Source organism: Nuphar pumila, chromosome 13 (genome assembly GCF_984573655.1).
Source record: "Nuphar pumila chromosome 13, dmNupPumi1.hap1.1, whole genome shotgun sequence".
In the NCBI taxonomy this organism is placed as follows: Eukaryota; Viridiplantae; Streptophyta; class Magnoliopsida; order Nymphaeales; family Nymphaeaceae; genus Nuphar; species Nuphar pumila.
The window spans coordinates 17,287,567-17,350,352 of NC_143261.1; the positions used below are offsets into that span (position 1 = coordinate 17,287,567).

General features: G+C 38.9%; 2 protein-coding genes across 2 annotated transcripts; both read right to left on the reverse strand.

Annotated features, from left to right (window-relative positions):
• Positions 1-9,560: 9,560 nt before the first annotated feature.
• Positions 9,561-29,475, reverse strand: LOC149817949 (Eukaryotic translation initiation factor eIF2A family protein). The gene is made up of 13 exons (XM_089986039.1): positions 29,232-29,475; positions 28,783-29,146; positions 28,520-28,706; positions 28,155-28,389; positions 27,987-28,055; positions 27,599-27,700; positions 27,321-27,361; positions 10,812-10,945; positions 10,664-10,727; positions 10,480-10,576; positions 10,293-10,405; positions 10,183-10,208; positions 9,561-10,060 (listed from the first exon to the last, which is right to left on the reverse strand). Exons 1-13 carry the CDS (start codon positions 29,266-29,268, stop codon positions 9,961-9,963), a joined length of 1,569 nt encoding a protein of 522 aa, XP_089842165.1. The 5' UTR covers positions 29,269-29,475; the 3' UTR covers positions 9,561-9,960.
• Positions 29,476-45,731: 16,256 nt separating this feature from the next.
• Positions 45,732-47,632, reverse strand: LOC149817950 (uncharacterized). The gene has a single exon (XM_089984726.1). It carries the CDS (start codon positions 47,095-47,097, stop codon positions 46,000-46,002), a length of 1,098 nt encoding a protein of 365 aa, XP_089840852.1. The 5' UTR covers positions 47,098-47,632; the 3' UTR covers positions 45,732-45,999.
• Positions 47,633-62,786: the final 15,154 nt, after the last annotated feature.

Genomic DNA, 62,786 nt, shown 5'->3' on the forward strand with positions numbered 1-62,786 from the left:
TATTTGGGTTGAAGAGCCATGATTGTCATGTCATTATGCAATGGTTGATTTTCCTAGCATTTCATGATATGTTAGACAAACCTATATGGGGGTATTATCCAAGTTGAGTCAATTTTTTAGAACATTGTGTGCATCAGAAGTTGTAGTAACTGAGGTAAAGAATCTAGAGGATTCTGTCATCACTACTATTTTTCAGCTAGAGAAGATATTTCCTCCAGCATTTTTTGACGTTATAAAACATGTGATCATACATTTGCCATATAAACTTAGGGTTGGTGGTCTTGTGCAATATCGGTGGATGTACCCATTTGAAAGGTAATTTTTTTTTTATATTTTTCTCTCTAATGCTATTGGAAATTTATTGTATTATGAGATATATATTGTTGACAGATGCATGTTTGACCTAAAAAAAAGTTTCGGAATAAAGCAAAAGTGGAGGGTTCAATTTGTGAGGTGTACACTTTAGAAGAGATTTCAAATTTCTCATCTATGTACTTTGAGCCACACATTACACTTTCCCACCTCATAATGATGATGGAAAACAAGTTATTGTGGCTGACAAACTATCGATATTTAAACCACTTGGGAATGCCTTTGACAGTTGTCGGTCAAGACTCTTGAAAGATCGAGAGCAAGATGCAACACAAATCTATATCCTTTTTAATTGCTCAGCGATCGACCCCTATATCGAGTAAGTATACTTAATATGTAACACTAAGTTCTCTACGTACATGGTTCAGTAATATAATTATTTATTAAGTGCAGATGATTTGATTTGGAGTTGCGAAGAGAACTTCCCCATCTCACTGATTCAGAATTACAAAAAGAACGTGAAAATAAGTTTGTGGCACGGTTGAAAGAGTTGGTAAGGACGATGACATGCATTTTTTTCGTGTAAACAACAATATGTTACTTAATTGGCCGTGTTTACAGTCATTGTTTATGTTTGTAGGACCGTCATGGTGATGTTAATGATCAGAGAATATGTGATTTACAAAATGGTTTGACCAAAGTTGTGCAATGTTACAACAAATACATCATAAATGGTTATCAATTTCATACAGAAGACTACGATGTAAACAAGTTAACAATGAATAGTGGTGTGTGTTATGGGTAATAGTTACGGTGAAAATGAACTTGACTACTATGGTGTTATAGAAGAAATAATGGAGTTGACTTACTTAGGCATAAATAACAGGGTAACTTTATTCAAGTGTCATTAGTTTGATTCCACAGCAACAAGAGTCGACAAAGCCTCAGGCATTATGGAGGTGAATCATAAATCAAGGTTTGAAACATATGAACCATTCATATTAGCATCGCAAGCTCAACAAGTTTACTATACTTCATATCCGAATACAAGGAAGTCAAATAGAAATGAATGGTGGGTGGTTTGCAAGGTGAAGTCTAAACTATACTCTGAGTATGATTAGTTACAGGAAGACAAGATTGTTGAAGAGGGTGATTACTATCAATCAGATGATATGTATGACTTCTCTTATGGTCGCGATGTCACACATGGTATGCATGTCACATCTTTATTGTTCGATGGCACACGTATGGAAGAATGTGATCCAAATGATATACTAAGTGGATAGGCACCCAATTATGAAGAAGAAGCGGACGAAGAGGAGTAGGAGAAAAAAGAAGAATATGAAAGTCAAACAAGTGATGATGAAGCATACTCGAGCTAGTGAAATATATTTTGTAATACATACCTTATGTTTGATGTGAATGATTTAAATGATTTAAATGTATTGAAATGTATTGCAATAATTTGAATATATTGCAATGTTTGATGTGAATGATTTGAATGATTTGAATGTATTGCAATGTTTGATGTGAATGATTTGCAATGTAGTGCAATGATTTGATGTGAATGATTTGAATGTATTACAATGTTTGAATATATTGCATGAAGTTATTTTAGATTTGATTATGTATCCATGAAGAAATAGAGTTGTGTAACTGATCCAAATAAAATTTGTATTTGTTAGAATATGGTTCATGGAGGTTACAGTGGTCGAACACCCAATGGTAGCCAGTCTCAGCCTTCATTTTCACGGGCTGCTTTGATAGGTATATCATTTAACTAATTGTATACTTGATTAGTTTAAATATGCATTGTGTGAATTTCTAACTCAATTTTCTATAGGTGATGTTTCGTCTGCACATGACCCACCTACACCATTTATTCATACACGTCACAAGACAACGCCGGATGCAGGGTCTTCTTAGTCTGACACATGATGACATTCAAATAGTGTATATTGATAGTCAACCGTAAGTATTTCATTGTCACTTATCCAATACTTATCTTATAAATAGTGTATATCGACAGTCAATTCTTAATGTGTATCAATTCATGTGCAGCGTGAGGTTCGAGCTACAAGAAGTAGTACGAGAAATTAGGAAGTCACTATTGCAGCATCTTTTAGGACTGGTCGCTCAATGAAAAGAGTATCCGAAGGAGGTGTTGAACAGATTATTGTCCTCATTCATGGTATGCAATCGTTTATCATAACTAATATGTTTCATATTTAATTTTTTGTTATAGTCATGTGTGTTAACTTTCTGAAAGTATTTGTAGGCTTCGCTTCGCAACTGCGAATGAGGAGAAGGACGCGAGAGTAGTGTGGCAGAAGGTGACTGTCAATCGATTTGCCGACATGCTGCATAATATAAAGACTACAGAAATAAAAGCAGCTGGTGAGATAGATTATCCACTGCAGTGGAAGGGCCACAACCCTTCTATTATCATGAGAGATTATTAGAAGGGAATGTATGACAAGTGGGCGAGCAATGAATTTTGAAACCGCTCAGCAAAAGCTGCACAAAACCGAGCGAAAATGCTCGATGCCCATCTACACACAGGTGGATCTAGGACTTTGGGGAGACACCAGAAGAAAATGATAACTTATCAATATATATTGTCAAATTTATAAGTATTTCTGCATACTTTTTAATTGATTTTTTTATCATTTAACCTTGCAGGAAGCAGAAAAAGGAGGCATTATGCCTTACAAGGATGTGTTTGTTGAAACACATAAACATAAGTGCATGGGAGAGTTTGTATTAGAGAAGGCGAGAGCGACATCAGTATGTATTTATTGTATTAATAAACATTATAATATACAAGTTACTATGATATACATTATCATAAACATTGTAATTCTTAATTATTAATTTATATTGTAATCATTACTTTGTAGGAGTCATACGAGCAACAGATGGTAGAGTGATATGGCAATGACTCCACTCAGCATTCGCCTTTTGATCCTGCATCATGGGTGACTGCAACTGGTAAACCCAAAAAAGGTCGTGTGTTCGGGTTTGGGAGTAACATGAACATCACACCAGTCATTGCCTCCGTCAGCCAGGGTTCTCAGATTTCTCCCGCCAGCATCAACTCCCACCGTCCGATTGACCCTGCTATATCTTGAGATGGTGTTTGTCAGCGTCTTGAGGACAAAATGCGTGACTTTTTACATGAAGTCATTCCCAACATTATCCATAATGAGTTGTGCAACTTTTTTCGGGACAGGAAAACTTCGTCTGAATTCAACATGAGCTTCAGTGCCTGTCAGGTAAAAAGATTCATGTAATTTGTTTTATGTCGTTAGATTTCAAGCTAGTATATACATGATTGAACACATATAAGCATGATTTTATCACTATAAATTTTTTTGACTGCCTTCTAACACATATATGCATGATCAAATCACTGTGAAAGTTTTTTGACAACCTTAGAACACATACAAGCATTCTTTCATCACTATGATAACTTTAGAATACATATGAGCATGATATTAGCATATATGAATTTTTTTTACTGCCTTATAACACATATATGCATGATTGAATCAATATGAAAGTTTTTTGACAACCTTAAAACACATATATGCATGATTGAATAACTATGAAAATTTTTTTACTGCCTTAGAACACATATGAGCATGATTGAATCATTATGAAAGTTTTTTGACAACCTTAGAACACATATGAGCATGATATTAGCATATATGAAAGTTTTTTTACTGCCTTATAACACATATATGCATGATTGAATCAATATGAAAGTTTTTTGACAACCTTAGAACACATGTATGCATGATTGAATCACTATGAAAGTTTTTTGACAACCTTAGAACACATATAAGCATGATTTCATCACTATGAAATTGTCTTACTGGCTTAGAACACATATATGCATGATTGAATCACTATGAAATTTTTTTACTTCCTTAGAACACATATATGCATGATTGAATCACTATGAAAGTTTTTTGACAACCTTAGAACACATATAAGCATGATTTTATCACTATGAAAGTTTTTTTACTGCCTTATAACACATATATTTGACAGTCTTATAAACATTATATGCATGCGTGAATCATTGTGACATTTTTTTGACAACCTTAGAATACATCTGCATGATTGAATCACTATGAATTTTTTTTGTCAGTCTTAGAACACATATCTGGATTTTGTTATTGTCCTTCACTTTATTGCTAGTCTATGTGTCATTCAGCTATTTACTTTGATTGCATTAGACTAGATGCATTGCATATAATTTATTTTATTATATTTTGTTTATCAATACTAACATTTCAGTTCTCTTGTAAGATGCTGAAGATGATCAGCGTAGAGGAGCTGATGGGGGCATGGATGGAGGGGCAGATCGAGACAATGAAGAGAATGATGCCCTGAATCTTGGCGAGGATTAGATTCATATGTTTAATTTGTTCCACGTGCTTGTAACTAATTAGAACTTGGCAAGGACTGTAGTGTAACTTATAACTTGTGTTAAATTTGTTTCACCTGCTTTGTATATGTATTTTTTATGTGTACTTTATTTTTTATACACAAGTTATATAAATTGTATAACGAGAAATTTTTCTCGATATTCATATTTCAAAAAATTAATTTTTTTTTTTAAATTTGAGACGGATTAGCGATGGAGATTATTCGTCGCTAATATCCATCGTCAATTTAAATCGATCGATGTTTTACGACAAAATTTAATCCGGCGTTAATCTCCCGCTCAATTGGTGATGGACATTAGTGACGAATACGTATTCGTCATTAAATTTTAGTGACGGATTAATGATAGAATACATTTCTTTGCAAAACCAAATCAGTCTTTATTTAGCGACAGACATTATCTGTTGCTAATTAGCTATGAATTGACGACAGATAAATTCTGTCATATTTTAGTGACTAGGATTATGAGACAGGCGATTTCGTCGTTAATCCATCGCTAAATACGATAGCGACGGATTAATGACAAATAACGTCCGTTGCTAATTCGTATTTTTTTTGTAGTTAGCCAAGACCATATCTGGTCTTTCTTTATTTTTTTAAAGGCAAGCTGGGGGTTTGGCAGACCTCGCCAGTTGAACAACATACCATTGAGTTTTGAACTTGCAATTTTCAACACATGGTGACATACTCCTACCAACGGGGGCGTGTGTGTGTGGTGGGTGGGGGGCGTTCCGCTTGTCCGGCAGGAGCAATTAGTGTATGTCACCTTGTGTTGGGAGGTTGCAAGTTTAAATCCTAATGTTATGGTTGTATAACTGGCAGGGGTCTGCATGACCCCAGCTTTCTTTCTTGAAAGAAAAAAAAAAAACAAGGGGAGCTGTTGGTTATATCTGGTCATAATTAGATGCGGATATGGTTCTAAATTTTTTGTGACGGCAAAAATCCAAATTTGACGGATATCTGAATACGTGTATATGTAGAAAAAGCAAATCTGGTATGAGCTTTTCACCACTCGAATCTGAACCGTTTGCATTTGTACCTTTAGTTAAGATGGTGCTGCTCTATTGACCAATTATCACATGAGAGCACTAATAAAGATGCTTGAAATCAAAATGTTAATCAATTAAAATGTTATAATCTGGCATCACATGAAACGCGACCCTGTTTATGAACTCCAACAGCTCTTTAGGACTGCATGAGTTCATAAACTTTGGTTAATTTTCAAGCCAACGCAGAATTTCCTAGATCTTTGAATTTCTTATGGCTCGAGGTTTGGAAATCTAGATGTTCTATCTTCTTGTGTAAGGAAACATGAAAATATATAAAATCCACAGGTTTAATATTTTTATGGGGTGTAAATAATGTTTAAATATTTATTGTTATTTATTTTGTATTTTCACATGTCATCTGATGGTACAAAATTGACCGAATTCTGATCAATTTGTTTCGATTCTGAATCGATCAATTCTCTGAATCGCTTTCAAGATCGATTCAAACCCAAAACCAATTCCTACAACATTGGATTTACTTCATTGAGAGGCAGGTGCAATATGATTGCACAAATATTTGTGCATTAAGCACCTGATCACCCTCCATCTTGGGGATAGGCCTGTCAGTTGTTGGGCTCAAGGCCTGATGGAGGGCCATAAGGTGCTTAATGCACAAATTTTGTGCCATGTGATTGCACCTGATCAGGACTCGCCCATGAGCAGCGTCTCTAGGAAGGTTTCTTGTGACTAAAAACACGTATCTCTTTTGAACCAGTTTTTTTTTTTTTTGGTATTGTCAAGCCATTAGTGATTTAGTGGGCCATTCCAGCTAGACAAAAGTTAAAAATGAAAAAAAATATCGGCAGCCAAAAACTCGCAAGAAATTGTTTTTTTTTTAAATCTTGCATTTTTGGCAAACATTTAGCAATAAAAAATATACTAAAAGATAAATAAAAAATATTTACAAAAAAAAAATCACACGGTTTTCATAATAAATAGCCGATAAAAACATAAATATTGCATTTAAAATGTAATGATTATGTTTTTTATGAAAACTCATGAGAAATTACCAATTTTAACTTTTGGGTAATTTCTCGTGATATTTTCACGAGTTTTTCATAAATGTAGCAAGATTTGACAACCCTAATGGCAAACTGATTACCTACGCATAATAATGGAGAAAAGGATATGCATGATGATATAAAAACATAAGACCATTGACAGAAGCTCCATTATTTTGAAAATAACCTGTTTTTCAGGTTGCTAGCATTGGTTTTATTGACCCATGTTCTTATCAAGACAATTGTCTCTTGTCATGGGTGACACGAGTGGGACACAGGGAGTTGGATGCCTGGTAAGGTGCATTTTGAAAGCACGCCGTTTTGTAATTTACATATAGGATCCTAATTAAGGGTGTCAACGAGTCAGGTTTGGTTCAAACCTAGGTGAACCCAGACTTGGACCAGATTTTTGGGTATGGTATCATGTTCAGACCTGGGTCTGATCAGGTCCACTATAAAAAAAAAACATACCAATACCCGATAAGAACTACATGAACCAAACTGGGACCATATTCGGTAAAAACCATATTTTTTTATCATTTTTACATTGAAAAATTGTGGGTCTTAATCGGAACTCAGGTCGGGTCCGGGTCTGGTATAAAATTTCACAAACTATGCCCGGGTCGATTTATTAATCAAACATTCAGGTCCGGATCCGGGTCTTAATCAGGTCTTCTTATTTATCACCATACCCGGACCCTATAGGGTTTGGTTTGGGTCGGATCCAGGTAAACCAGGCCCATTGACAGCCCTAATTCTAATGTAGGGTGAATTTTAAACAAGTAAACTTCACTGTCAAAAATTGTATAGTTGACCACTTTTCTTACTTTTTACCCCCTGAAACTACTTACGGACCTTGTTGTAAATGACACGATTTTTTATTACAAATACCATAACTAGCCACAAACTAGAAAATATAACAAACATGGCCATTTTACTGTTTTCTGAACAGTTTTTTCCTTTTATTTGTTTGAAATAATTGTGCCTGGTGTTTTTTAGGAGACAAACTTACATGGTGCCTGATTTTTCTATAAGAACTTACATGGTGCTTGATTTTTTCAAGTGACAACTTACATGACACCTGATTTTTTGATGTGATACATGGTACCTAATTTTTAGACAACTTAATCACACCTAATTTTTAGTCAAGTGATTTTTTTTAGACAACTTAATCACACCTAATTTTTTCAGACAACTTAGACAAGTAGTTTGATTAAGGCACCTAACTTTTTAAGTAACAAAAGGGTAAATCGGCAAGAAAAAAATGGCTAGATTTGATATGTTTTGAATAGTGAATTGGCCATGTTTGGCATAGTTTTCTAGTGTCAGCCAAAACAGGGAATGGTGGTGCCAAAGTGAGTGCCATTTACATCATTGTTAGAACTACTTATCTATCCCAAATTGTGGCTACAAAATGAGCGACAAGTGACATTCAAAAATTTAGAGAAAAAAAGTTAAAACTATCATTTTTAAGGGTTAACTAGAGTTGGGTGAATAAAAAAATGTCCAGCAATTTCTTAACTGTTTGTCTTAAATATTTGAAACTAAGGAAGATAAACATAAATTGGCCGTACAATTAGGCCCTTACATGTACATTCTAAACTAGTTTATAAATAGTTTTTCGATTTATATGCAAGACATTATTATTAAAATTAAGCACCTCATCTTATAGGCATCGAAAATAAGATCAAAGTTAAGTGATGAATGTAAGAAAACAACTATTAGTACATGGTTTGAATACAATAGCTGGATTGGAAGAGTCAAATTACTTTAAGCAGAGTATCTTTGGCTTCCAGCCCCTCAGCTTGCTTATCAAAAAATAAATAAATAATAGATTTACACTGAAGAAGGGGGTGTTTCTTGCATTAAATTTGGGTGCAGCTTTCCTTGCAGAAAGCAGCTCCGATGTTTGCATCACACAGAAAGGCCTGCAAAAACGGCACGGGTGGAGGATATATCCCTTGTTTTCTATGCGACACAAACACACCCTTAGTCCATAACTTTAAACTCTTTCAAAACCAGTGTAGGGAGAGGTGATCGGAGTGAAGAAGAAAATGAGTGATGAATCTGGGGTTGTCAACTACAATCTTATGATGATGTTGAAAATGCATCATGTCCACTCTCATCTTCCAAAATAGGGTTCCCAAACACATGCAAGGGCAAGTGGTATTAATTAGAACCTTGTTTGATTCCATCTCCGGCTCCCAAATAGAGCCTTACATGCTTCCAATTTTCAGTGTGCTGATTTCTCCGTCTCCTATCCAGGCCTTAACCCCAGCCCACTGATAATTTTTTTCATAGCTCTCGGGTCATGATAAATAATTTTCTGCTACCACAAGTAAAGGGGTGATAGATTTTCCCAAAAAATCTCCATCCAATTGGTAGTTGAGTGCAATCACCACAATGATGGCCTGACTTTTAGATCCCAATTGCAGTCAGCCTTGGAAAATAATAATAATAAGAAGAAGAAGAAGCTATTCATTGACCATTTCAGCTAGCCTCCCAAAAAATTTTGTTGATCACCAGAGAAGGGTCCTCTCCATGCTCTAACGTCCATAGCCCTACAGCAAATCAAAACTCAACCGTCTTAGGATATTCATGGTCCAGCTCATGAACAGCTCAAGTGGGTGAACAGGCCAATCTTTGAGACATACTACCGCACTCATTTTACTAAGGGGAGGGGTTTACAACACTTCTCAGCTCAACATAATAGACCAAACATTTCAGTTTTCGCACCATGCTAGACAACTTAACTACGTGCAAGAATCCAATAAGATAACAATAAGTGCATAAAAGAAGTTCGAGACTTCAAAAAAAAGAATAAAAGAATAAAAACTTTTGGTTTCAGATTACTGAGCGTTCTGATCCTGTTTGCCGCACAACTATCTTTGCACATAAAGCTGTGTTTAAATGTAGCATACAATGTCAGTTGGAAACTGGGAGCGGTTTGTGAATGTCCAATCCATACTCTGAAACAAGTACAGCACCCAACATCCCTTCATAAGATGAAAAGCAGTCCTGCCAATGAGCTGCACCTGCACCCAGTGAATAACTAGTGGGAGCGCAGTGACATCAGACATCAAAAGGTCCGCTCTCCTGGCACAGTATTGACTAAAACGACATAAAGCACTCTTTAATGCAGATTAAGAGCCATCAATAGAAGATGCTGCTGCTTCTGTAGCTTTCTTCTCTTTTTGTTTCTCCCTTCGCTTCTTATTTCTCGAGGCATTCTTACTAATCTCCCTAAGAAATCATTACGCAAAATAATAATAATAATAATAATAATTAGAACAAAACCATGTTATTTTGACAAAAACCAAGAGTGAACTTATTTTTTCCCTCCAAGCAGGAGGATGGCTACTTACTCGGATGGACCAGTTCTGCCAAAAAGCTGCCACAAGGTAAGAAGTAGAATCAAATAATTGTCTGAAATCACATTTTAGCAAGTGAAATTTCAGTATTCTGAAAAATGTACCTCGGCCTGAACTGCAGCTACAGCTTTGGAATGCGGTGGGCGGTATGCAGAAGGTTTCTGTGGAGGATTACTGGCTTTTACAGAAGGCTGTGAAGACAGTGAAGGCTTCGAACCTTCAAGAAAGAGCAATAGTCATCCATGAACTGTATTAATAAACCACGGAAATAATCACGTCTATTTGGTTTACCCTTGTCACTTGCATCAATCTTCAAATTCTCTTTCAACAATTGTGTAAGTTCCTCAAAATCACCAAACTTATCTAATGCCTCTGGTTTCCAGTCTGCCTGCAAAAAATAATACCAAAAGATTTGTACTTTGTAGGAAATAGGAATGATGGGAGGGAAGAAGCTTGCATCATGTTGAATGCTAACCTGGTACAGCTTGTCGTACATTTTTTTATAGTACAGAGACCCATCATGGTAGAAAATTTTAATCCTGCAAAGGCACAGTTTGTCACTATACGAAATATCTGCAAAAGGATTTTAAATTTTGCAGTGTCAACAATAATCCAATCCGCACCCATTGTCTATTTGCAATCTAGGAGCTGTTGTTGCAGTCATCAAATACCGGCCATCAGGAGACCATTCGCAAGTAACAGCGCATTCAGATTTTGTTGTCCCAAGTAATTTCTTTTCTGAGCAGTCCCAAAATGCCTACAGATTAGACACATATTGTAAGTATACTAGAAATAATCTAAGCAGGAAAAACATTATAATCTGTAAGTAGCCATGATCCCATGATCTGTAAGCATTATAAGCTGGTTCAGTAAGTAGCCACAATCAGTAGGCATTATAAGCACAATCTCTAGGTGTAAGCAGTCCCAAATTGCCTACAGATTAGGCACATTTTGTTTTTACCACCAGCTTATAATGTTTGCAAATTTTTTTAAGTAATCTAAGCAGAAAAAATTCAAGAATATGTTAGTAACAGCTTTCTACCTTTTTCCTTCTATTCAAATGGTCAAAGCAATCAGACATCCAAATGAAAATGGACAACAGTAGAAGCAAATGAACTACTGTTTGAAAAGAAAATCGCTAACCAACCAGAGCAGCAAATCATTAAGCACTGTGGCCTTGATATTACAGTCGGATGCAGCAGTTAAATATGAGAAAAGATGGATGATTATAAAAACTGGATCCCGAAAATCAGGATTAAAAACTAAAATTGTCCATTAAGCAGTAAAACAGTGTATAATATATCTGAAAACAATCTGTTCAAAACACAAATTCCCAGTGTACCACTTCACGGCAGAATTTTACAAATTAGGTTTTAGGTGCATCATCTAATGATGCCCTGTGAGCATTAAATAGCTTGGCATCTTTTCTAGCTTAAGAAAACATGGTTACCAAGCATGCTGCAAGTAACCATCCTCAAATTCTAGCACATTGCTCTCAAATCTATTGAATTTACTAAGACCCAGAAACAAACGAATCAAACAGTTCCAGCTCTACGTTTGACTCCCCACCCATTGCAGCTCAGATGGCACAGAGAACCATGCCACGATATGCATGAATAGTGTCTTTCTTGATTTGGTAACCAATCCAGCACCCAAGCCAGTTGATTTGGGACCAGTAGAGCATATCCATATTCGCCATACAGTATGGACCATTATATAGATAAAAAAAGCAGGTGCAAAGGATCATTTTTTCGCATATCAGGGGGAAAAACAACCATTTTTAGACTATGCCAAAGATGATAAGAGGTTTCTGATAACAGCTTGAGAGTTTTGGGATTTAAGGGAAATTGAACCCAAAGATTTATGCGAGATATTTCTTCTTCATATATTCATGTACAACAATCAACGTCAATAGGCAATTTATAAGCGCTTCACATGATTTTAAGCAAGGTTAATGTACAAATATAAAATAAAATTATACTGTTTATACCATAATGGCATTCCATTTTTCTTCAAAAATACCATACATGCAAAAATCATATAATGCATGCACATTATCAGACTTTACAGAAAATCTGTATGGTATACACCACAAATAACAGAAAGAGGATGTGTCAAACTAGTTTGCCCTGTACTATACGCTTGCCACCATAGCACATCAGTGCTTTCTCTTTTTTGTAATGTATTGCATTTTAAATGATTTTAAAAAAAACTGAAGTATTGCAATGATTTCATTATAATATTGGGATATTATCACAACATTCTTTTAGAAGTCATTTTCCAAAAAAATTGTATTTTCAATTTTATGTTTTTATTTAACTCTTTCCAAATACTTTCCTCAGAAGAGCCACTTATTTTTTAATTCTCCCAGAAAACCCTATTGATATTATGACAAGACAAACACTTTTTAATATGATCATGGGATACACCACTATCCAATCATTTTGTTTTTTAACAGTAGAAAGCAGGAAAAATTTCTAGATTTCTTTTTCATTTTCCAGCATTTTGGCTAGACATATTCAGTCAATTTAGGTTACACTGATCTCATTCCCACCCATAAAGGGAAAAGAAAAGGGGAAAAGGGAAATTTAAACATGCTAAGGATTGGAAGGTATTCAAAGATATATATATGTGTGTGTGTGTGTGTGTGTGTGTGTGTGTGTGTGTGTTTTGTATCAGTTTGCCCGATAGGGGCAATTTTGTCTTTTCACATGTAATTATAGCTGTTTTCTAGAAACAACTATATTCTAGTTTTTCTTATTTTTTTCTAGTTTATTTTCTCTTTTTATTTTTATTTTTCTTTGTCATTAGGGGCCCCACTCATAGAGTCGTTTGGCCCCAACAGTCATAAATATGACAATTGGGAGCTCCCCAACCATTCTATGAGGGGAGCTCCCAATGGCCTCCTCTTTCTTGTGATGTATATAAATAAGGGTGTCTTCCCCCTATTTCTCTCATTGCTTTCCAAGCACCTCATTAATAATATTCCTATTCTTTTACTTGTTCGTGTTGCCTTTTGTAGGCTTTTCTTTATTGTTTCATAGTGGACTTCTTGCTTATGCACTTTTATGCCTATTGTGCCTTTGTAATTGTTCACTATTGAACCTGTTTGGTGATTTTGCACCTTATCTTTGTAATTCTGCATGCTTCGTTACAAAAAGAAGGGCTCTAATACATAAAACCTTGTTAATGGAAATGTCATCCAAATGGGGCCTAAGACCTCACGTTGTTTCCTTCAGCACTAAAACAGAGAGACCGCAGCACATCACTGAAATGTTTCTATGCCCTATGGCCAGGATAGCAAGAATAACATCTGAGGCTCCCCTTCGACATGGTCGATTACCAAAGGTTGATCACAAGATTAACAGATAGAATTAATACCCGGTTATTGAGACAGAATTTTTTCTACCATGGGGAGGGTAGAACTTTCAAATTCTATTATCAACCATCTCTCGAGATACTGGATGAATGTATGCAGCTGCCAGCTTCAGTCCTATTAATTATACTTGGTTTGCCTAACTTTATGGATTGCAAGGAAGGATATATTCATAGCAGGGGTAGGTCAAACTCCAAACTTTTCCAGTGGCCTGGACATCAGAGATTGAGGAAGCTTGAATGAAAAATGGGAGTAGTCATTCGAAGATAATATTAATCTCAATATGCAAGTTGATTTAAGGCCAATCCTTTCGATAGAAAAATAGGAGCTGAAATAGAAATTTGTGGCAGCTTCGGTCAAAATTCAAAAGCATTTGGAAGGTACCAACTAAGCTCAAAAGTTTCTTCTGGAAGATTTTTGAGATTCAAATTAGGAGGTGACAATGAGGTTCAGTGAAAAGGTCCTCAACTAATTGAATGATAGGATAATGCTGAAACTATGACCATATAGTCTGCCTATGCAATGCCATCATATAGCATTGAGAATCCTTTAGAGATACTTCATGTATATTATGGTCTCATCTGCCTACAGGCAACATATGGATGCAGATTCTTCTATAGGATACTGAAAGATACAGTCTTGAGCGTGGAGGTGTAAACAGAGCCTAGAGCCACAAGGAAGAAGATGTGCAGCCTTGACAGCAAATATGGTGAGGGGCCTGTATCACTGAGTTCTAATTATATAATGAATCTCCTCCTAGGGGCATTCCTCGGCATCAAATTTGATCACTAACTATAAAATTACAGCATTTCCCATTAACATGCCAAAATTTGGCATCAACTTTAACATTACAGAAAAAACCTAAGATTGTTGAACATTACAAACCTGGCATTGTCTAAAGGGAAAAGACCAAGGGTAAGGAGAGAGAGAGAGGGAGCTTATTGTAAAAGTATCTTCAACAAGATACTATGATCAAGACCTTAATATTCTTGATGATAAACACGTGCACACATGCACAATAAGAACTCTTAGAACACTGTGCACAAAAGCACAACCCACTAAATCTCACAAATGCACAAAAGCATAAAAAGAATAAAAAAACACTTTATTAATCACTTGGGCTTTGACCCAAAGCATTACCAAATATAATAGAGGGAGGCCCTTTATATAGGGCAAGGGAAGATCCTTGGAGGGGCTCCCACATGGTCGTTGGAGCCCCTCCAACAGTCACAAATACATATATATTCAAGAATTGAATATGAGTGCATTGAAAAGAAAAATGGAAAAATAAAGAAAAGAAAAAGGAAATTACAAAAAGCATATTCAAGAATTGAATATGAGTAAAATGTGTGAAAAGACTGAACTACCCCTACGGCTAATAATAAATACATATATATTTTATATATATAATAGGTAGATACATATATTATATATATATGTATATGTATTACCTTATATATATAAAATATATATTAGATTACAAGATTCGATTACATAATTTAACACCCCCCCTCAAACTTAGGGCAAGATGACCGAAAGTTTGCCAAGGAAGAAATTGAACCGCGGAGCACACAAAGCTTTGGTAAAGAAATCTGCCAACTGATATTCTAAAGTTACATATGAAAGCTCTATAACTCCTTTCAGATACGCTTCCCGAAAATAGTAACAATCCATCTCAATGTGTTTAGTCCGCTCATGAAAAGTATGATTTTTGGCAATGTATATTACACTCTTGTTATCACAGCATAGCTTGGTGGGTCATTCTATTGTGATCCTCATGTCTTCTAATAGCTAATGAATCCATACAATTCCCAAGGTAGTAGTCGCCATGACACGATATTCAGCTTCTGTTGAGGATAGAGACACTTTTTGTTGCTTCTTACATCTCCATGAGATCAGCGAGTCTCCTAAAAACACACAAAAACCAGTGGTGGAGTGAGGGTTATTTGGGTCACCTCCCCAGTCAGAGTCAGTATAAGCAATTAATTTTAGTTCAGAAGAAGATGATAAGAATACTCCCTTGTTTAGTGTACCCTTTATGTATCTCACAATCCGCAAGATGACACTCATGTGAACTGATGTTGGTGTATGTTGGAACTAACTTGCAGTATGAACTGCATTAAAAATATCTGGTCTAGTAATACTTCAGATACATCAATGATCCCACACGCTGTCTGTAGGGGGTGGGATCGGAGAGAGGATTGCCATCATCAATCTTTATTGTAGCTCCTATTTGTTAAAATATATATGTTCTCATACACACACACGCACACACACACACACACACATATATATATATATATATATATATGTGAAATACATGATAGGGGTATTTTGGTCATTTACATAGTTGTTTTTAGAAACAACTATTTTATGTAACTAATTATTTTTAGTTCTTTTAATTTTTTTTTATTGAAAAGGGATTCACACATAAGGGGCCTCACATAGAGCCGTTGAGACTACCAACGTCTCTATGGGGAGCCCCCAATGGGTCCCCTTTTTTAGCCCTCATTTTTTGTATAAATAGGGGATTCCCCCCTCTTGTATTCTATGACCTTTTAGGCCCTCATTCAATAAAGCATATGTAACTTATGCCTCTTCGTAGGCTTATTGTGGTGTCCATTAATGGACCATTTTGTTATTCCCCATTGTGGGGTTGTGTTTGTCCAATGTTGGACCTTATGAATGCATTATTCATTTCCGCATACTTTCTAACATGGTATCAGAGTACGATTATAATCAAGCTAGTCCTTCGGTGCATTGGAAAGCGTGATGTTCAAAAAATCAAAACAGTGGTGAAGTTTTTGTTACCTCTTTTCTTTCTCTACGTTTTGATGAAGTGTTTGTTATCTCTTATCTCTCTTCCTTCTACTTGGGATTACTTGGCACGTATTCTTACACTTTTCAAGTATTTAGCCCATGCATTACACATGAGAAAAACACTTGTTTTTTCTCTACCATTGAATATATATATATAGATATATATGTAAACATATATATACATATGTAGTATGTTTTGAAAGGAAATGTATGGTTTTTTCTAAAATAATATTTTAACCATCATTGAACTTATTTAAGGAAACTAGATATATGTAGTATGTTTTGAATCTTGAAGCCTTTTTTGAAAATAACTCTAATATATATATATACATATATATATAAGCATGAATTATTTATTCTAGATGTTTCGTCAATCATTGTCTTATCTTAATGATTTGATAATGATGTCTTATTTTATAAAATATAAACTTGTTTTTCATATATATATATATATATATATATATGTGTGTGTGTGTGTGTGTGTGTGTGTGTGTGATAATCGTCAAAATACAATTTGTATTTCATCCTTGATAGACATGCAGATTCATGTTTGAAATTCTCGATTCGTTACATGCTTAAAATGTAAAATTTTATATAAGCATTTGCATATATGCTTAAACTTGATTGAAAGCATGTTTATTTTATGAGACATATGGCTTTAATTATTGCATGAGTGCTTTTTCTATGAGAATGTATGCACTTAGTCTCTCATATTGTTTCTTTTATCTATGCATATGCCTTGTTCCTTATTAAAACTCTCTTGTGTCATCTTTTGAAAATATGTATTTTTGTATTACAATTGATAGCATTAAGATGTTCTCAATGTTTGAGAATGGTTCTAGATTTTTCATCTCTAGATTGTCGTGAATACATTTTGATAACCGTTTTGTAATGTTTTTTAAGCATTCTTTTACATAAATAAAATTGTTTATTCATGTGTGATGTTCCTCTTTTACCCTTTTTATGGGTTTTGCTTAAAGTGTTCTTAGACACCTCATTTTGCGTGTTCGAAGAACATTTATGGAAGACCACCTTTTGCTTCGTTACATGATAACTCAATGTTCTCTAAAATGTGATTACATTATGATAAATGATTTCATAACCTTCTTTTGGCTTCATCCCGTAGTGGGTGTGTGTACTCGCACTTTATGTACATGTTTATTGGTTCATTATTGAACCTATTGCATGCAAAATCATCTTCTTGTGTGGGCTCTATCCCCCTTTAATGAGATATTTTCTCTATTTTATGTATGCCTTTTTTAGCATGTTGTATTATGAGAGTTTTCGTGAGCTTCCTCTTCTTACATACAACAACAACAACAACTACGCCTTCATCCCAAAACAATTGGGGTCAGCGATATGAACCAAAAAAGAAATTCATTTTGGGTCTTCCACATAAATCCTTTTCCTTCAATCATTTCTATCCAACGCCATGTCCTCGGTGAGGTTCAAAACATTCATATCCTTTCCTATCATCTCCATCCAAGTCTTCCTAGGCCTACCCCGACCTCTTTTAACTAATATATTTTCCCATTTCTCCAACCTTCTAACTGGAGCATCATTAGGCCTTCGCCGAATATGTCCAAACCACCGTAAACGATTCTCTCGCATCTTATTTTCAATGGGTGCAACACCTACCTTCTTACGTATCTCTTCGTTCAGAATCTTATCTTTTATTGTATTTCCACACATCCATCTAAGCATCCGCATCTCAGCTACACTCATTTTTTGAATATGATGTCTCTTGGCAGCCCAACATTCCGTACCATATAGTAAAGCGGGTCTAATAGTCGTCCTATAAAACTTTCCCTTCAACCGCAATGGCATTCTACGATCGCACAGCACTCCAGTAGCACTTTTCCATTTCATCCACCCAACCTTTATCCTATGATTTACATCTCCATCAATTTCTCCATACTTTTGAACGATGGATCCCAAATATTTGAAATAATCATTCACCGGTATATCTTGCTCACCAAGCTTCACTACACTCCCATCACTACTTCGTTGCTTACTAAACCGACATTCCATATATTCGGTCTTACTCTTACTCAACTTAAAACCTCTAGCTTCCAATGTCTGTCTCCATAATTCTAACTTAGCATTAACCCCAGCTCTAGACTCATCAATCAAAACAATATCATCAGCAAACAACATACACCACGGTACATTTTCTTGAATTGATCTCATAAGCTCATCCATCACTATCGCAAATAGGAAAGGGCTTAAAGCAGATCCTTGATGTAACCCAACCGTTATCGGAAAATTGGTTGTCACCCCTCCACAAGTGCGGACATTGGTTACTACTCCTTCATACATATCTTTAATTATACTAATGTACTTGAGAGAAACACCTTTCTTTATCATTGTCCACCAGAGAACGTGCCTAGGTACTCTATCGTATGCCTTCTCTAAATCAATAAAAACCATATGCAAATCTTTGTTCCTCTCTCTATATCTTTCAATAAGTTGTCTAAGAAGATGTATAGCTTCCATAGTTGATCTTCCAGGCATAAAACCAAATTGATTCTCCGATATCATGACAACCTTCCTCAACCTAGACTCAATCACCCTCTCCCAAAGTTTCATAGTATGACTCATGAGTTTTATACCACGATAGTTTGTGCAATCTTGTATATCACCCTTATTCTTATATAAAGGCACCAAAGTACTCTTCCTTCACTCATTAGGCATCTTATTTGTTCGCCAAATCAAGTTAAAAAGATTTGTCAACCATTCTAAACCTTTCTCTCCCAAGCATTTCCAAGCCTCGATAGGTATACCATCTGGGCCAACTGCCCTTCTTGATTTCATTTTCTTCAAAGCCTCTGCAATTTCTTTCTTTTGAATCTTGCGCATGAAGTCACGATTTATCTCATGAAAAGGAATGGAGAAGTCTCCAAGATCTTGAGCATGACTATCATTAAATAGCTTCCTCTTCTTACATGATATAGAAATTTCATATGCATTATTTGCTTAATGTTTCATGATAAGTCTTTTTTGGTATAAATTAAAGAATTGATCATGATTAAGCATAATTCCTGTTTATGCAAAATTGTTGTTATGAGACATATTGTTGTCATTGATTATATTGGACCTTTGATTCGATTTTTTAATCGGTCCTCTTTGTAAAAACTTCTATTTGGAAAATGATTCCCTTAAGTGTTTATTGTCTTTTTATGGCATTTATATTTGTCCATCACATGTTATTTAATGCATCATTTGTTTGGCCTTATTATTGTTATATTAGAGATGTTTGTTGAGGTGAGTTATGTGCACCTCGTGTTATGTCATTTTAGATTGTCAACTTGTAGTTTGACTCTAAAATGACTTGTTAGGTGATCTGTAATTATGAGTGTGTCACTCGTTTATTTTGGCCATTGATTTTATTATGGATGCTCTTAATTATATATACATGTGATGGATGTCTAAAATTTGAAACCATAAGTGTTTTAAGATATATTGAAATTGATAATCTGTTAAATGTTTGTCAGTACAAGTCTTATTGCCCCAAGTATTTTCTCCTTTTATGCCTCTTATCTAAGTGTCATCATATGTAGACAAGACATATTGTTCATACCTTTGTGTGTGTTGGTAGCCCTTTGTTGGCTTTGTTTTCTTGGTCTAGTAGCTGAACACACTTGTCTTGAGTGTCATCATATGTAAACAAGGCACGTTGATTCACACCATTATGTGTGATTTTAGTCCATGTTGGCATTTGTGTCCTTATTCTAGTCGCTGAGATGTAGGACCATGGTTGGCTTCTTTCACTCATTTCAAGTGTCATTTTATGTAGACAAGAGATGTATTGTCACACCTTCGTGTGTGTTTTAACCCATGGTTGACTTGGTACTCTTGTTCTAGTAGCTGAACATACTTGATTTTGAGTGTCTTTTTACGTAGACAAGAGATGATTTTAGTCCATGTTGATATGTATTCTCTTGTGCCTGTCGTTGATACATTCATTTCAAGTATTATTACATGTAGAGAAGAGGTGTTTATACACACCTTTGTGTGTGTCTTTGGCCTTTAATGGCATTATATTTATGTTCTTGCTCTAGTAGCTTATACACTTGATTTATGGGTATTGGAAGACTAATGAGGTAGTTGCTTGTAGTGGATGAACTATTGTTGAAATTTGCAAAATTTCATTCATAATTTATTCTTTTTAAGAAATACAAGTGGATCATATCATTGATATGCATATTTGAAAATCAATTTGATATTTTGGCATTTAATCTATGTATTAAGTGCTTATGGTTTTTCGACCACCTTTGTATTTGATATGCATAATGAGTTTTTGTATTTGCAATCATTTGAGTGAGATTTTCCCAAATGTGTAAGGTCCTCTACTCAAATAACATTCATTCTTGACTCTTGGGTGGATGTTTTTAATATACTTAGTCAAATCATGTTTTTCATATGACATTTGTTTGACATAGAACTTCTTCTCTTTAAAGATGTGAAAGACCCTATTGATTGACTTATGTGTGTTAAATATGCTTTTGTAAAGCCCCATCTTGGGATCTCATATATTGAAGTTCGTATTCGTCATGCCTTTGTGCATTTGTATCCATGTCTTTGTGCACTTATGAGTGTTCTCCTTTGTGCCTTTATGCACTTTTTGTTTTTCTTGATTTTGTTACACAAAGTCTCTTTTTATAGAAAATTTTCTTATACCTTTGTTTACTTTTATTCAAGTGTGTCTTTGTACACGTTTTCCTTTGTAGTGTTGGTACTTGTAGTGCACATCTTTGAAGACTTTTTCACATTTAGTAATGTTCTCTTCTTAGTGTGGCTTTTGTGCCCATATCCTTCTTCAAGAACATAGTTTGTTTTATCAATAGAGTATTTAAGTTTAAATCATTTTTGCATAATACTCAATTGAAATGCATGAAATATCTTTTGAATAGTTGTTTTGATGAAATCATATGATCAATCTTATTTGATATCTTTTATTTGATTAAGATACAAAGATCTTTTTTACTTTGAGTTTTTTTGGCTTGTTCTACAGGATCGCCAAGATGAAATAAAAGAAATATCTATGATACATCGTGGAAGGAGCTTGGGAATGATCATTAAAGACAATTTAAGGCTGACATTTGCAAAGTTCTTTCATGTGCTCTAAAGATGATGGCTTTCATTGAAGATTCTTTGAAGACTTAAAACCCTCCTTTTTTGTATCTTCAAACTTTTCGTTATCCCCACATAAAGTTTGAGGGGGGTGTTAAAATATATATGTTCACACACACACACACACATAGTTATGTGTGTGTGTGAAATACCTTATAGGGGTATTTTGGTCATTTTACATAGTTGTTTTTAGAAACAACTATTTTATGTAACTAAATATTTTTAGTTCTTTTATTTTTTTTATATTGAAAATGGATTCACGCATAAGGGGCCCCACATAGAGCCGTTGGGGCTCCCAACGTCTCTATGGGGAGCCCCCAATGGGTCCCCTTTTCAGCCCTCATTTTTTGTATAAATAGGGGGTTCCCCCGTCTTGTATTTTATGGCCTTTTAGGCCCTCATTCAATAAAGCATATGTAACTTATGTCTCTTCGTAGGCTTATTGTGGTGTCCCTTAGTGGACCATTTTGTTATTCCCCATTGTGGGGTTATGTTTGTCCAATATTGGACCTTATGAATGCATTATGCATTCTTGTAATTCATTTTTGCATACTTTCTAACACTATTATAGCAAGAGTTTCACAAACTTTATCATCCGTAATACCTAACCAGTCAATAACCTCATATGCAAGCTTAGTTTGAGACAAAAAATACCCTTTATGAGAGTATGTCACTTTAATACCCAAAAAATAAGTTAGAAATCCCAAATCAGACATTTCAAATCTATCATTTAAAATTGATTTTATGCTTTTAACCCCTTTAGTATTACTTCTGGTTATTAGCATATCATCTACGTACAAAAGCAGAATGACAATCCCTGCATTGGTTTTACTAACGAACAAAGCAGTGTCAGTGAAACGGGATGAAAACCCATTTTCTAACATTACGGAGTTAAACCTATCATACCAAGCCTTGGGGGCTTGTTTTAAACCATAAAGTGATTTTCGAAGGCGAAGCACTTTTCCTTTGAGAGTCTTCATTCCTGGTGGAGCATCCATATAAACCTCTTAATTTAAATCGTCATTTAGGAATGCATTTTTAACATCCATTTGATAGATGTTTCATTTGTTAATTGAGGCAACGGTGATGAGGCATCGGATAGTGACCATTCGGGTTACAGGGGCAAACGTTTCTTCATAGTCAATCCTGTATTCTTGACTATATCTCTTTGCAACTAACCGAGCTTTATATATCTCAAGAGATCCATCGCTCTTAGTATTTACCTTAAATACCCATCTGCACCCTATTGCTTTCTTACTCTTAGAAAGAACTTGAAATTCCCAAGTTTTTGCTTTGTTAAGAGCTGAAAGCTCACATTCCATTGCTTTCAGTCACTCATCATTCTTTTTGGCTTCTTCGAAGTTCTTGGGTTCTACACAGGAATGAATGGCGCTAAGATAGGCTCTATGTTTAGAAGTAAAGGAATCATATGAGATGAACCTAGAAGGCATCTTTCTATTTCTCTCAGTTCTTCGTAGATTTTCATCATTTGTTGAATTGGAACCTATTTTTCAATCGCACTCTTAAAATTGTTTTTGTCTCTATGGGTATATGTTATAGGGTCTCTCGATGCCCCTTCATTACTATGTTGGGAGATAGGAGGATGGAAGGGAATATTTTCTTCATCTTCTTTATCATTGGCCTCATTAGGAGTGAGTTCATTATCACTATCATCATCATGAGCTAATAATTCAAATAAAAAGGAGCAATCCATGTTTTCTTTAAAAGGTTCACTTTCTTTAAAACCATTAATATTTTCCAGAAAACTCACATTTCTAGAAACATATAATTTATCATTTTTAATATCATAACAACGAAACCCTTTTTGGGTTTCGGAATATCCAAGAAAGGCGCAGGCAATGGCTTTCAGTGAAAGCTTGTCGTTCTTGTCAGTAAGAACAAAGCATTTGCAACCGAAAATTCTCAACCGACTTATAGTCGGGTTCTTTGGTATACAACATTTCAAAATGCGAGATATTGTTCAAGTTTTTCGAAGGTAGCCGATTTATTAGATAGACAGACGCTAAAGCAGCTTCAGCCCAAAAACCCTTTGGAATGCTTTGAGAAATAAGTAGAGTTTGAGTTGTCTCTATTATGTGTCTATGCTTTCTTTCGGCTAATCCATTTTGTTGAAGGGTTTTCGGACAAGATCTTTGGTGAAGAATACCATGACTTTCAAGATAATTTTTTAATTCACTTGAAAGGTATTCTCCACCAGAGTCAGTTTTAAAAAATTTTAGATCCCCATTGAATTGATTTTTAATCATATGATAGGTTTTAAAAGTAAAAAAAACTTCATATTTGTGTTTAAGAAAATAAATCCAACAGTATCTCGTGTAGTCGTCAACAAAAATGACATAATGCGCAAAACCTCCTTTTGACAAAACAGGTGTCGCTTCCCATACATTTGAATGGACAATTTCAAAAGGTCTTGTTGTAAACATAGATCTTTGACAAAAAGGTAATTTTTTCATTTTCCCAAGTATACAATCGTTACAATTGAAATCACTTTTACATAGGTTTTTAACAAGAGATAAATGAGAATTTTTTACAATATTTGGATGTCCAAGTCTTTTGTGTCACACATTAATATCTTTTTGTTGGACAACATTACAAAATGGGTTCTTTAGAATTTGAAGAGAATCGACGTAGTAAAGATCGTCCTTCCTAGAGCCTTCTCTAATCAACCTCCCAGGCTGGTGATCATGTATCCAACATTTGTTAGATGAAAATTTTATATCACACCCATGATCCGAGAGTTAAGAAACCGAAAGTAAATTTAAGTTTAATTTTAAGTATAAATCTAATTTTTAGAATAAAAAACCCTTGTTTTTCAAAATTTTCAATTCTTTTTACTTCAAGAGATGTTTCATCCACGGTTAAAACAAAGGATGGGGAGCGATTATTTGAGTAATCGGAAAAAGAACTCATACTTGGAGTCATGTGAAATGAAGCACCCGAATCTAAAAGCCATGATGTCTTACCAGGAGGAGAAGAGGTTGACATGACGGCTCCGGAAATAGCCCCTTTGAGAAGAGGTTGAAGAGCATCCACAATTTGTTGCAATGAGAGAGCTCCATTTGAAGATGATGAGCACTCTTCCTTTTGAGGTTAAGATGTGGTAGCGATGGCTAGCAACTTCTTCCATTTTGGACATATTGGTTTGATGTGCCCCAGTTCCTTACAAAAGTGGCACAAGAGCTTGCTATAATCCCGCTTTCCTCCTTAACCGCTTGAACTTGGGTTTTGATTCTTGAAATGAGGAGGCTTGTAGGTCCTTAAATTGCTCTCCGGTCTTAAAACAACATTAACACCTTCATTTTCTTCATTATTGTAAGGTGTTGCTAGAACACTTGGGTTATTCTTACTTATACCCATACGTGTCTCTTCCCCACTTACTTTAGTAATTATATCTTCAAGAGAGGGGGAAGCGAAGACGGATAGGAGAGACGATCGAATTTGTTCAAATTCGGGCCTAAGCCCATTCAAAAAATTGAAAAAACGATCTTCTTCTAATTGCTTGTGCCTAAGCTCAATAGCCTCTCTGCTCCATTTGGGTTCAATCATGGCAAGCTCATCCCAAATAGAAGATAACTCCGCGAAATACTCTCTAATGGTCATTTCATTTTGTTGAAGGGTCAAGGCCCTTTTTTGAAGATAGTATTTGTGGGACAAATCCCTTGAAGTGTACATTTTTTCAAGGTATTTCCACGCTTAAGAAGCTTTCTTGAACTTTATAATGTGGGCATTGATTCTTGTCTTTACGGTCGAGAAAATCCACGAGAGGATTTTGAAGTTCCTCATCTCCCACTCTTTATGTTTTTTGCTATAATCTTCAAGAGCCTTGGCACTTTCTTCTCCTTCAAGAATTTTTATTTCTCCTCTCTCCATCAAGGTGATCTTAGGCTCCAGTTAGGGAATCGAGCCTTGGACATAGTCCCAAAGTTCTTTTCCCTTAATATGTGCCTCCATATTTTTGGCCCAAACGTGATAATTGGAGTCATTAAGTTTAAAGCCGAGAGAGAAATGAGAGTCTTTTTCACCCATTAGATAGGAGAAATGAGGAAAAAAGATACATATCTCAAGAGATTTTTAGACCTTTCTTGGTAGAAGAATCTTCTTAAGTATTGGATGAACGAAAGCATCTTCCCCAATCACCAAATATTTGAGGGCACATTTTTCGAGGCACCAGAAAAATGTGAGAATCCACACGATCTTTCTTTCTCCAACCTCGCTTTGATACCATGTAAAAGTATCTTCAACAAGATACTATGATCAAGACCTTAATGCACAATAAGAACTCTTAGAACACTTGTGCACAAAAGCACAACCCACTAAATCTCACAAATGCACAAAGGCATAAAAAGAATAAAAAAATACTTTATTAATCACTTGGGCTTTGACCCAAAGCATTACCAAATATAATAGAGGGAGGCCCTTTATATAGGGCAAGGGAAGACCCTTAGAGGGGCTCCCACATAGTAATTGGAGCCCCTCCAACGGTCACAAATGTGACCGTTGGAGGGGCCCAACGACTAGTGGTGGGCCCCCCAAGGTACTTGAGTACATTGAAAAGAAAAAAAGAAAAATGAAAAAATAAAGAAAAGAAAAAGGAAATTACAAAAAGCATATTCAAGAATTGAATATGCGTAAAATGTGTGAAAAGACTGAACTACCCCTACGGCTAATAATAAATAAATATTATATATATATATAATAGGTAGATACATATATTATATATATGTATTACCTTATATATATATAATATATATTGGATTACAAGATTCGATTACATAATTTAACACTTATAACTTATTGGGACGTGGCCTATGAACCTGGACAGAGGTGGGGTTGGAGGATTCAAATTATTGACTGGTTTAAACTTGGTCTACTGTATCAAACATTAGCAGCATTTGGATGTTTCGAACAGAGCTTGAATGCTTAACTAAAGAGTCATTACTGTTAAAGGATTAGTATAATTTTGAGGTGGAAGCATGACGTGCTTGATTATAGTAAAAAAATCAATATCTGGTTTTGGCCTTGGTTTGACCTATAAACATCATTGCTAGATATGAACTATTAATGTCATAGTTTACATAGCAGCAAAATTGTAGAAATTACTGTAATATGGTGACCATGGTTAGTAATTGTGCAATATCTAATAGTTCCTTTCAGATGAATTGCAAGCTGGAAAATTTTGAATGCATGAACTGCTTCCTAACATATAGGATCTGAGTCTTTATTACTTCAAACTACATCTCATACTGGTAGTTTTGTACATTAATGCCATAATAAGTCTGTGGATCTAGCTTCATTTTTGTAGTTTCATGAGCTTGATAAGAATGAAAACTTTAGGAACATATGGGAGTTGGAAGTGAAAGAAACATCATGTTCATCATGGAAGTTTGAGGAGTCACCATCCAGCTCTCAATGACATTATCCCGTTCATGTATTTTATCAGTATGCAATTATGGGTTAGTATAATCGCAAATGTCGAGCCTGTGTGAACAGAAATAGCAATACTTTTGTAGTAGTATTTTACAAACAAGAAAGAAGTCAAGGGAATTTGGTATGATGAATGACTTATCTCACATAGAAAAAAAGGAGACAATAACACAAATGTCATGGAACTAGTAAAGCAACATCGGTCAACCTACTGGTGTTCTTTTAAAGTTCCACTCATATTACTTCTACAGAAAGATACAGTTGGAAAAGCAAGACAACAACAATAATGATGATGATCTACATGCTACCAGCGTGTTCCAGAAGCAGCTAATATAACGACTCAAATTCAACAACTTACCATGTCACCAGGCAAATTACCAAAACCTGCTACACACAACACTGTACAAAAGAGGATCAAGGACTACAAACCCAACTGATGGGCGATTGAAAATGAACAGCATCATGAAATGAAAAGATGCCTCAATGTGGGACAATTAACAATGTGAATTACAATGATCATAGTCACTCATATTCATAAGCTGATCTGTTCAACATCCCACATTTCTATTGAAACAGGATCATGCAAGAGAGAAAATGCTTGTGGAAATTAACCATATGGACTTGTTTGCAGGATACACTTTCCTCTAGGGTTCCATCTAAGCGTGTTGTACGGTCCAGTTCCAAGCTCAAAGAGTGGATTGCACTTCTTGTCGAACATGGTCACCTTTGCAGGCATAACTGAGACAAGTTAAGAAATGAAAGCAGTGATGGCGCAAATGCATTCCAATCCACCAATAGAGATAACAACAAAGCATGAGATTCAGAAGAGAATGTTGATCTCTTTGTTTTTGCGAAAACAGAGAAGAGGGAAGAGACTGAGACAAACTAGGTGAAAATGACGATGGCACAAATGGATTCCAATCCATCAGTAATTGTTTACAACAAAAAACTGGAATAGTAATAAAACTTCTCTTTGTTTTCTCGAAAAGGGAGAAGAAGGGAAGAGACTGAGCATGAAGGATACATCCATAAACGACCACGAATTCGGTGCCCGAAGGGGACCACCGAACATCATGAACCGGTCCTTCTTTCCCTGCAAAACCGCCATGAATTCGTCACAATCCAAAGGCCTAACAAAATCCCGAAAAACTAATTTCGAGAAGCAATGCAGATTGCAGCACAAGAACCATACGAAGGGGGACGTGCCCTTCATGGCTTCCATCGGTCGTCAAGTAATTCAATTTCGACTCCCCGTAGTAACTCTGATTGCTCTTATCCACATCAGACTGTGCGACAACCAGAAGCCCCGTGGAGCCGCGATTCCAGAGCATCTGCACTGACGAGCAGCGGAAGAAGCTCCGCCGCGCAACCGGCTGGCTCTGCGAATCCTTGTCACAGGAGAAAATCTGAACGCTCGCGGGAAGTCCCTACACAATGAAGCGAACAACCACCAAATTCACTAACAAAAACACTTTCCAGTTCCCAAAAAAGAGAGCACAATAAGGCGAAATCGATCTGCATACGATAGGGAAAACAGATGAAAAGAATGATTAAGACCTTCGATTCGGGAACGAAAGCCGCGATGTGAGAAGCCGGCGAGCTAGGGAGCTCCATGGCGGCAATCCCGGGGATCCTGAGCTTGTAGAGGACGCCCTTGGGGAAGTCCTTCGGATCGAAGAAGTGTATCTCGTTCGTCGCCATCCGGCAGGCGACTGATTCGTCGTCGCTGAATCGGATCGACGGCCTGATGCAAATGGCAAACAGCTCAGCACATCTCCAAATTCCCAAAGAAACGCAGAATGAGAAAGATGGGGAAACACCATGTTGTCTTGGAAACGTTCTTCTGGAACAGTTGGTAGACAGGGGCGGAGGTGGCGATGCTCCAGAGGGTGAGGTTCTTGTCCTGCTGCTGCCCGGGGGAGGGCTTGCGGAAGGACTGGAGGTAGGTGGATTGCGGGGAGAAGGCGGCAGCGGAGATGCCGGCGATCGGGAAGCAGCGGGTCTCGGCGGAGGCGGAGCAGTCGAAGAGCCTCACGGCGGCGTTGCCGTCGGTGATGGCAAGGAGGAGGGACCCGTCCGGGCTGAAGGACGCCGAGGAGCAGGCCAGACCCTGGAGCTTCGCATGGGGCTGGCCGTCGGCAAACGGCGGGCCGGCGCTCAGGGAGAACGCGTTTGGTTCTCTCGCTGCAAAGAAAAAAAAACAACAAACCGTGAAAACTGAAAAAGAATACTCGTGGGGAATTTGGGCAGAGAGAGAGAGAGATAGTACTGAGAATCTGAAGGGAAGGGGATGATGATGAGCTCATGGGTATGCTTCCTTCGTCTTCCCAACGCCCTGCGTCACTGTGGGAGAAAGCCGAAGGAATCAGATTCACACCTTCTTCCTTTTGCTATATAGGGTGGCCCGCCGCCTGCCTTCCTGTTTGGGGATTCGAAGGGAAACGCTTGCGTTCCTCTTGCTCGTTTTCGTTGATGGAGTGGAGAGATTTTTTTTTTCTTTTCCTTTTTCCAATTGCGATCCTGTTTGGGAACGATGGAAACATATTCCAATGAATTAGATTCTTGTTTCGGTTAGGAGGTGTTTGTTACACCCTCACATGGGAAGCCACATTTCCTTAAAAGGGTTGTCTAAGTGAGAAAGTGTTTTCTCATAAGCAAGAAACTTTTTGCTTTCTTGAAAGGAGAGAAAGCTTTCTGAATCTTGGTTCTGAAATATGAGAAATTCGAATTTTATCAGAAAGCTCCTTTCCTCCTTGTTTCTCAAATGGATTTCATTTGGCTGTCTTAATGTTTTTCTCTTGCTTCTTGTCACTTCTCACTTCACTTGTCATCTCCTCACTTCTTCTTGGCTTTTGTATTATAAGGTAATATTTTTTTTATAATAAACTTGTATATTGATTTATATCAGGGGTGTCAACCGATCGGGTAACTCCGCCTGTGTAGTTATACACTGCCGGTCCCAAGCCCGGATAAAGGAGGAGGGTTGCGGTAGGCCTGTGACAGCCAGCATAAAAACTTTGTCATATCCTATGAAAATGAACCAATATGAGAATTTCGTTGGGGCGTTCCCTACTGAGCGACGCGCTGTACTCTCTAGGCCCGGAGGCAGTGATAAATGTGCAAGGGTTGCTAGGTCGTCGCCCAGAAGCGACGCGTCACACCGGCGCCCGGGTGTGGTGTCAAATAGGCAAGGGTTCCCTCACTTTGTTGGACGGGTGGGGGTAAAGAAGTTAGTCCAAGACCATAAAATTAGGTTAGCCACTTAGAACATAGGGTCTTTAACTGGTAAGTTGGTAGAGTTAGTAGATGTTATGTGTAGGAGAAAGATTGATATTTTATGTCTTCAAGAGACCAAATGGGTATGTGAGAAAGCTAAAGTGATAGAATCTTGGGGATATAAGATTTGGTATACAGGAATAAATAGGAATAGGAATGGAGTAGGGATTGTTATGAGTCGTCAGTTTATAGATAATGTAGTTGAGGTCCGTAGGAAGGGTGATAGAATTTTACTTATTAAATTAGTATTAGGTACGGATATTATTAATATTATTAGTGTTTATGCACCTCAAGTAGGTTTAGATGATTCCATTAAGCATCAATTTTGGGAAGATTTAGATGGAGTAGTACAAGAGACATCTTATGGAGAAAAGCTTTTCATCGGCGGTGACCTTAATGGACATGTAGGCATTAGTAGGGATGGATTTGAGAATATCCATGGAGGCTATGGTATAGGAGAAAGAAATGAAAGTGGAGAAAGGATTTTAGATTTTTGTTTGTCCTATGATATGATCTTAGCAAACACTTGGTTTAGGAAGAGGGAGTCTCACCTAGTAACATTTAAAAGTGGGGTTAATACGAGTCAGATAGATTTTTTTACTACTTAGAAAGAGAGATAGGGGTTGTTGCATCGATTGTAAGGTTATACCAGGAGAAAGTGTAGCTACATAACATAGAGTCTTAATTTTAGATCTTAGAATTAGACAATGCCGCAAAAGGGATAGACATAGGATAGATCCTAAAATTAAGTGGTGGGCACTGAAAGGAGCTAAACAAGGAATGTGTGTAGAGCAAGTAGTTAAGGAAGTTGATTGGTGTCTCGAGGAGGATTCAGAATCAATGTGGAATAAGATAGCGGGTGGTATGAGAAAAGTAGTTAAGGAGGTATTGGGTGAGTCTAAAGGCGGTGCACCACTAGGTAAGGATACATCATGGTGGAACGAGGATGTCAAATTAGCTATTAAGGTTAAAAGAGAGTGTTATAGAAATCTAAGTAAGAGTCGTGATAATGAGAATTTGGAGAAGTATATGATAGCAAAGAAGGAAGCTAAAAAAGTTGTTCGAAACGCGAGGGCTAAGGTATATAAGGAGGTTTATGACAAGTTGGATACCAAAGAAGGCGAGAAGGATATTTATAGGCTTGCAAAGATGAGAGATAGGAAATCGAAGGATTTGGGTATGGTTAGATGTATCAAAGATGAAACGCAAAGGGTTTTAGTCAAAGATGAGGAGATTAAGGAGAGATGGAAAGATTATTTTGATAAGCTATTTAATGATAGTCATGCCCAAGATCTTGGAGACTTCTCTATTCCTTTTCATGAGATAAATTGTGACTTCATGCGCAAGATTCAAAAGAAAGAAATTGCAGAGGCTTTGAAGAAAATGAAATCAAGAAGGGCAGTTGGCCCAGATGGTATACCTATCGAGGCTTGGAAATGCTTGGGAGAGAAAGGTTTAGAATGGTTGACAAATCTTTTTAACTTGATTTGGCGAACAAATAAGATGCCTAATGAGTGGAGGAAGAGTACTTTGGTGCCTTTATATAAGAATAAGGGTGATATACAAGATTGCACAAACTATCGTGGTATAAAACTCATGAGTCATACTATGAAACTTTGGGAGAGGGTGATTGAGTCTAGGTTGAGGAAGGTTGTCATGATATCGGAGAATCAATTTGGTTTTATGCCTGGAAGATCAACTATGGAAGCTATACATCTTCTTAGACAACTTATTGAAAGATATAGAGAGAGGAACAAAGATTTGCATATGGTTTTTATTGATTTAGAGAAGGCATACGATAGAGTACCTAGGGACGTTCTCTGGTGGACAATGATGAAGAAAGGTGTTTCTCTCAAGTACATTAGTATAATTAAAGATATGTATAAAGGAGTAGTAACCAATGTCCGCACTTGTGGAGGGGTGACAACCAATTTTCCGATAACGGTTGGGTTACATCAAGGATCTGCTTTAAGCCCTTTCCTATTTGTGATAGTGATGGATGAGCTTACGAGATCAATTCAAGAAAATGTACCGTGGTGTATGTTGTTGGCTGATGATATTGTTTTGATTGATGAGTCTAGAGCTGGGGTTAATGCTAAGTTAGAATTATGGAGACAGACATTGGAAGCTAGAGGTTTTAAGTTGAGTAAGAGTAAGACTGAATATATGGAATGTCGGTTTAGTAAGCAATGAAGTAGTGATGGGAGTGTAGTGAAGCTTGGTGAGCAAGATATACCGGTGAATGATTATTTCAAATATTTGGGATCCATCATTCAAAAGTATGGAGAAATTGATGGAGATGTAAATCATAGGATAAAGGTTGGGTGGATGAAATGGAAAAGTGCTACTGGAGTGTTGTGCGATCGTAGAATGCCATTGCGGTTGAAGGGAAAGTTTTATAGGACGACTATTAGACCCGCTTTACTATATGGTACGGAATGTTGGGCTGCCAAGAGACATCATATTCAAAAAATGAGTGTAGCTGAGATGCGGATGCTTAGATGGATGTGTGGAAATACAATAAAAGATAAGATTCGGAACGAAGAGATACGTAAGAAGGTAGGTGTTGCACCCATTGAAAATAAGATGCGAGAGAATCGTTTACGGTGGTTTGGACATATTCGGCGAAGGCCTAATGATGCTCCAGTTAGAAGGTTGGAGAAATGGGAAAATATATTAGTTAAAAGAGGTCGGGGTAGGCCTAGGAAGACTTGGATGGAGATGATAGGAAAGGATATGAATGCTTTGAACCTCACCGAGGACATGGCGTTGGATAGAAATGATTGGAGGAAAAGGATTCATGTGGAAGACCCAAAATGAATTTCTTTTTTGGTTCATATCGCTGACCCCAATTGTTTTGGGATGGAGGCGTAGTTGTTGTTGTTGTGTCAACCGATCGGGTTTGGTTCAGACCCAGGTGAAATCAGGACCCAAATTTTGGGTATAGTATTAGGTCCAAACCCGAGCCTAATTGGGTCCAGTATAAAAAAAACATACCCGATAAGAACTACATGAACCCGACCCAGACCACCTAGTAAAACCACTCGGGTCAACATCTGATATAAAATTTCACAAACTATACCCGAGTCTATGTATTAATCAGGTCGGAACCCGGGTCTTATTATTTATCGCCATATCCGGACCCTATAGGGTTTGGTTTAGATCGGGTTCAGGTAAACCCGACCCGTTCATACCGCTAGTTTATATTGATTTATGCTTGTGTTCATGTCATTTCTTATTTGCTTTCACTTTTATTGTTTTCCATTTGTTTCATTTTTATTTTTCATGTTCTTGCATAATAGCTTCATCACTTTTTAATACTCACATTTCTGCTTTTACTTTGCGCATAGCTTTTGGTATCCATTTTGTTTCCTTGGTAGCTATGGTGTAAACCTGTTTTGATAAGAAAATCCTTATTGATAAGAAAATGCTTCTTTGGCCCCCCTTACAGAAAGAACCACTTTTTCACAAGAAAGAGCGTGAAACAAACACCCAGTTTATGTTGCGTTTGCACAAATGATGAGACCCACTTGTTTCAAGAATTCAAATTACCATCTGCATATTTGGTAATTTGAGTGGGCTATTTTCATCTTTTTTCAAGAAAGTTTAAAAAAACAGCAAAGCCAACTGTTGGACATTATGGGTTACGGGTCCAACCTGCAGTCTGACCCGGTTTGACACCATGTTAGTGGGTCACGTAAGTGACTGGATGATGGAGGTAGTGGGTGGGAGTTACGTGAATGTGGAGAGACCACATTCACGTAACTGCCAAATTCTCCATTATATAAAGTGGTTTTGGGGTTACGAAAATGATGAGATTTCGTAACTTTTCCATACCAAAATATAGTTCTGCATTCAGGCTCAGTGGAACGGATCCTGCTCACCATCGACATTAGGCCTGGGGTCATTGTGGGCGTCGACCGGCTGAGGAGAACGCCGAACTGCCTACACTGACAATGGCGAATCCAGGTACGCTCCCTGTCTATTTGTTTTTACACAGGGCGGTCGCCAACATTGGGTTATGGGCCCACTTCCACGCATTTCCGCTGCGCGTGGTCGTGTAGGCCATTTCGGCGTTTTGGCGTCGGTGGAGTCGCCGTGGGGCGACAACCACCGATTAGCATCAGACTGTCGCCATGGGGCGACAGTCTTCACCGGCAAATTGTCACCATAAAGGGCAACATTACTTTCCCGTATTCACGGTTTTAGGCAAAACTCATAAAAAAAATGTAAGTTTTTATACCTGTGGTCGGTTTTGCCGTCGCCGGGAGTATCGCCGGAGCCGTCACCAGAAATCCCCTGCACCGTCGGGTTGCAGGGTGGTCGGCATACGACGGAGGTGTTGCCGGAGTTAAACGTCGGATGGCCGACGTTTGGGGTTTGAAAAAACCCCTTTTTTTTTCTGCTCAGAGTTCCTTCAGGCCGCCATGGAAATGCAGTCACCGGGGCGTCTGCCGGCGATTCCAGCCGGTGCCGGCAGTAGGACGTCGCCGTAGGGCGCCGTCAGTCGCCGGTGAACTTGCTGGCGCCGCTGGGATGACGCCGGCGGATTTTAGGGCATCCGGATATGGCTGCCGCCGTCTTGAACTTTTGGAGCTGGGGCATGGCGCTGTCGCCGGACCGGCGTCACCGTGGGGTGACGCATGTCGCCGGCCATCAGGCGTCGGTCGCCGTGATGGCGACGTGGGTCGCCGTGAAATCGGTAAAGGGGGAAACCGAAAAAAAAAAATTGGTTTTTTCCCTAAAACAGAAACAGAAACCATCGGGTTTCTGTTTTAGGTTTTTAAAAATAAGACCGGATCGGGTCCGACTAGCTGACCCGTGGACAGACCCGATCCAAACCCTTTTGGGTGGATCGGGTCTGCTTTTTTCTTTTGGATCTGACCCGGACCCATAAAGGTACCGGGTCTGGGTCTGATCCGGAAAGGATCGGGTCCGATCCAGACCCATTTTGGATCGGGTCCGATTTGGAACCATTAAGGACCGGGTCGAACCCGGATCCGGTTTTATCCGGGTCGAACCCGGATCCGGTTTTATCCGGGTCGTACCCGGGGTCCTTTTCGGACCGGTTCGAACCTGGTATCCGGTCTGGACCGGGTCATACCCGGGTCCATGTTGGACCGGGTCATACCCGGGTCCATGAAGGACCGGGTCATACCCGGGTCGAACCCGGTATCTGTTATGGACAGGGTCCGACCCGGGTCTGTTTTGGACCGGGTCCGACCCGGGTCTGTTTCAAACCGGGTCTAACCCGGGTTCTGTTCGGGCCGGGTCTGTTCCATATTAAGTATGGATCGGGTCAGACCCGGATCCCATTTAAACCGGGTCTAACCCGGGTTCTGTTCGGGCCGGGTCTGTTCCATATTAAGTATGGATCGGGTCAGACCCGGATCCCATTTAAACCGGATCAGATCCATGCAATGCAAGATCCAAACACTATTGAGACTGAATCGGATCAGGAACCTGATCCGACCCCTTCCGGAATCGGTTCGGAGCCGTTTTTGACCGGTTCTTTCCAGTTTTTCACCGGTTCCGGGATGCTGAGACTCTGTTTTCATAGATTTAAAGAAATACAGGGATTTTGGTATACGGTTATAGGGTTTTATGAACTTTTGTTCATATTAAGTACCAGTTTATAAGGTTCGGAACCGGTTCGGAACCTTAGATGACCAGTTCGGGGTGGTTTCAGACCGGTTCAGAGTGTTTTTAGACCGGTTCCTACATGTGGACCCTGAGTTTTACCCATATGAGCATGCTTTTGTTATTTTTCATGCTTTTGTTATTTTTCATTATTTATAAAGTATTTATTTTGAATAATGCATGACTTATGCATGTTAATTCATGTATTTAGCGTTGGTTAAGTTATGCATGATGATTTTAAGCATGAATTATGACTAAATTTATGATAATTAGTTTATGCATTTTTGTTGTAGTGTAAACTGATATTATGTCATGAATATACATGCATTAAAATGTGTGCATGGGTGTGCTCCATAATACAAATAGTTTTTTCGGTAAAAGATTTTGATTAACCGATTCATGAATCACCAAAGTGATCTGAGTTGTGTTAATTGAGGATTCTTTGGACCGTATTAAGATTCGTAATTATGATTGTGTGTGAATTTATGAAACATCGATTCTACCCAAAGGTAGGTCGTTGTGTTCCAAATTTACACATGGTGTGATAGTAGAAATGCATTCCAGCCCATGAAGCATGTTCGTACCCAAAGGTACAGTGCTGAATTGCCTCTGGATTCATGATCTACTAGTTTCACCAACTGAAGTCAATTCCTTGAGAATTGAAGAGACGGAGCAATTATGAGTATTATCGTTTTCACCAAAGTGAAACGATAATGACTTAACTATGCTTGTCTCAGAAAAGGTGAAAATAAAGGGTCTCACTTTTACCTTTTCAACACGAGTCTCGTTTGAGCAATAATAGTAACACTTTCCATTTTTCGTTCCTTTGATGTATCAGGTTTCTTCCATATCGACGGTTCTAGTAGTATCCCTATCTTAGACGGATCAAATTTTTCTGATTGGAAAGAAATTGTGTTGTTCACTTTGGGCTATATGAATTTAGATCTGGCCCTTAGAATTGATGAACCTCCCACTCTTACAGAGCAGAGTACAGCTGATCAGAAGGTTGCCTCTGAGAAGTGGGAGCGCTCGAACAGACTTAGCCTGTTGCTTTTGCAATCTCGAGTGGCTAAGAACATTCGAGACGCAATTCCTCACTGTAGAACTGTGAAGGAATTTCTAGGAGCCATTGAGGCTCAATTCGTCACTTCTAATAAGGCAAGGGCCAGTACCCTTATGTCCAAATTAGTGTCTATGAAATATGCTGGTGACAGTCACATCCGACAGCACATTTTGGAAATGAGGAATATTGCGACTCAACTGAATGACATGAAGTTCGCCATCTCTGACTCGTTTTTAGTCCATCTGATCTTAACCTCGTTACCTACTGAGTATGGACCCTTTAAAATCTCCTACAACACACATAATGATGAGTGGTCTTTTAATGACCTCTTGAGTAAGTGTGTTGAGAAAGATGAGAGGTTGAAGGGTGAGAGGGTGCCAAGTGCACATATGGCCTCTCATAAGGATAAACAGAGGTCGAGGCCAAAGAAAAGCTCCTTCAAAAAGAAGAATCAGAAGAGAGCCACTGGGGAGAGTTCAAACTCTCAGGCGAAAGCCAAATCCCAGTTTGGTGGCCCTTCTATAAAGTGTTTCTTCTGCAAAAAGAAAGGGCATAAGAAGATGGACTGTTTGAAGTTCAAGAAGTGACTCGAAAATAAAGGTAATAAGTCATTCGTTTCTCATGAGTGCAATTTAATTCATGTTCCATTGCATAGTTGGTGGATTGATTCTGGTGTCACGATGCACATTGCCAACTCTTTGCAGGCATTTTTGAACAAAAGGGAACCAACAGAGCATGAAAGAAGCATCTTCTCAGGAAATAAGATGCGTTCACATGTCAAGAGCGTTGGGACCTGCAGAATTGTGTTGGAGTCGGGATTTATGTTGGATTTGGTCGATACATTTTATGTTCCATCTTATAGTCGGAGCCTAATTTCAATTTCAAAACTTGATAAGTTTGATTTTGTGTTTAAATTTGAAAAATCTGAACTTATTATTATGAAAAATTCAATGAATATAGGTTCTGGATATTTGTGTGATGGTTTGTATCGATTAAGAACCAAACTCCAAATTCAGGAATCTCACTCCATTGAGAACATAATGATTGGCAATAAACGTGGTCTAAAGGATGATCAATCCTATTTGCTTTGGCATCGGAGGTTAGGACATATCTCGAAAGAGAGAGTCCAAAGACTCGTGAAAGAGGGAATCCTTGGATCCCTTGATTTTACGAATATAGAGCCATGTGTTGACTGCATAAAGGCTAAGCAGTCTAACACATATAAGAAAGATGCCAAACGCAGCAATGGAAAGTTAGAAATAGTGCATACGGATGTCTGCGGCCCTTTTTCACCGTGTTATACGGGTGAAAAGTATTTTGTCACCTTTATAGACGATTACTCACGGTATATGTATCTCTACTTATTATCTGAAAAATCAGAAGTCTTTCAGGTTTTTAAGGACTTCAAGAAAGAAGTAGAGAAACAAACCGGTGAAGTTATTAAGGTTGTCAGGTCAGATAGAGGTGGCGAATATTATGGTCGTTTCACTGAGATGGGACAAAAGGAAGGTCCATTAGCGCGGTTTCTAAAAGAGAAAGGCATTGTACCTCAGTATACCATGCCTGGTAGTGCTTATCAGAATGGTGTAGCTGAAAGGAGAAACCGTACGCTTAAAGAAATGGTTCGAGCGATGTTGAATCACTCAAATCTTCCTTTGACCTTGTGGGGTGAAGCTCTTAGGACTGCAGTGCATATTTTGAATAAGGTTCCTACGAAGGATGTTCAAATGACTCCTTACGAGTTATGGACAGGTAGAAAACCTTCTTTGTCATATATGCACATATGAGGATGTCCAGCAGAAGCTAAATTGTATAACCCACATATAAAAGCTTTTGATCCTAAGACAACTAGTGGTTTCTTCATTGGTTATCCAGAAAGATCGAAAGGCTTTAAGTTTTATTGTCCATCTCATACACCACAGATAGTGGAAACAGATAAAGCAAGATTTCTTGAAAATGGTTCTGTTGGGATAGATGCATCTCAAAATATTAATTTTGAGGAAATGCAGGATTCAGGTTTCTCACCTGCTAAGGATAATGACCCGACTTTCTCTATCATTGTTCTTTCGAGTAATGTAAGAGAAAGTTCAGTCAATGAACATCAATCCCAACTAGATCCGGTTGTTGATGAGGATATACAACAACAACAGGATACAGAGGTTCATTTTGACCCACCTGTAGCACCTGTATGGAGGTCCACCAGAATTAGGAAATCTGCTATCCATCCGGACTATGTGGTGTATTTACAAGAGTCAAATGATTTCATAGACATTGATGAAGATCCCTTCACATTTGCAGAAGCCATTGAAAGTGAAAGATCAACACATTGGATTAATGCCATGAAAGAAGAGCTTGACTCTATGGCAAAGAACCAAGTGTAGGATCTTGTACCTCGACCTGATGGAGTTAGACCTGTTGGTTGTAAATGGGTTTACAAAACCAAAACAGACTCTAAAGGTCATGTGGAGAGGTACAAGGCTAGGCTTGTTGCAAAAGGTTTCACACAGATAGAGGGCATTGATTATAATGAGACTTTTTCTCCTGTCTCAACTAAAGATTCATTAAGTATAATCATGGCCCTCGTAGCTCATTTTGATTTAGAGCTGCATCAGATGGATGTGAAAACCGCCTTCCTGAATGGGGATCTGGATGAGGAGGTATACATGCAACAACCTCCTGGTTTCAGTATAGATGACTCAAATAACTTAGTTTGCAAATTGAATAAGTCAATTTATGGACTTAAACAGGCCTCCCGCCAGTGGTATAAGAAGTTCAATCAGGTTATAATGAACTTTGAATTCACTAAAAACATTGTTGATCAGTGTATTTACATTAAGACTAGTGGGAGTAAGTTCATAATTTTGGTTTTATATGTTGACGATATTCTTCTTGCAACTGATGATTTGAGTCTTTTACATGAAACAAAAGATTTTCTTTCCTCTCATTTCGATATGAAAGACATGGGTGAGGCCACTTATGTCCTTGGAATTGAGATCCGTCATAACAGAACTAAAGGTGTCCTTGGCCTATCTCAGAAATCCTATATCCTTAAGGTTCTTAAAAGATATGGGATGGAGAATTGTTCTCCCAGTTCAACACCTATAGTGAAAGGGGATAAATTGAGCTTGAAGAACTGTCCTCAGGATGATATTGCGAAGGCTCAGATGGATGCTGTCCCATATGCTTCAGCAGTTGGGAGTTTACAGTACGCGCAGACCTGTACTCGACCTGATATAGCATTTGCTGTGGGAATGCTTGGTAGATATCAGTCAAATCTAGGCATTGCGCACTGGAAGGCAGCGAAGAAGGTCATGCGTTATTTACAAGGAACGAAAGACTATATGTTGACCTACAGGAAAGCTGACCACCTAGAGGTCGTTGGATACTCTGATGCAGACTTAGGAGGGTGTATTGACAGTAGAAAATCCACTACTGGATACATTTTCCTTCTAGCGGGTGGTGCTGTCTCATGGAGAAGCGGAAAGCAGTCTACCACTGCTGCTCATACCATGGAGGCAGAATTTATTGCTCTATACGAGACTTCGTCACAGGTCATTTGGATAAGGAACTTCATTATGGGTCTTGGTATAGTGGACTCTATTGAGAGACCACTAAAGATCTTTTGTGATAATGAAGCAGCCGTGTCCTTTTCAAATAACAACAAGAGCTCAACATCGTGTCGACACATGGAGTTAAAATATTTTGTTGTTAAAGAAAGGACTGAGAATCATCTGGTATGTATTGATACAATTGGGACGAAGGAAATGACTGTGGATCCCCTTACTAAAGGGCTAGCACCGGGATTGTATTCCCAACATGTAAAGGGGATGGGTCTTTTTTATTCCTTCTGATGTATGACAATACATTATGTAATCACATTTGTGTTTATGTTTTGATTCTCTAAAGTTTTGTGTTATTGTTGATTTTGCATAAAGAATCTCTCATATGGGTTAGAGAGAATAGCAGAATAACAATATTAAAGGACCAATAGAATAGGTGAGAGACCAACCTATTCATAAAGGTAATTTCTTTACATGCCTAAGCACTGAAGGTGAATTGTAGTGTAGTACAAGAAAATATGACATTTCATAAAGGAATGTTTATATCCTTGACTCATACGATTCATCCTTGTGATAAAGGGTGGCATGTGAACCCACATAAAGAATTAAATCGAGATAACAGTATACACCTCGATTTAGTACACTTTTGGTGTCAATGGGTCAAGTGGGAGAATGTTGGACATTATGGGTTACGGGTTCAACCCGCAGTCTGACCCGGTTTGACACCATGTTAGTGGGTCACGTAAGTGACTGGATGATAGAGGTAGTGGGTGGGAGTTACGTGAATGTGGAGAGACCACATTCACGTAACTGCCAAATTCTCTATTATATAAAGTGGTTTTGGGGTTACGAAAATGATGAGATTTCGTAACTTTTCCATACCAAAATATAGTTCTGCATTCAGGCTCAGTGGAACGGGTCCTGCTCACCGTCGACATTAGGCCTGGGCTCATTGTGGGCGTCGACCGGCTGAGGAGAACACCGAACTGCCTACACTGACAATGGCGAATCCAGGTACGCTCCCTGTCTATTTGTTTTTACACAGGGCGGTCGCCAACACCAACTTCTCTTACAGTGAACTACGAATAAAAGAAATTTTAGGCTCTTTGAAACGTTTTAATCCTTACATCTTTCCACAGTGTCCAATTTGAAGTGTTTATGATGTTGGTTTATTTGAAGTCATGTTTGGATCAAACTATTTCCATGAGAAAACTTAAACTGAGAATTTTGTGCACTTGATCCAGATTTGAGTATTAATCCAAAAGAAGATCCAATGAATATTGGACCCGGATCCAAACTATAATGCTATTTTTTTTTCTACAAAGAGTTAGGCAGACTACCAGTTATGCAACTATACCATTGGGATTCGAACTTGCAACGTCCCAACACAAGGTGACGTGCACCAACTGCTCCTGTCCAACAAGTGGAGCCCCCCGCCATGCTAGACCAAATAAAAATGTATCCAAAACATGCTACTCACATGTAAAAAATGCGATCATATCTGATTTTAAATAGGATCTGAGTTATATCCAACATAAAATACTGATCCGGATCCAACCCAAATAAAAAAATGATCCACTTTATGCAAATCTAAGTCTGATCCATATGCACATTTGGATGTTACTTGAGTGATCAGAATTGAAATAACATGTCAGATTCCTGCAAGATAGGGGTGGCAATCGGGTCGGGTTGGCCGGTCGTGTCGGCGGGTTGGTGTGTCAGCATACCTCAACACAAACCCGACCCGTTTATTAAACGGGTCGGCTGTGGCAAACACGAACCTGACCCATTTATTAAATGGGTAACTCGACACGACACGATTATCCCGTTTAGTAAACGGGTTGAGTTGGGTAAACGGGTTGAAGGGTTAACTTTGCATGATGAAGCTCGGCTCGCTCAGGTAAACTGGCGTGCAGGCTCGAGCTCAAGCCGAGTATCGAGATGAGCTGGACTCGGCTCGAGATCAACAGACAAAGAGAGAGAGAGAGAGAGGAATTCAGCGAGGCATCGAGCCTTGGTGAGCTTTCCTCCTGCGGACCACCCTTAGACGAGCGGCGGACAGAGCTGTCGAGGAGGAGGAGGCGCACTGCCGGTGATCCAAGTTAGGGCTCAAGAGGTCGAGGCAAGGCTAGAGCAATCGGTGTTGTGACGGTAAAGTGAATAAGGAGGAAGAAAAAACCATCTAGTTTTCTCGATTGAATTCTTTCTCATTTCTTTAAAAAAAAATTATGGTTTTTCCCTCTTACGAATCGCAAAAGAAAGAAAACAAAAGAAACCCATCATGTTCATTTTTTTCTGTGATCTCCCCCCTTGTCCAATTTCTTTTGTTGGTTTTCGATTTTACAAATCAAAGAAGCAAGAAAAAGAAAGAAAACCGATCATTTTCCTTTTTATCCATTTTGCATACCCCTCTCTAAATTCTTTGTTTATCGATCGAATTTTGCAGAAGAAGGCGGAGGAGGATGAGGAGCCACATAAAATCGAGAGTGTGGGGCTCGTGATTGGCGTTACGGGGATTGTGGGCAATAGCCTGGCGAAGATCCTCCCGTTCTGGGACACGTCACGTAGTCCGTGAAAGGTCTACGGTGTGACCCGGTGGCCTTGGCCTGAGCGCGGACCACAGGCGGAGAGAGAGGGAAAGATGGTAGAGAGAGGCCCTTGTAAAGAAGACCGACGATCGAAGTGGGGTGGGGGCTCAAGGTGGGGCAGAGGTCGAGGTAAGCGGTGCTGGGCACAATGTTTGTAATTTTGTATAATTATTATATATTATATAAAGTATAAATATGAGCAAAGCTTTTTCAATCTAACCCGTTTATTAAACGGGTTGGCGGGTTGACATACCCCTAACACGAACCTGACCCGTTTAATAAACGGGTTAGGCGGGTCGACCCATTTACGACATAAACTTGTTTAAGCCAAACCCGAACCCGGCTAAGAAGCGGGTTGGAGGGTCGTGTCAGAAATTGCCACCCCTACTTGAGCATATCCCATCCATTTGCATCCTATCTGTGCCATCATATCTAAGCATTCGATCCAGCATCATCATGCAGAACCTACAATACCCATTTGAGATTGATACAAGTAGGATGGATTATCATCGTTTCTTACAAGATTAAAATATTAAACTACAATTGACATATATTTTATTTGCATAAAGATATTAGATAATCAGTTCCTTAATGAACCGATAAAAAGCCGTGTACAACAATTGTTTGGGATGGATAGGGATGTGTGTTTAAAAACTCCTTAATAGATATGCGATCCATTATTCAACCTTATCTGGTACGAATCTGGGTAACCTAATTAAAGGACTGTTTTATGTCCCTACCGATCTCACAGGCTCGTGCGCTTTGGATCCTACTGTTTATGATCATCATGATATATATCTGACATGACATACAGTGTCGCCTAAGCATATCGGCCACACAATCCTTGGCCTCAGTCGGCTAGGACCCAGGGGTAGTGCAAGTCACCATAACTAAAAGTCCATTCAAGGCCAATTCAATCAAGACTTCGATTATAATAGAAACCGTAACAGAATTCTTATACTCGCTTATTGAGGGCCCACTAGTGGCAAAAGGTGCTGAAGCTTCAACTTGATGCTAACTCATGACAGAACGAAATGCGAATCAACGGCTCGCATTTAACACGGAGTTTAGCATCCGCCCCCCTTAGGACCAAGTTTTAATCTTTGACTAGTCTCCCCGTCAAATGGACTCCAGGCGGAGAAAGCAAGTTTATGATTGAACCCCTGAGAAGGCCTCGAGCCAAACTTGACCATCTCTGGTGCAAGTACCCATTAATTGGAGTTAAAATTCTACACACACACACACATGGTGGGTGAGGGGAGGCACAGGCTCTCTGAATTAATTGCAAGTTGATTAGCCAACTAGCTAAGCACATCCAACTCCTTCAATGAGAACCATGCTCGGGAAATGAACAGCCAGTTCTCGTGCAAACTTCCCATTTCTCACAGACCAGAAACAGGTGCCACGACTCGTCTCTTTGTATACGTGCTTGAGAGACAAGTAGGTAACTACGTGATAAATGATAAAAACTTCACTAAATTTTGGTTTAAATGAGAAGCTTGCGTGACAAGTCAGACGAGCAAATAATTGATCTATCCCACCACACCAAAACTCAAACCACCCAACTTCTACTGTTATACCCAATCACCATTATGTCGAAACAAACAGATGAGCTGACCATCACTTCGATCAGGTATAGGCCCCTCATGTGAACCGGGAATACGGAAAACACCCGGCCCAATCCTCCAAGTCTTCGTTCAGAGACTTGCCAAAGACGGCCAGAATCACACGAAGACACAGCTGACGACTCGGCCAAACCTCCTGCGAGGTGCGTGAAGCGCCAACAAACCGAGCCCTACAGCACGCATAACAAACCAGGCAGGAGCCCCAATCTCAGTAGGACGAGACGTCAAGATCTCAAGTCACAGACGAGCGAAGCCTCGGCCTTCACTACCAAGCGACTGAAAGCAACAAGTCGCATGGTAAAATAGACGAAAACCCAAAGAAACAAAAATAAATCCACAATGAGGTAAACTCACAATGGAGATGGCTCCATCAAGAATTGTGTACCTCCGGTCAGCTCCGGCACATTCCCATAGTTGGATAGATACAGGTTGATGAGTTGTAGAGCCTGATTCATTGTTTTTGCCCTTGCACTAAGGGGGTTCGAGGCTCCCCCAACACAGGTGGGGGTCTGGGGGGCTCCCCCCGACACAGGTCCCGCTGTGCGGTCAGCGGGCGGGAGTTCAGGAGGGGCTTCCCCTGGCGGGGGGTTAGAGGGGAGCAGCGTCCCCAGAAGATAACCACTGAACACTGAGAGCAGATAATCATCAAACCACAGCGACTGGGGACACATTTCGACCATCCCTCACAAGGACGAGCAGTTCTTGTCGTCGTTCCAATCACTGTAGTAGACTCTAACACTACATCCCTCCAGACGAGGAACCAGAGAAGCCTACCACCGCCATAGAGCAGCAGAGAACCCCGCTACCTAAAACTTGAACCAAGTCTCTCAATTTCCGTCGGACTAATCTCCGGAGCACAATCGTGCAGAAGAAATGAATGATGTACGTAGCTTCTGCACCTTACCGTGATCCCTGTGCTCATCTTGCCCCAGTTGATATTCTAACCACACCAATTTCTAACACAACAAATTACCAACTAAACTAACAGATGTTGCATATCTAATAATAATATACATAAGCAAAATAGGTATCGATCCGTCGTCACACACCCTAGCAACAGAACCCACAAATATAGTACCAAAATTAAACTACAAGCCCCTACGAAATTTAGAAATTTGGAAAGAAAAGGCAAAAAGGAAACAAAACGAAAAGGAAAACGGGAAGTAGCAAAAGAACAGAGCTACGATTCATCGCTTCAAAGCAGATTGTTTTTCCGCTTCGGCTCGACATCTGTACAAAAACTTACAGGACCAACATCAGCATCATCAACAACATCATACCATTTTTACTCGGATGCACACGATGTCTCGACCTCCATCTCCACATTTGATGTCCCTGCCTCCATCTCAGATTGCACTGTCTCGGCCTCCATCACAGCCCCTGATGCCTCAACCTCCGATTGCAATGCTTCCTCTTCTGCCTCTGCCCGAGGCGTCTCCACCTCTGCATCAGCACATGACGCCTCCACCTCCACCTCCCCCTCTGGCTCTCCGTCCCCAACGCTCTTCTCTGAGCAAATATCACCGCCACCTTCCGACCCTTCTTCATTATTCACCTCCCCGCGATCAGTCTCAAGGCCCCTCAGCCTTCGCCTCAGCTCCAATATCTCCTGCTCCATCAAGAACAGACGCTCCTTGAGCGTCAGATTCTCCTCCTCCAACTGTGCGATGTGGGCGTCCTGATCGTCGACCCTGCTCTCCAATGCATGCTCATACCTCGACTCATAGTCACCGCCATGGGCGGACGGGTATATCATCTCAAACCTGCTCAGATCATGATCCAGCCTTCGCTCCACCTCCACATGCTCCTCGACATCGCTCTCACTATCGCTTGATGAACCCGTCTCGTCACGGTTCTCCTCGTTTCCTGGAGGACGCAGACGAATCAACCCATTCATGGACCCGTACCCATCGACGCCCCACTCCTCCTTCGCCATGTCAATCAGACCCTCCCTTGAAGGAGAGAGAACAGGGGTTGGCAGGATCGCAGGCGTCACGGGACAGGGAGAGACCAGAGAGGCAATTCCTCCAGATTTCTTTGCCCGGATGATGAAGGACGTGGTATTCCGTGGCGCAAAAGGAGTAAACCGGTGGTACTTCCGCTTCGGGTAGAACCTCCTTGCTTTCAGACGGTTCTGAGACTGCAATTCCTGAAGCCTCGGGGGTCCATAGGCATTCCCAACCTGATGTTGGTGCTGATGCTGTGCAGCAACAGCAGCAGTAGCCTCATTTGCCTTCCGCCGTTTATCACCTTTCTTCGATTTCCAACTTGCACGGCCAGGCATCGGAAAACTCCCAACTCCGCTGATCCCACCGCTACTACCGCCACCTCCACCGTGCCAGACTCCATAATTCCGATTCATCATCTGGCCCTTTTCGTTCATCCGCCGAGCCTTAAAAATCAAAAGAAAACACAAAAAACAGAATTCCTCCAACCTATCTCCTCCTCAACAAAACCCTAACCAGAATTCCTCACAAGAAACCGACTAAGAGCCCCCGATTAAGACAAGAAAAATAATTACAACACACAAAACGAATCTAGATCAAAATCCCCCTTCCCAAACTAATTTTCCCTCGCCAGCTTGCAAGAAAAGAAGGTTAGAAAGAAAACGAAAAGCAAAAAACCCTAAAACTAACCGTAGCCCTAGCGATCTTTGCTCAACGTCCAGAGCTAGAGAAAGAGAGAACAAGCAGGGAGGCTTCCGGAGAAATCTAGGGTTTTGCAGAACCAATCCCCAACCCTAGAGATCTCTTCCTTCTGGTTCAGATGGAAATCAACGAGTCGATGCGGTGGCTTCCACAAGAAGCCAAGGTTTCCAGGATCAGCAAGGAAGAGGAGGAGGCAAGAGGGAAGAAAGAAAAAGAGCGCGGATGATGGCGTCAGGCTTCGCCACCATCAAAGCCAAAAACCGAAAACGGTAGAAGGAAAATTTGGAGCGAGCGATGGAGGGTTTATATAGACGCAGGACGGAGAGGTGGACGGTCAGATCTAGGGGTAAAGTGTTTCCACGGTCCGGATTTTAGGATGGCCCAGTTATGGTGGTTTCCGTAGGGCAGTGGGGCGTTCGAGATTAAAAGTACTAAGTTGACCTTCGTATTTATTTGATTATACGGAAATGCCATCGTTTTTTTTTGCGCTCGATCTTAACCTCAAAGTCTTATGAAAAGACGGAAAAGGGTTTCATCTTCTTCGTTTTTACTTTTCACTTGATCAGTCCGGCAGCCCCCTTAGAGGTAAATTTGGGTTGGAACACCAACACCCAAGCCCTTATGAAGCTCGCTAGTTAAAAGCACCTGCAATTAGGTGAAAGTCTAACCTAGAACGAAGGGGTCAGCACCCTGTAAACAAACTCGCTACTATTTGGATGACCCGAACCCGAACCCGAACGGGTGTGATAACTCAAGGTATTACCCGTGGGTGTTCCTCTCATGTCGTTAATACATGCCATGAATGAGTGTGTATCTACAAATGGGCTGGGTCCTATTGGTTGTCTTTTGGCCAAGCATAGTCAATATGGACCATTGACTTAAGAATTGGACTGTACGTGACAAAACGTATGAACGGTCAATGGTCAATGAGAATTTTTTAAAGGGCAGTTTGGTCTTTACGTCAGGTGGTGCTATGGTAATTCTTAGGAAGAAGGAAGTTGTGTTCTTATACGTTGAAATCATCATGCGTTACCAATACGGATTTACCCCTCACCTTTTGTGTGAATGACACGATTCGCCCTTTTCCTCTTTTGTTCAATTACGTGATGCTGAAAGAACCTTGAACGACTGGTAAAATGATTTGTATCTAAATGACGAAAAAGGCATCGAGTTCCTTTTTTTTACACCGATACCCCCTTCGACTTTCAAATTTACATGTCCACCTTTTACAAAGGAAACGTCTGTAAAGTAGAAATCAAGGGTACTTTTGTCATTTGCAAAAAGGATACTGGATACCGCCCTGCATGTGGCTTGTGGGACATTTTATCTCCACGAAAAATCTAGAAATTCGTTGAGATCTGGATTTCCTGCACGGAATTCCGAGAATTTCTAAGAATCTGGGGATCAAGAAAAACGAGATTAGCTAAAACGGAAGTGCCATTGAGAAAGCTGAACATGTGCTTTTTGGAGCTTTTAGAATCAAGCCACCAACCAGTTGTCGCCGTGTGTGAAATAGTTTTATTTCACTGATGCATTTGAGAGAAAAGCCGTTTGGGTTCGGAATACGCCATGTCAAGAAAGTGGAATCCCAAACATGAACCGAATAATTTAGTGGATATTTGAAGGCAAAGTATTGGCTACTAACGAAGGTAAGGAACTAATGAGTAGAAATCACTTTTTTTCATCATTTTTTTTGTTTTTTGTAGATCAAATGTTACAAATGTGATTTAAGTAGTTTATTTAGTAGAAAACTTGTTTTAAATCATGTGATTATGACAAGTAATTAGGTTTTTAGAGGGATCCAAAAATAAATGACCCATAATGTGCCAAAATTTCATAACAGAAAAGATCACATTTTTACATAAGAAAAGTGTGGTTCAAGGCTTGATCCTTAGCAAACAGTTTGGGTTCCGAATATGCCAGGTCAAGAAAGTAGAATCTCAAACATGAACCAAATAATTTAGTGGATATTTAAAGGGTAAATATTGGCGACTAATGAAGGTAAAGAATTAATAAGTAAAATTCACTTTTTTCATAAAAACAATTATTTTTTTGTAGATCAAATGTTACTGATGTAATCTACATAGTTTGTTTAGTAGAAAACTTGTTTTGAATCATGTGATGACAAGTAATTAGATTTTTAAAAGGGTCCAAAAATCACTGACCCACAATGTGCCGAAATTTCATAAAGGAAAAAATCACATTTTTGCATAAGAAAAGTGTGATTGATCCTTAGCAAACAAATCATGATGAACACATCTATATGGTTAGATTGAGTCTATATAACTTGCACCTATGATTTTTAGCTCATTTAGCTCCTTACTTTCATTAATAGCAAATATTTTTTATATTTAAATTATATATTTTTATATAATAATATAAAATAAATAAGATCAGTGGGTCAGGTCAGATATCCAGCCAAAATGATAGCCCCCCCCCCCCAACCCTATGATTTGGGTATAGGATAAAATCCGATTCCTTGACATCCCTACTAACAAAAAAATCTTGCTGAATTCATTGTGAGGCAGATTTAGTAGTGCAGCTATGATTTTCAACAAGAGAAGATGGTAATGTCAACCGGACCAATAACCCTATATATATGTATTATATTAAGTGAATATGCATATAAGTATGAGTATGTACCACGTAACATACCCATACCTAAACCCAAACTGTACTCATATTAGTTCGCATTTGGGCCCAACTATCAGGCTCAATTTAAAATTGGAACTAACAAAACCCAACTTGGATAGGGATGTAAATGGGCCGAACTTGGGTCCAACCTTAAGCAATACCAAGTCCGACCTAATAAGATCTAGCTTAATCAAATTCGGATTTGGAGTCAGCCAAAACTGAATCTGGATCCAGTAACATAAAATCTGACATTTACAAGTATTCAAATTTGTATTCTAGTGGAATTCAGATTTTAGTCGAACTCGGACTTGGATTCAGATGCAAAACTAGTCTCCGATTAATAATCATGTCCAACTTTGACTACTGGTTCCAACTAATCAGATTCAGACTCAGATCAGATGGGGTTTCTTCGGGTTATAAATCGACAAAAGAAAAACATACGTGTACGGCCTGACACCCAATGCGAATGCTAAAATTGAACAAAAAAAGGACAAGGATTTTATGAAATTTTTAATCAATAAAAATCATTTTTTGATATTTTGATATATAACATTACATTTTTTATTGAAATCTAGTAAAAAAAACTTCAAAAATATTAGAATTTACATCTTTGTGCGTCTCTGTATCAGCATGTCATAGCGTGTCTAATTGTGTCACCAAAAATATGAAATGGCGTGTCCTTGTGACATACTGATAATTGACTGCACCTTTAATAAATCTTGATTGAGCCATCGCGATCAGGTAGGTCTTCGTGTCGGGTGCGGTTTCTTCAGGTTATAAATTAAAAAAAAACTTTAACAAGTCAGGCTTCACACTGTTAGAAAATCACGTGGGCCTACATACGTTGAACCACACATCGTAGTCTATCTTAGGTTCAGGCTCGGTTCATGTAGTCTAATCCGGATGAGCTCTGTGGTATCTTAAATGGTATGAAACACTACGTGGAGAGACCTGCCTTGTCTACAACTCTATAATGAGTTGAGTTAAGACAGACTCCCAAATGCATTAGGTTATGGTCCCCAAACCTTATATTAAGGCCCTCCCTCTTCAAACTCTCCATTATCAGAAGAAGATTCAGTCCCGCTCATCAGGTTTAGAGAAAATAAAATGACTAATATATAGGTTCTAGAAGATCATACTTGTCAACGATCAATCGAAGCGCTATGGATTCAGGTACGACTTTTGCTTTTGGTTTTATTCTGCTTTTGATTTCAACGGTTTAGCGAGAGCATGTTATCGATCATGTTTTAGTTTTCGATGAATTTATGATCCTACAATCGGTATCAGAGCTCATGTTTACGTTTAATCATTAAAACATATTTCTTTATGTTTTGTTTCTCTTCAGCATCGATCTTTTGATCAGATTCAGGGCACAAGTGAGAGGTGGTCGATTGACCCTGTTGTTACGCCATTAGGTTTTGCCCAGTCACTAAGAGGATTGATCGAACCTCTCGATGCTCGTCTGGCGTTTGGTGTTGGTTCCTACTCCGATTGGTTTTTCAGGGTAACCTCAGTCTGAGTCCGGCCATTAGACCAACGTTGTGTTCAGCCACATCTGGATGGCATGAGGCAATTTCGGCCATCTGGGAGCGCCAGGCCTTTCGGGTGATGGTGGACTCAGAAGCTCCTCACGAAAGGCATCAGACTGAGTCCAGCCACCACGGGAGGCGTTGGGCTGTTTCGACATTGCAGGTGGTGACGAACTCAGGTGAGCGGGTTTTGAGATACGATGGGTGGGGTATTTGGTCCACTCCACTCATCGATCGATGATCTGGAACCAGACCACGCTCGACGATGGCGGTGGGGCATTCGGTTTGCCTCAGCAAATGTCGCCATGTAGGTCGGGGCAGAAGACCATCCAGTGGCATGCCCAATCTTTATCGACGTTGATCAACCATCAGGATGCTGCCAAGCTGTTATCGACCATCTGGGTAGTGTCATACCGTTATCCGCCTCACGACAATGGTGCTAGGTCGTCTTAGGCCATCAGATGGTGCTCAGCCATGTTCTACCACCAGGAGAAGCCAGACAGAAAGGGGCCATCGACGTTCTGATCTTTGACGTTGGTCAGAGAGGGTCACGGTAAATCGGTAGGAAACTGATGGTGGTCTGGGCATGTGGCTTTGCCCAGCCACTGTCGGTGACTATTTAGGGTTGGCCGTGATCCGCGACGGCGCAAGGGGCATCTGGTTCACCTTAGTCACCGTCGTTGGGTGCCTCAAGACTGGCGACAACTGAAACCTTTTTGGTTTAACCCTTGTCTATCGGGGCCAGTTCGGCCGATGGCCGAACCAGTGATGCAAGATGCTCTGCTTCAGTCAATGTGATCTGCAGTGTCGACTCAAATCGGGCTAGGCAAAATGACTTTGAGCCGATTCAACGCCTATTAGTCGACAAGTGGGGCGGACCAATTCATTTTTTTTGGCAGGGTGATTCACCCATTTGCAAACTGGGTTGGGCTCTTGCACAGGGTCGATTCAGCGATCTGTCGATGTGCACAGCAGGGACCTGTCGGCTCAGCTATTTGGCAGCCCAGATTTATTACACTGGACTGGTTTGGTCCAGTTTGTGTTGGGCACACTTTCTCTAATCAGGACCAACTTAGACCCAATCCACTTTAAAAGGCTCATGTCTGGTTTCAGATTATTTGGTCCAACTAGTTTCCGCTTGCACCTGGTATTATCAGTATGCTGGATCTGACCTGTTTCAGATCAGATCGACTTCAGGACCTGTTGGTGGGTCCAGCCAAGCCCGATTGGCCAGATCTGTGCTCAAGATATATAAAAAAAGGTTTTTTATTGCTAGTTGGTGTGCATTATGGGTCACTTTAGTGGGTCGATATTTGGTTACTTTTCAGCCCATGTATATTATTATTATCTTATTTTTATGTGCACTTGTTGGCATATTTGAACATTGGTATTGTTTCTGATTCTTAGTCTGATATTTTAAATTGAATTGATCGAATCATTATTTTGCCAAAGTAACATCTATTGTGTAGGTTGTCTCATTTTAGAATATTGTGATGGCTATATATTTGTGGCCCATGCGAATAGTGATCAGCCCAAAGGAAGATTACAATTTGGCTGAGCCCAAATGTGTACTTTCAGTAATGAACATGAGATGATCATTTGGTTTTCCATGTGAATAATGAGTTTGTCCAAAGAAGATTAATTTTTTGACAGGACTGACTTTCCATATTTTTATTACTGTATTGAGAGTATCACTTACAAGTTGACGCTTTTGTCCAAAGACTAAGTGTCAATATTGTACTGGGTATCTTGTAATGGGGTTCACCACTGTTTAATATATAATTTTATGTTATTGTATGTAAATATATATGTTATTTATGAGTTTGTATGTTCTTTATTCAGTTAATACCTACTCTTCTATGATATCTGCAAACATTAATTTCATCCCTATTTTAAACGGTTCAAATTTTAAGAACTGTAAAGAAAATGTTATGATTGTGCTTGGTTGTATGAATCTGGGTCTTGCACTACGAGAAGATCAACCAACCATCTGCTCTTATGGATAAAAGTTCTGCTGAGAATAAAAAGAACTCTGAGAGGTGGGATCGATCTAATTGCATGAGTCTCATGATTATCAAACATGCAATTCCAGAATCCTTCAGGGGCACCATGTCTGAAGAGGCCAATGCCAAACTTTTCCTTGAAGAAATAGAAAAATATTTTATGAAAAACGAAAAGGCTGAGACAAGTACCCTTCTTTCGAGTCTTGTCTAAATGAGGTATAAGGGCAAAGAAAACAATCGAGAGTACATCATGGAGATGTCGCATCTTGCTTCAAAACTCAAGGCACTAAGGTTAGAGTTGTTTGAGGACTTACTCGTATACTTGGTTTTGATATCCCTTCCTATACGGTACAACCAATTTAAATTTAGTTATAACTGTTGGAAAGAAAAATAGACTTTTAATGAGCTCATTTCATACTGTATGCAAGAAGAGGATAGGATGAAGCAAGAAAAGACTAAATGTATTGATCTGACAGTAACCTCAAAGGACAGGTTCAAGAAAAAGAAAAGGACTAAGTAAGTTGCAGTTGACCCTCAATCGCAGAAGAAGCAGAAAAGACATCAGAACCCAAAGTCTAGTTGTTTCTTTTGCAAATGGGAGGGTCACACGAAGAAGTACTATACCAAGTATCATGCTTGACATGAGAAGAAAGGTACGCTCCTTACTTTGATTTGTTCTGAAGTTAATTTGACTTATGTGCTCGAACATACTTGGTGGATGGATTATGGTGCTACCACTTACATAAGTGTGTCTTTCTAGGGTTGCCTAAGTTATCGATCGTCAATTGATGCTGAAAGATTAATCTATTTGGGCGATGGCAATACAGTTGAAGTGAAGGCAATAAGGACATTTAAGTTGTCATTAAAGACTGATTTTTTTTTAGATTTGAAAGAAACATTTATTGTGTCGTCTTTTAGGCAAAATTTGGTTTCTGTTTTTATTTTGGACAAATACGGTTATTCTTGTGTGTTTGAAAATAATGAACTTAAGTTATTTCTTTATTCAAATCTTATTGGGACCGCTTATTTATCTACAATTGATAACCTTTATATGCTTGATACTATTGCCCCATTTAATGAAACCTTGCAAATAAGTTCTCGTGGTACAAAACAAAATTTAACAAATGGGAATTCTACTTTGTTGTGGCATAAGCGCTTAGGTCATATTTTTAAACAAAGAATTGAAAGGCTTGTGTCAAATGAGATTCTTTGTTCCCTTTATTTCACTGACCTTAAGGTTTATGTTGAGTGTATAAAAGAGAAACAAACAAATATAAGGAAAGTAGGTGTCGAAAGAAGAACGAACGTCTTAAAACTAATTCATATAGATATTTGTAGACCCTTTCCTATGACTTCTTAGAATGGTCAACAATATTTTATTATGTTCATAGACGGCTATTCTCGTTATGAGCACATATATTTAAGTCATGAAAAGTCCCAGTCCCTGGATATGTTTAAATCGTACCGAAGTTGAAAACCAACTTGGAAAAAGAATTAAGGCCGTCAGATTTGACCGTGGTGGTGAGTACTATGGCAGATATAATGGATCAGGTGAACAACGTCTAAGGTCATTTCCTAAATTCCTAGAGGAATGTTGGATCGTCCCTCAATATACCATGTCGGGCACCCCTAGCATCAATGGTGTTGCTGAAAGACGAAACATGACTCTTAAAGATATGGTAAGAAGTATGATTTTTCATTCTACCTTACTAGAGTCCCTCTGAGGTGAAGCATTGAAGGTTGCAACCTATGTTTTGAGCAGGGTACCCTATAAAGTAGCAACCAAGACCCCATATGAATTATGGATAGGCTGAAAGCTTAGTATGAAATATTTTCATATTTGGGGATGTCCAACTAAGGCTAGGTCGTACATGCCATATGAAAGGAAATTGAATTCCAGAACAGTTAGTTGCTACTTTGTTGGATATTCTAAAAGGTCCAGGTGTTATAAGTTTTATGACCCTGCGAATAAGTTCTTTTTTTAAAAAAAAATGCTTGTTTCTTTGAGGGTACTGAGTTTGGGGAAAGTGATAAAGTAAAAGAGATTGCCTTTGAAGAAGAGTCTCTTTCTCTTTTTACAGTTGTGGATGACAATGATCATATTCTCATTCTTGACATTGTTCCTACAAATTCAGATCAAAGTAATGTTTCAGATCTCCCTACTCAAAATCAAGCTTTTACTCCTGAAGTTCAAACTCAACAACCTCAAGAAGCACCTCAAAAACTAGCGCCATTAAGAAAATTCACTAGTGAGAGAAGGACAATTTGGAATAATTATATTGTCTTCTTACAAGAACATGAGGGTGATATTGGCCTAATGAAAGATGATTCAATCAACATCCATGAAGCCACACAAAGTTCTAACTCTCAAAAGTGGATTGAAGCAATGCATGAGGAGATTAAATCCATGAGTGACAATGACATATGAGATCTTATCCCATTACCTGAATGTGTGAAACCCATTGATTGCAAATGGATATTTAAAACCAAAAGAGATTCAAAGGGTAATGTGGAAAGATATAAGGTTCATCTTGTTGCAAAAGAGTTTACTCAAAGGGAAGGCATTGACTACACAGAGACTTTCTCTCCAGTTTCTATGAAAGACTTTTTTAAGATTATGATGGCACTTATGGCTCATTATGACTTAGTGCTACACCAGATGGATGTTAAAACCACATTCCTTAATGGCAATATCGATGAGACAATATACATGGTTCAACCAGAATATTTTATCTTAGGCAATGCCAAGAAAATAGTTTCCAAACTAAAAAAAATCATTTATGGACTTAAGCAAGCTTTCCGTCAGTGGTATCATAAATTTCATCAAGTTGTCCTCTTGTTTGGTTTTGAGATTAATGTGGTTAATGAATGCATATACCATAAGTTCAGTGAGAGTAAATTTATTTTCCTAATTTTGTATGTGGATGACATATTGCTTGCCAATAATGATATAGGCATACTGCACGAAACCAAGAGATTTCTGACAAAGAAATTTGAAATGAAAGATCTTAGGGATGCTTCTTTTGTATTAGGGATTCAGATACATCAAAATCGTTCTGGGGGTTTTCTTGGATTATCACAAAAGAGCTATATCGAAAGGATTCTGAAAAGGTATGACATGAAGAATTGCAAATCAAGAGATACTCCCGTTGCTAAAGGAGATAAGTTTAGTCTCGCTCAGTGCCCCAAACATCAGTCTGAAATTAAGGCTATGGAATAGATTCCCTATGCAATTGCTTTGGGGAGTCTCATGTATGCTCAAGTGTGTACATGTCCATATTTAAAGTACATTATTAGGATGTTAGGCAGATATTTTAGTAACCCAGGTATGGATAATTGAAAAGCAGCCAAACGGGTTATGCAGTATTTGCAAAGAACAAAAAGTTACATGCTCACATATAGGAAATCAGAACAGTTGAAGATCATTGGGTATTCTGTTTCTGATTTTGCGGGATGCCAAGACAGTCGCAGATCCATGTCAGGCTATGTTTTTCTGTTGGCCGGGGGAGCTATTTTCTGGAAGAGTGCCAAGCAGACACTCATCATTTTTTCCACAATGACAGCAGAATTCATGGTTTGTTATGAGGCATGCAATCATGGGATATAGCTATGTAATCTTGTCACAGGGCTGCAGATTTTGGATAATGTTAAAAAATCGTTTAAGTTATTTTGTGACAATAATTTAACAGTGCTATATTCCAATAACAATATGAGTTCATCCAAGTCAAATCATTTTGACATTAAGTTACTTGTTGTTAAAGAAAGAGTGCAAAATGGTTAGATATCGATAGAACATATTGGCATAAACTTTATGATTGCGGATCTGCTTACTAAAGGTTTGTCACCCAAGGTCTTTCACGTGCATACTGCTCACATGGGTGTTTTACCATTTTATGATATGTTGGTTTAGTGAGAGTTTGTATTTGACCGTTCTATGATATAATAAAGTTCTATTTTGCCATTTTGGTATAAAGTTAAAGTTTTAGTTATATTTTGTACTCATTATGCTGTGATCGCACTAAAGTTTTCAGTAAGACCAGTTGGAAATAGGCATATTTGATCACATTGCATGTAATTTTCATGCTTCACATCCATACTTGATCCATGTCATTTGGTTATGTCAATATATGTGATCATTGATGGGTCCAATTACGTTGTTTGTAATGAAAACCGTTTTAGTTCTATGTTGACATGATCAATGGATTAGATTGAAAGATATATCAATTGATAAGACAATATTTTGAGCTCATAAGGTTATAATGTGTGGTTATAAGATTATATATGTGGCCCAAGTGGGAGATTGTTAGAAAATCGTGTAAACCTACATATGCTGAACCACACATCGTAAGTTTGTCTTAGGTTCAGGCCCCATTCATGTGGTCTAATCCGAATGGGCCCTGTGATATCTCAAATGGTATGAAATACTATGTGGAGAGACATGCTCTGTCTGCAACTCTATAATGGGTTGAGTTGAGACAAACTCTTAAATGCATTAGGTTATGGTCCCCAAACCTTGTATTAAAGCCCTCCTTCTTCGGACTCTCCATTATCAGAAGAAGATTCAGTCCCTCTCATCAAGTTTAGAGAAAGAAAAAGGGCTAATATACAGGTTCTGAAAGATCATACCCGTCAACGATCAACCGAAGCACTATGGATTCAGGTACGGCTTTCGCTTTTGGTTTTATGCTGTTTATGATTTCAACAGTTTAGCGAGAGCATGTTATCGATCTCGTTTTAGTTTTCGATGGATTTATGATCCTACACACACATCATGTTCTGCTCATCAATTCTCTCATTCTCAGTACCTTTTGAGTGTGTGCCTCGTCCACAACAATACTCTGCAATTTTTGGTTTGAAATTCAAGTACTCATCTTCCATATCCAAAAGCATTATTCAGGTTGTTTAGTAACATGGAATCCAGCAAAATTGTTTCCATTAGCTGGTGTTCAACATTATCAAGAAGACAAACAAGTTGGTCATCGCTTAAAAAAAAAGTAGCCTAAAATAACAACAAATACCTACAAAACAAAAATTGCCCATGGTTATAGCATTGTTAGAGAATAGCAGCAATATAAAATAGATGCACATACCTCAAAAAGAAAAATAAACCATGGAAAACACAACCTAAATTAGCAGCAAATCTCTCAAAACAGATCATACAGAGAAAGAATGAAATCATTGTCTCTTTTTAAGAAAATACCTCTTAACACCCTTTGCACAAACCATGCAAATAGGCTCCATTTGGGTCGTCCTCCATTGCTATGCATTTTAGAGAGAGAGTTAGAGAGGACTTGGAGTGGTATTTGATAATTATCACCTCCTGCAGAAGGTAGTCAGATTGTGGAGTTGGAGCTGGGTTTTCCTATCCTACCCAAACACCCTCAACACCCTTTTTCTCCCATTTCCCGAACATCATCCGATATTGTGGATTTCACAGCGTCCACCCCGGCTAACTCAGGCAGTCGGCTCCTAAACAGACCCTTAATAAAATCCCCAACTTGGGATTTGTAAACAAAAGAGCTTCGCTCATCTGGTAAGGGTGACCTGTGATTATCATCAATTTCACGGGATGTCACAAGTTCAAAGCCTATGAGGTGGGCTGCAACGTCAATGGGTGGGGTTGGTTGGGGATCTCGGGATGGAGTGTGTGGATGCAGAGAGCAGGACTCGAGGGGTCACTAGGTTTGAGGAGTACGGTTGCAATGAGGTGGAGAGATGGCCGGTTGGAGGACTTAACCAGGTCCGGATATCTTCTGTTCATTAAAGACTAGGCTCAGTGCCTCTACTAGTGTGGCACCCAAAGCGAAATGCCGCCATGAGGAGCTTCCTTTGCAGCAATGTCAAAGTTGAATATACTCCTCGGTGGACCAAGTAGAGGCCTGTTAATGTGTCCTTGACGATTAGGAATAGAAATTCCCTTAAATATTTATGTGAAATTATGGATGTTGGTATTGTTCAAACATGACATGGGAATGTTGCATTCGAACATAATTCCTATTATGTGTGAGTTAGTCATGTCAATGGTCTCACTAGTGAAACAAAACTTAATTAACCAACAGGGGCTCCACACTTGTTTGGTAAAGATCAGTTAGTGCACGCCACCTTGTGTTGGGACGTTGCAAGTTGAAAACCCAATCGTATGAGTTGTATAACTGGTGGGGGTCTGCCTAACCCCAGCTTTTTTAATAAAAAAAGAAACGAAACTTAATTAGATCTATATATGCTTGGACAAGTTGATTATAATACCTAGTTTATGTTGTCTTATTAATTAATGGTTAAACCATGATCGGTTAAAACTTAGGTCATGAATAGGGTTAGACCTAGACACGGAAATAACCTGGATCTGCCACAGAAGGCTCAACAGGATCACTCGGTCTGGTTAAAGCTAAAGAAGATTAGACCAAGATGCAGACCCACCAAAAGGGATGTCTATGGATAGGATTTTATCCAATATCCAACCGAATTCGACTCTGTTTAGTCAGATTTGGTAAGCCAAAATGATATCCGATTATAATTAGATAAGGATATGGTTTTGGTTTTTTGCTATCAAATCCGACAAATATTTGGATTTGATGGATATTTGAATCTGATTACATGTAAAAAGCCATATATAATATGAGTTATTCACCATTTGAGTCTGTTTAGCCAACATCCAATCAATCTGATATGATATTGATCACATCTGATCTGAATCTGAACGACTTACATCCATATTGAAAAATTTACCTTTGTGGGTCAGGCAATTGAGATTGGACCCATGAGCTCGGAGGCACACGTAAACACGTTGTCTTTCAAACGATAGTTGCCCTACTTCGGATCAAGTCCTCAATGCAATGGGTACTCGTGCAACTCTACTCTTAGGATACAACCGAGCTTTCGCATACTCGCGAGAAGTCGATCTATGCCCTGCAATGGGTGAGACCGATAACGTCGACACGAACCACCTTAAACAACCTCTTAACTAGGATACAAAGATCTAGGTTTGAATTAGATATGGATCTTGAGTATGAATTCTAAATACCAGTGGGTATGGATCCAAACTGCAACTGGATATGGATTCAAACTTTAACTGAATATGGATCAGAACTATAGTTGAATATCACTCTGAATAGCAACTAGATCAGGATCTGAACTGTAACTATATCTGCATCTAAATAATAATTGGTTCAGGATCTAAACTGTAACTAGATGAGGATCTAAATTGTAACTACATCAGGATCTGAAAAGCAACTAGAACTGAATCTGAATCTAAATTTGAACTATAAATAGATCTAGATCCAAATAGTAATTGGATCAGGATTTAAACTGTAATTAGATCTGGATCTGAAATGTTAACTGGATTTGGATCTGAATAGCAATTGGATTTGGATTCAAACTGGATCTAAATTTAAATTGGATTTGGATAGCAACTGGATCTTGATTTGAACTGGATTTAAATCTGAATTAAATCTGAATCTGAACAATAACTGGATCTAGATTCTATATAAGGATCTGAACTGAAATTTCAAAAGTCCCAAAGCAGAGAGAGCAGAGCTTGTGGGAGAGGGAGAGAGAGTAGAACTCATGGAGTGGAGAGGAGAGAGCAGTGAGGGATGAGAAAAATGGGAGAGGGTTGTGGTTTATATAGACCCCAATCCAAGGCCACCTATAAAGGCCATAAAGAAGCTTTTAATGGGTCCAAATAGCTAGCAATAAGTAGGCATGGCTGAATAAAACGGCCAGCCATCAACGCCCAAATGGTTGGCCAAGGAGGGCACCCAAATAGGGACAAAATTGACCTTGATAAGGTCAATTTTGATCAAGATTGGGTCAACAATCAAAAGTCAACCTAATAGAGGGGCAGTTTTTGGACCATTAAGACTATTAATGTCTCATGCAAAAATGTTGGACATGGTTGAATGGATCTGGATAAGATTCAAAAAGATCTGAATATGTTTAATGCAAAGTCAATGATAGTTTTAAGGTTTGGTCAATAGTCAATTTTAGATTTGGGTAGGGATGCCAATGGATTGGGGCGGAGGCGGGGGACAAGGTCTCCACCCCTGCCCTGTCTCAAAACCTGAACCTCCATCCCTGCACGGGGATGGATTTTAACCTCCACCCATGCCTCCATCCCCGTTTCATGTCCTCCATCCCCGGTCCAAATGGGGGCGAGACGGGGTGGGGCCCCGTTTCCCCTGGGTCTATTGTCATCCCTTAGAAGGATTGAGGATGGAATGGGGCGGAGCGAGGCAAGGTGGGGATCAGGATGAGGATGGGGTGGGGCAAGGTGGGGATCAGGACGGGGATGGGGTGTGGCGGGGCAAGGTGGGGATTAGGATGGGGATGGGGCGGGGGAAAGTGTAAGTATATCCTCGCCTCCATCCCCGTTTTAACCTTCATCCCTGCCTCCATTCCTGTTTCATGCCCTTCATCCCTAGTCCAAACAAGGCAAGGCAGGGCGGAGCCTTGTTTTCCCCCGGTCCACTGCCATCCCTATACTTGGGGATTAGATTTGTCTTAAGTATTAAAAAGATAAGTCAAAGCCCAAGATTCAAAGGTCAAGAGTCAAAAGTCAAGATCAATATCTAAGGTCCAAGGTCCAAGAATAAAGTGATGCACAACCCCAAAATCTAATGCCCTTTAGGGCACCACCCCTCTATATAAGGACAAGAGTTTTCCCCCAAAACTTCAATATGGGACTCAACTTTTATATTACCCACAAATAGAAAATAGAGAAAAAACTTGAGGATAGTTTAGAGTCAAATTCCAACAATCTCCCACGTGGATCAAAACTATAGAAGATGACTCAAGGGGCTCTTCACGAAGATTCAGTGCATAAGTGAAGGTACATTTTGGGTTTGCACCCCCACGTTAGTGTTACTTAATCTTAGTGAGTCAGAGACCTCAATAACATTAACTTTTAATTGAGGATCATAATTGACCTTCTAGATACCACAACATATACTTTCACTTTAGGTGGTCACAATGTGTATATCAATATATAGAAGCCGTACATTAAGGGTTTTGTGTTGTATCCCAGTTTCATGAGTACTCTAGAAACAAAGTTCGAGTCTCATAGAAGATGACCCCCACCTTTACACTCATATAGGTAGGTTCATGAAGGGGGTAAACTTGTTTGAAATACCTCAGTCATAAGGCCTATGGATCTTATTAAGAGTTCAATTCAATCTCAACCTTTGTACACAAGTTTAGAGCACTTGACATCAGGAATGAGAAAATATTAAGTGCTCAATCAAATCACTCGGAGACTTGCTT

What these genes read in the sequence shown, in the direction of transcription:
- LOC149817949 (XM_089986039.1), bottom strand. Translation starts at nt 29,268, where the DNA reads ATGAGCTCATCATCATCCCCTTCCCTTCAGATTCTCA. An exon ending in ATTCGTGGTCGTTTATGGAT is followed by an intron (nt 27,701 to 27,986) that starts GTATCCTTCATG and finishes AACTTGTCTCAG; the next exon opens with TTATGCCTGCAAAGGTGACC. An exon ending in TAGCTGCAGTTCAGGCCGAG is followed by an intron (nt 10,209 to 10,292) that starts GTACATTTTTCA and finishes ACCTTGTGGCAG; the next exon opens with CTTTTTGGCAGAACTGGTCC.
- LOC149817950 (XM_089984726.1), bottom strand. Translation starts at nt 47,097, where the DNA reads ATGAACGAAAAGGGCCAGATGATGAATCGGAATTATGGAGTCTGGCAC.